The 70819-nt window shown below is 44.1% G+C and overlaps 4 protein-coding genes across 5 annotated transcripts in view; all 4 read left to right on the top strand.

Moving 5' to 3' along the window:
• The window catches only part of LOC105020478 (cholesterol 24-hydroxylase-like), an 8165-nt gene extending 4385 nt beyond the window's left edge, over nucleotides 1-3780 (top strand). Inside the window, exons 4-14 of the mRNA XM_034289945.1 lie at nucleotides 324-410; nucleotides 515-653; nucleotides 889-1002; nucleotides 1225-1387; nucleotides 1594-1659; nucleotides 1765-1837; nucleotides 1933-2017; nucleotides 2397-2507; nucleotides 2744-2832; nucleotides 2953-3019; nucleotides 3191-3780. Coding sequence (XP_034145836.1) covers nucleotides 324-410; nucleotides 515-653; nucleotides 889-1002; nucleotides 1225-1387; nucleotides 1594-1659; nucleotides 1765-1837; nucleotides 1933-2017; nucleotides 2397-2507; nucleotides 2744-2832; nucleotides 2953-3019; nucleotides 3191-3367 — 1171 coding nt within the window. The 3' untranslated portion in view covers nucleotides 3368-3780. The remainder of the gene's footprint in view (nucleotides 1-323; nucleotides 411-514; nucleotides 654-888; nucleotides 1003-1224; nucleotides 1388-1593; nucleotides 1660-1764; nucleotides 1838-1932; nucleotides 2018-2396; nucleotides 2508-2743; nucleotides 2833-2952; nucleotides 3020-3190) is intronic.
• Nucleotides 3781-5835: 2055 nt separating this feature from the next.
• On the top strand, nucleotides 5836-13582 carry LOC106024908 (cholesterol 24-hydroxylase-like). Its single transcript, XM_029116977.2, has 15 exons — nucleotides 5836-6143; nucleotides 6366-6443; nucleotides 6571-6652; nucleotides 6855-6928; nucleotides 7488-7574; nucleotides 7679-7817; nucleotides 10131-10244; nucleotides 10902-11064; nucleotides 11561-11626; nucleotides 11743-11815; nucleotides 11907-11991; nucleotides 12214-12324; nucleotides 12713-12801; nucleotides 12982-13048; nucleotides 13220-13582. The coding sequence occupies exons 1-15, from the start codon at nucleotides 5995-5997 to the stop codon at nucleotides 13376-13378; spliced, it is 1536 nt and encodes a 511-aa protein (XP_028972810.2). The 5' UTR covers nucleotides 5836-5994; the 3' UTR covers nucleotides 13379-13582.
• A 3827-nt stretch (nucleotides 13583-17409) lies between these two features.
• On the top strand, nucleotides 17410-23014 carry LOC109614563 (cholesterol 24-hydroxylase-like). Its single transcript, XM_010887575.5, has 15 exons — nucleotides 17410-17717; nucleotides 17949-18026; nucleotides 18154-18235; nucleotides 18441-18514; nucleotides 18848-18934; nucleotides 19039-19177; nucleotides 19916-20029; nucleotides 20710-20872; nucleotides 21064-21129; nucleotides 21205-21277; nucleotides 21369-21453; nucleotides 21677-21787; nucleotides 22187-22275; nucleotides 22427-22493; nucleotides 22665-23014. Exons 1-15 carry the CDS (start codon nucleotides 17569-17571, stop codon nucleotides 22821-22823), a joined length of 1536 nt encoding a protein of 511 aa, XP_010885877.4. The 5' UTR covers nucleotides 17410-17568; the 3' UTR covers nucleotides 22824-23014.
• A 4091-nt stretch (nucleotides 23015-27105) lies between these two features.
• Nucleotides 27106-69960, top strand: LOC105020480 (coiled-coil domain-containing protein 85C-B). 2 transcript variants are annotated; one of them, XM_029117040.2, is made up of 6 exons: nucleotides 27106-28569; nucleotides 58653-58732; nucleotides 62903-63007; nucleotides 66005-66100; nucleotides 66281-66382; nucleotides 67372-69960. In XM_029117040.2, exons 1-6 carry the CDS (start codon nucleotides 27840-27842, stop codon nucleotides 67459-67461), a joined length of 1203 nt encoding a protein of 400 aa, XP_028972873.2. In that variant the 5' UTR covers nucleotides 27106-27839; the 3' UTR covers nucleotides 67462-69960. The 2 variants fall into 2 exon arrangements, with proteins under 2 accessions (XP_028972873.2, XP_028972872.2); XM_029117039.2 differs by having other exon boundaries at nucleotides 62900-63007.
• Nucleotides 69961-70819: the final 859 nt, after the last annotated feature.

Genomic DNA, 70819 nt, shown 5'->3' with positions numbered 1-70819 from the left:
CTGTTCCCTACCGACTTGAAATAACTGTCAGTGCGACTGCCTTTTCCTCCGCTGTCCAACTGCCCTCCCTGGGGCTTGAACCATCAGAGCTCCTGGATGTTCTGATCGGTATCTTCTTAAGCTAACTGTGGAGTGAGAATCCCTTCTAATATGCTGGTTGTCAGAGGTGTAGCCAACACTACATGGAAATGAAACAGGACAACCTGGTCACGAGTAGGTTGATTCAGAGTCAGGGCCTTTTTTCTGTCTTCACCGTAGGTTTATGGGAAATGGCCTGGTCACTGGTCAGTTGATTCAGTGTCTGTTGTCCATCTTGTCCATAGGTTCATGGGAAATGGCCTGGTTACGGAACGTGATCATGACCTGTGGTACAAACAGCGGAGGATCATGGACCCTGCCTTCAGCAGTCTGTAAGTCACCCTGTTCACATGGCATTAAAATCAGTTGATCATCAGTCAGTCAACCCATCCACCCGTCTGTTGGTCAACCAGTCTATCCATCGTTGCTGTGTCAGATACCTGCAGAGTCTGATGGGTACGTTCAATGAGAGGGCAGACATGCTGATGGATAAACTGGGGGAAATGGCAGATACCAACACAGCTACTAGCATGCTTCACCTGTTCAACCGTGTGACCCTGGATGTCATCACCAAGGTAAATTATGAACCATTCATCACCAAAAACATTAATTAATCATACCCTTTGAAGTTATGTAATTGTTTGTTTGTTAATGGGGCAGCAAAGTATTCTAAATTGTTTGAAAATTGGATAGGTGAAATTTTCATATGACAGAGAGACAGAAATTGACACATTGGACAAACAGAAAAATTACTGTTCATAATGTCAATTTTATTTTATTTAATATCCTCCATTTTGACTCTATTTGCAGGTGGCATTTGGAATGGATTTGGATCTGCTGAATGACATTGATACTCCGTTCCCCAAAGCCATAGACATATGTCTAAAAGGGATGATCCACTATATGAGAGACGCCACATTCCAGGTTGTGACAAAGTAGTTTTGTGTTGCTTCTTAGGATGATGGCTTAATCTGTTTATTATCCTACAGGTTCATAGGAAATACACATTAATGTTCACATTTAGTCACAAACAGCAAGGTGAATACACTTTTGTGTCATGTTGACAATCCTTTGAATGAGGAAGTCTGTAAGCTGTGGAATAACTGCACCATAAAGCTTCATCTTGGTTGAATATCACATTTCCAGATCAACCCAAAGAACTGGAAGTTCATCAGCGAGGTGAAGGATGCTGCTAAACTGCTGCGTACTACAGGCAGACAGTGGATCAACAAGAGGAAAATGGCCTTGCACAACGGGGAAGACGTTCCAAAAGATATATTCGCACAGATTCTCAAGACGGCTGGCAATGGTGTGTTTTAGTGTAGATCTTCTGCCTTGCTGCTCTGTCAGTTGCATTTAGATTTTAGATTCAGGTGTTTGCTAGATCAGTCATGTTTCTGATCAACCATTTATGCAGAAATATTCATTCTAGTTCTGTGGAGCTATAGTGTTATTGTCTGAATGCTGTACGTGTGTTACTGTCTGAATCCTGTACACGTGTATTCATGGTTTCAGAGGAAGAGATGGGAAAGGATGATTTTGAGCTTATGCTGGACAACTTTGTGACATTCTTTATTGCCGGTAGGTCTCCCTGAAATTCATTTGTCTCCATATATAATTTCACTCACCACAAAACAAAGTTAGAAGCTTAAGTTTATGTAAATGTTTTGCTATTGGCACTGACAGGACAAGAGACAACAGCCAATCAGCTAGCTTTTGCTGTCATGGAACTTGGAAGGCTGCCAGAGATATTGGCAAAGTAGGTGTTATCTTTGATAATTTCTCATTTCTTAATTTATTTGTGTTGTAGTGAAACGTTTAGATTGAATTACCGAGTGTCACTGACCTCTACAGGGTGAAGCAGGAATTAGATGATGTCATTGGAATGAAACAGGAAATCAGCTTTGCTGATCTGGGGAGGATGACCTACCTGTCTCAGGTAGAGTACAGTACCAATGTTTGGACAGTGATTTCATTTTGCTGCTTCCATCAGTGGTTACGTCCTCAATGAAAACAAGTTAGCCAAGTCCAGAGCCGTACATTAATGCAACAGTTACCACTTTCAAGTTTTTTCTCCACAAATAATGGTGTACAGTTTCCTCTTGCCATCAATATCATACATCATCTGTAGAATACCTTTTTCCTAGGCTCTTTAAGTACCGTAATCTGGCTATCCTGTTTTTATAGGTAATTGGCGGTGACCAAACACTTTTAAACCCAGGCCATTACCTCAGGGAGCTAACACAAGTCTTCAACCCAAGTATCTACTCACATTGTTTGTCGGCATGTTTGGTTCGATGTTCTGTTGACCCTGTCAGGTGTTGAAGGAGACCCTGAGGTTGTACCCCACCGCTGCTGGGACGTCGCGATACGTCACCAATGACATGACCATAAATGGCATCCACGTCCCTGCTGGATTCGCATGCCTAGTGAGTTATCTCAACAATACTTTCAAACGTGGTTTTAGTATTTGTTCATGTTTGCTTTTACTTTGCTTCTAATATACTTGGGGCATCCACGTGATTTACCTCAACTTTTATCAAGCTTATTTTTCCTGTTAGTCAATATGTCCATTCTACTGTACTGTATACAGTTTTATAAACTTTTTCTAAATCTTACGCTGTGGAACATCTGCAGCGTTTACTCATATATTGTCTTGTCTCAGTTTAATTCATATATCTGTGGACGGATGGAAAAGTTCTTTAAAGACCCGTTGAAGTTTGACCCAGAGAGATTCCATCCAGACGCCGCCAAGTAAGTGACCCAATAATTTTTTCTTGTGTCATTGTTTCTTTACAACATTTAAATTGATTTAGAGCTCACCTATTGATTAAGTTCTTACAGATGAACGTTCTGTTTGTTTCTGTCCTGAAGGCCCTATTACTGCTACTTCCCCTTTTCACTGGGTCCACGTTCATGTCTGGGACAGAATTTTGCAAAGGTAAGCAGACAGTCTATATGAAATACATTGAAATAACTTTAGTGCTGCTTATACTTTTAATTTAAGTGGTTTTACTCCAGGCCTACTCCTGCTCTACTGACTCACGACACATCATTCTTACGGTTGAGCACTCCAGATTTGTCGTCCTGTAAAAAGATTTGTTGTTTACAGATCGAGGCGAAGGTAGTAATGGCCAAGCTGTTGCAGAGGTTTGACTTCAGCCTGCTGCCCGGCCAGTCCTTTGACATCCTGGACACTGGCAGTCTGAGACCAAAGAGTGGAGTGATGTGTAACATCAGACACAGAGGACCGACACGCACCGGCCAAATGGCACCTAGAAATGACTAACACAATTATTACTACTACCACCACTAACATAATACTAACAGTAATACTATTACTACTAGTACTACAGTACTACTAAAGGATGGTAGATGATGGTGTAGTTAGCCCTGATTTTTAAACACCTGAAGATTTATGTTACTATTACTATTGACTACTACTACTACTACTACTACTACTACTACTACTACTACTACTAATACTAATAATAATCATAATACTGCTACTACTGCTACTCCTAATTATGGTAATAACAGTAGATAATGGGTGTGGAAGGCATAGGTCTGTAAGTGAGCAATATTGAGTGAGAATGACCAGGATTTGAACTTATTTAACTAACTAACATGGTGGAAAGTGATTTCAGGGACACACATTATGTCAAATATAATAAAATAAATGCAATGTTCATGTGAAAAATATTTTGTGAGTGTGATTTTAACTGGGACTACAAAATAGTGATGATTTTTTATAATTCTTTAATTAATGCTTCACAATTCACATGAGTGAAATTCCCAACATATATATTTTTTGAAGTTAAGCAAACCTGCCCTTGTACATTCACCTAAAGGATTATTAGGAACACCATACTAATACTGTGTTTGACCCCCTTTCACCTTCAGAACTGCATTAATTCTACGTGGCATTGATTCAACAAGGTGCTGAAGGCATTCTTTAGAAATGTTCGCCCATATTGATTTGTGGGATGCACATCCATGGCACGAATCTCCCGTTCCACCACATCCCAAAGATGCTCTATTGGGTTGAGATCTGGTGACTGTGGGGGCCATTTCAGTACAGTGAACTCATTGTCATGTTCAAGAAACCAATTTGAAATTATTCGAGCTTTGTGACATGGTGCACTATCCTGCTGGAAGTAGCCATCAGAGGATGGGTACATGGTGGTCATAAAGGGATGGACATGGTCAGAAACAATGCTCAGGTAGGTTGTGGCATTTAAACGATGCCCAATTGGCACTAAGGGGCCTAAAGTGTGCCAAGAAAACATCCCCCACACCATTACACCACCACCAGCAGCCTGCACAGAGGTAACAAGGCATGATGGATCCATGTTCTCATTCTGTTTACGCCAAATTCTGACTCCACCACCTGAATGTCTCAACAGAAATCGAGACTCATCAGACCAGGCAACATTCTTCCAGTCTTCAACTGTCCAATTTTGGTGAGCTCGTGCAAATTGTAGCCTCTTTTTCCTATTTGTAGTGGAGATGAGTGGTACCCGGTGGGGTCTTCTGCTGTTGTAGCCCATCCGCCTCAAGGTTGTGCGTGTTGTCGCTTCACAAATGCTTTGCTGCATACCTCGGTTGTAACGAGTGGTTATTTCAGTCAAAGTTGCTCTTCTATCAGCTTGAATCAGTCGGCCCATTCTCCTCTGACCTCTAGCATCAACAAGGCATTTTCGCCCACAGGACTGCCGCATACTGGATGTTTTTCCCTTTTCACACCATTCTTTGTAAACCCTAGAAATGGTTGTGCGTGAAAATCCCAGTAACTGAGTAGATTGTGAAATACTCAGACCGGCCTGTCTGGCACCAACAACCATGCCACGCTCAAAATTGCTTAAATCACCTTTCTTTCCCATTCTGACATTCAGTTTGGAGTTCAGGAGATTGTCTTGACCAGGACCACACCCCTAAATGCATTGAAACAACTGCCAAGTGATTGGTTGATTAGATAATTGCATTAATGAGAAATTGAACAGGTGTTCCTAATAATCCTTTAGGTGAGTGTGTATAACAAACGTTTAGCTTTAACATTTTCACTATTTGTCATTGATAACTAATGTAAACTTTTACTGTTATACAACAAAGTACCATAAATATTTTCCTGGGGAAATTCATTGCACCACATAGCAGGAATGACTCTCTCGCTGACCGAATTGCAAGTGAAAGAATGCTCTCCTGTATCATCTGTTACATTATAAAAACTGTAATAAAAAAGTCTGATCCATTGTAAAGATTCAAGCGTGAAGTTTATGCTTTTGCCTCTGGTTCGATGTTTCAGTCTACAGTCTGTTCGAAGTTTTATCAACACGCCAATGAAAGGACCTACTGCATTTAATTGAGAAACATTTTCCAACATTGAAGTACATGTTTAAAAACATGATTATTCAACGTTTAGTGTACCGCCGAAAATATAGTTTGAAAGCGTTGAAGCTAGCCCAATAACTTTAGCCTACTTGTCAAGTTCAAATCCTTTGCTTAGCGGTTGGTGGTAATCTGGAAAAAAAAACATCAGAAAAAAAACAATGCAAGAAACAGCTTTGGCTGGTTATAATGTATTTATTATGGTATTAATTCAGTTAAACTGTCTAGCTTGTACATGGAATGCATCAACCTCGGCAATAAGAAAGTTGAATATGCGATGTCGTTCTGATAACACCCCACTCCACGCACAACAAAACAGGACTGTAGTTTATGGTCCGACCTACTTACAGTGCCCCTCCCCTGAATATTAATCTACTTAAGTCTAGGGTCGCTGTTGAACCCTTCAGCAAATGCCGACAAGTTCCACGGATGAAGTTATGACAGCAGACGACTGGAGGCCAATGTAGCGTCTAAAGTAACGACCACGTAACTGGCTGTCTGGATCACTGCGAGCTCGTCTTCGCAAATATGGCCGTTTTTTGTTTTATTGCAGGTTGTTTTGGTTATGTTCTGACATCCTTGGTCGTATTTCTTGTTATCGCATTTCTTTGTTATTGTCTATACATAAAATATATTCATTTGAAATATGATCACATACCGGGACCACCAAGGGATAGGTGAGTCATTATAAAACAGGCAATTTATTTTGAATACTATGCTTAAAGATAACTTTAAAGTAACGTATTGGGATTGACAGTTTGGGCAGGGGAAACATCCTTAACATCCACCAGGGAACGCTGTTCCTCTTCCGAGCTTGGCGTCTCAATGGCATTGCACGTGAAAGTATTACATCCTTAATTGTCAGCCATGTATTTAAACAGTCTCTCATTCTCCTCCAGTTTTATATTCGGCCATTTTCCGACATTCTCGAGGGAGAGGAGCAACGGTCGCATTATTCACGACAAGTTCCTGGAGTGGTGAGCTAAACGCTGTGGAGCAACAGTGGTGGCCAAGATGTGACACCTGAATTCTCACACACACTGCACCAGGTATCCCTTATCCTGTGACAATAGAATGTTTTCTTGTATTTTCTATCTCTAACAGGTCTGAAACATTTGGACCAGTGTACCGTCTCAACGGTTTACATGTTGTGACGCTGTTTGTCACCTGTCCAGATACCACCAAGGTAAACCTGTGACTTTGGAGTAATTATATTCTATTGTAGACAGACTAAATACAAATCAAAGCAAATTACCCAACAATTTAATTCTGGGTTAACCAACATTTGTGTACCTCAATTAGTTTTCGATATTTATTTATTACAGGTTAGTGCTGTAAAATAACAAACCCTATTTGAACTTTACTGATATCATTATTGGCCTCCACAGGAGGTTTTGATGTCACCCAAGTACCCAAAAGACACACTAGTCTACAAACATCTCTTCAACCTGTTTGGACAGAGGTAAGTTCTCAATTATTCATTTTTCTGAACATATATACTCCCAAAACAGTCCACCTGCTACTTAATGTGTTATATGTCTACTGTCAGACCTCGACTTCACCGAAGCGCAAGGTCTTGAACTTGGATGCTTGGCGGCAGTCTCTACAGTATTTGCAAGCCAGTGTTTTGAACGCCTCTGCTCAACTGGTTACCCATAGTGACATGCACCTATCAAAACAGATACGTGTAGATAAGAAATAATTTTAAGTATGTATGTTTTTGCTACAATTACTAGTACACATTCTGTGTCCTGTTTCCATACTTATTATTATTGTTGTTGTTTTATCTTATTATCACCTTTTGGTTTTTTATTTGTCAAGCTCTGACCAAACAGGAATCTGCCAAATGGAATTTTACTTTGTGGTTTGCCCTTGAGTATCCAATGCATAACACCGTTGAAATTCTAAACATTTAGGTCGGAACGCTGGATGTTGAGGGCATAACCAACCATGGACATTCAAACGGTAGGACGTGGTCACTGGTCAGTTGATTCAGAGTCTGTTGTCCATCTTGTCCATAGGTTCATGGGAAATGGCCTGGTTACGGCACGTGATCATGACCTGTGGTACAGACAGCGGAGGATCATGGACCCTGCCTTCAGCAGTCTGTAAGTCACCCTGTTCACATGGCATTAAAATCAGTTGATCATCAGTCAGTAAACCCATCCACCCGTCTGTTGGTCAACCAGTCTATCCATCGTTGCTGTGTCAGATACCTGCAGAGTCTGATGGGTACGTTCAATGAGAGGGCAGACATGCTGATGGATAAACTGGGGGAAATGGCAGATACCAACACAGCTACTAGCATGCTTCACATGTTCAACTGTGTGACCCTGGATGTCATCACCAAGGTAACGGTCACTTCCCCTTGCACGTGGATCACCACACTGACACTTCCATCTTTTTGTAACAAAGGTACTCGTCTTCACTGTCAGAACTCAAACATACATTGATAGAAGTAACTTTTTGACATCAGGAGATGTTGGTGAGAAACATAAAAATAGAGTTCAAGTTTGTTTTTATTAATTTATTTTATTAATAATGGTGTGTCAGAAAATTATAAATCTCGAGGAATTTAGTACAAAAAAATATCCATGTGTTTTTGTGTCTCATTGCAAACAAGGTATTCCTTTTAAATACAATCTCCTGGTGGGCTTAGTGGTAGTTGATTTGGATCAAATTATGTTTAAAATTGTGCTCCAGACACCATCGGCTTTGTCACAAACCGTCTGTGTTGGAATCTAGTTGACTATTCCCACTGTAAGAACAAGCAAATGTTGTATATCAAAATCCCTGCTGAGCTTTCATAATTCTGTTTGTTAATGGTAAAAAGTTTACTGTAAAGATTTTGTTTTGGTGATTAGAGGTTGTCATTTTACAGATACCTTAGGGACTTAGTCATGAATTGTCATAAAAGTCTTCTTCTTATTTTTTTGTGGTAACTAACAAATTAAGCATTTCCTATTACCAGTCTAACCAAGCCAATATTCAGGTGCTGGTCATAAAATTAGAATATCATCAAAAAGTTGATTTATTTCAGTAATTCCATTCAAAAAGTGAAACTTTATGTATGTATTCATTCCACACAGACTGCTATATTTCAAGTATTTCTTTCTTTACATTTCTATGATTATAACTGACAACTAATGAAAACCCCAAATTCAGTATCTCAGAAAATTAGAATATTGTGAAAAGGTTCAATATTGAAGATATCTGGTGCCACACTCTAATGAGCTAATTAAACCAAAACACCTGCAAAGGCCTTTAAGTGGTCTCTCAGTCTAGTTCTGTAGGCAACACAATCATTGGGAAGACTGCTGACTTGACAGCTGTCCAAAAGACGACCATTGACACCTTGCACAAGGAGGGCAAGACACAAGAGGTCATAGCTAAAGAGGCTGGCTGTTCACAGAGCTCTGTGTCCAAGCACACTAATAGAGAGGCGAAGGGAAGGAAAAGATCTGGTAGAAAAGTGTACAAGCAATAGGGATAACCGCACCCTGGAGAGGATTGTGAAACAAAACCCATTCAAAAATGTGGGGGAGATTCACAAAGAATGAACTGCAGCTAGAGTCAGTGCTTCAAGAACCATCACGCACAGATGTATGCAAGACATGGATTTCAGCTGTCACATTCCTTGTGTCAAGCCACTCTTGAACAAGACACAGCGTCAAAAGCGTCTTGCCTGGGCTAAAGACAAAAAGGACTGGACTGCTGCTGGGTTATGTTCTCTGATGAAAGTACATTTTGCATTTCCTTTGGAAGTCAAGGTCCCAGAGTCTGGAGGAAGAGAGGAGAGGCACAGAATCCACGTTGCTTGAAGTCCAGTGTAAAGTTTCCACAGTAAGTGATGGTTTGGGGTGCCATGTCATCTGCTGGTGTTGGTCCACTGTGTTTTCTGAGGTCCAAGGTCAACGCAGCCGTCTACCAGGAAGTTTTAGAGCACTTCATGCTTCCTGCTGCTGGCCAACTTTACGGAGATGCAGATTTCATTTTCCAACAGGACTTGGCACCTGCACACAGTGCCAAAGCTACCAGTACCTGGTTTAAGGACCATGGTATCGCTGTTCTTAATTGGCCAGCAAACTCGCCTGACCTTAACCCTATAGAAATTCTATGGGGTATTGTGAAAAGGAAGATGTGATACGCCAGACCCAACAATGCAGAAGAGCTGAAGGCCACTATCAGAGCAACCTGGGCTCTCATAACACCTGAGCAGTGCCATAGACTGATCGACTCTATGCCACGCCGCATTGCTGCAGTAATTCAGGAAAAAGGAGCCCCAACTAAGTATTGAGTGCTTTACATGCTCATAATTTTCATGTTCATACTTTTCAGTTGGCCAACATTTCTAAAAATAATTTCTTTGTGTTGGTCTTAAGTAATATTCAAATTTTCAGAGATACTGAATTTGGCATTTTCATTAGTTGTCAGTTATAATCATCACAATTAAAATAAATAAATATTTGAAATATATCAGTCTGTGTGTAATGAATGAATGTAATATTAAAGTTTCACTTTTTGAATGGAATATTTTTGATGATATTCTAATTTTATGACCAGCACCTGTACTAGCTATAATTATCATAACTACATCCAGGAGTTTTAAGTTAACATGTTGTAAATAAATACGTTCTAAGTCTTGAGTTTTATTTTATCTGTAGGTGGCGTTTGGAGTGGATTTGGATCTACTGAATGACAGTGACACTCCGTTCCCCAAAGCCATAGAAAAGTGTCTTAAAGGGTCGGTCCACCATACTAGCGACAAGACATTTCAGGTGAATGGTAACATTAAACATGTGTTTTGTTCTCAAATTGGCCCTGTGTGTCACATGAATATACAATACAAACAGAAATAATAACAGCCATAAACAAAACAACTTATGAATATTGAATACATTTACTCAAAACAAACAGAACTCATGTACAATACCTCTTTAAATTATTTTTGAAACTGCTCAGAGATCAGTGAGTCTAAATTCCAATTGACCTGAAAGGTAGCAGACCCTAGAACATCCTTATTTTGATGAATGTCAATTTGTCTGTTTTTATCATCAGGTCAAATGTTATGACCTGGGCCAAAAGATCCATTCAACCGGAATAGGCTGTCATTTTGAGATACCCCCCCCCGCCCTTTAAACTGAAATGTCACCGTTGTTCTATTTATACAATAAGGCAGAAGGGGTTGTGGTATATGGCCAACATAACATGGCTAAGAGCTGTTCTTAGGCATGACGAACCATGGAGTACCTGGACACAATGCTTAGCCGTGGTACATTGTACAATGTCCAGCTCAATGTCCTCACCGGACATTTTCAATATTAAAAGAAACACAATTTTCACATTTTCAAACTGTTATAGTAACCTCGTAGTGTGGCAATATGACGTTTGTAAAATAAGCTTTCCCTGTTAATAAATGTTTGATTCATTTCCAGCTTAACCCAAAGAACTGGAAGTTCATCAGCGAGGTCAAGGATGCTGCTAAACTGCTGCGTATTACAGGCAGACAGTGGATCAACAAGAGGAAAATGGCCGTACAAAACGGGGAAGACGTTCCAAAAGACATACTCACACAGATCCTCAAGACGGCTGGTAGTGGTGTGTTTGAGTTTTGATCTTCTGCCTTGCAGCTCTGTGAGTTGCATTTAGATTCAGGTGTTTGCTAGATCAGTCATGTTTCTGATAAACCGTTTATGCAGAAATATTCATTGTAGTTCTGTGGAGCTATAGTGTTATTGTCTGAATGCTCTAAACGTGTGTTATTGTCTGAATGCCCTAAATGTGTGTTATTGTCTGAATGCCCTAAATGTGTGTTATTGTCTGAATGCCCTAAACGTGTGTTATTCTCTTAATGCTGTACATGTGTGTTATTGTCTGAATGTTCTAAAGGTGTTATTGTCTGAATGCTCTAAACGTGTGTTACTGCCTGAATGCCCTAAACGTGTGTTATTGTCGGAATGCCCTAAACGTGTGTTATTTTCCCAATGCTCTAAACGTGTGTTATTGTCTGAATGCTCTAAACGTGTGTTATTGTCTGAATGCTCTAAACGTGTGTTATTGTCTGAATGCTCTAACCGTGTATTCATCATTTCAGAGGAAAAGATGGGAAAGGATGATGAGGAGCTTATGCTGGACAACTTTGTGACATTTTTCATTGCCGGTAGGTCTCCCTGAAATTAGTTTGTCTTCATATATAATTTCACTCAACATAAAACTAAAGTTGGAAGCTAAAGCTCTTCACAGTTTATATAAATGGTTTACTATTGGCACTTGCAGGGCAAGAGACAACAGCCAATCAGCTAGCTTTTGCTGTCATGGAACTTGGAAGGCTGCCCGAGATATTGGCAAAGTAGGGCTTATTTTGATTTCTTTGTTTTTTATGTTAAATCCTGTAATGAAACAGGATTGGTTGAGTTTCTAAGTGTCACTTACCTCGCTAGGATAAAGCAGGAAGTAGATGATGTCCTTGGAATGAAGCGGGAAATCAGCTTTGACCACCTGGGGAAAATGACCTACCTGTCTCAGGTATGTGAGCTAAATGTTTTTTTATACATGTATACGTATCTGTACTGCTTGGGTAAAACTGACTGGATTTTACCCAAGCAATCTGTCAACAACAATACATCTTCATTGGCCACTGGGCTAAAGCCAAAGCATTACATCAAGGAGCTAACACAAGTCTTGAGTTATCAGTCTAGATATCGCCACTCATAGTTCACCAGCTTGTTGTGTTTGATGATCCGTCAGGTCTTGAAGGAGACTCTACGGTTGTACCCCACGGCACCTGGGACGTCACGCTCAATCCCTAAAAACATCGTCATAGATGGGATCCACATCCCTGCTGGAACCACGTGCTTTGTGAGTTACTTTAATGCTACTTTAACTGCTCATTGGTTTCAGCTTGTTTTATTTAAATCTATGGCCTTGTTTCAATGTTAAATGTCTGAGCGCAATACATTTTATCTCCACATTTCATTCACAACACTAAGTTTAAGGAGATACGCTGGTTAACTTGCAACTAACCAAACCTGGCTAGCTAACTTGAAGATGTGATACACAACTACTGATTAAGTTAACACATTTGTACACCGTTTGGTTGTACACAATTCCCATAGTTCTCTGCCATTATTCTTAAGCTTAATATTTCTACTAGTCACTACTCAGCTATTTTGTCGTACCTCCACTTTATACTCTCCGAACTGTACCTTTTGTTGTACTACCTCTACAAAATCTAGTTTTTTCTCAGTTTAATTCATATGTCTGTGGACGGATGGACAAGTTCTTTGAAGACCCGTTGAAGTTTGACCCAGAGAGATTCCATCCAGACGCCGCCAAGTAAGTGAGCCAATACATTTTTCTTGTGTTGTTCCTTATTGTTGTTCATTGATTAAAAGGGAGTTTTACCAATTTTTACAGATGGCCTTAGTTTCATAGTTTTATGCTTATAGTGAAATCCTGCCTCCATAATCCTTCTTAGTACATGTTTTGCATGTTGTGTTTGTTTCTGTCCTGAAGGCCCTATTACTGCTACTATCCGTTTGCTCTGGGTCCACGTTCATGTCTGGGGCAGAATTTTGCAAAGGTAAGCAGATGGTCTATATGAAATACATTGCAATGACTTTAGCGCTGGTTATACTTTTCATTTCAGTCGTTTTACTCCAGGCCTACTCCTGCTCTACTGACTCACGACATATCATTCTTACGGTTGAGCACTCCAGATTTGTTGTCCTATAAAGAGATTTGTTGTTTACAGATGGAGGCGAAGGTAGTAATGGCCAAGCTGTTGCAGAGGTTTGACTTCAGCCTGCTGCCCGGCCAGTCCTTTGACATCCTGGACACTGGCACTCTGAGACCAAAGAGTGGAGTGATGTGTAACATTAGACACAGAGGACCGACACCAACTGGCACCTAGAAATGACTAACACAATTACTACTACTACCACCACTAACATAATACTAACAGTAATACTATTACTACTAGTACTACAGTACTACTAAAGGATGGTAGATGATGGTGTAGTTAGCCCTGATCTTTAAACACCAGAAGATTTACACTCACCTAAAGGATTATTAGGAACATAGGCGCCGATACCGTGGGTGCTCCGGGGCTCGAGCACCCACGAAAATACCGAGCACGAGCACCCACGTGTGCCAGACCGCCAGTAGGCTACATTCATTTAAAATTAAACTTGCCGTTTGTGATATGTAAAGCGTCTGTCACACTGTGATTGGTTATGTCGATGTTAGTGACAGCGACATAACCAGTCGCCTGCTCCGGGTGCTCCCTATCCACCAATCACAGCGTTTCTCAGATCAAAAACTCGTAGCAGAAATTAGGGAGAAACTCCCAGAAACTATATGTGAAGTTTTTTTTAATCGATATTTAGATAATAGCGCAAAACATTAATTTCCCACGAACTGATCTCGGTTAGGCCTACGTGTCTGTTAAACTTTTCATCTCCAATCCTGTATTTGTGATAAGTGGTACATTTTGAAAGATCTACTTTACGGCTTTATTAATAAGTAAATGAATAGCTGTGCGTAGTGCGTTTATATATGTATATATAGGTGTGTATATATAGGTATATATAGGTGTGTATATATAGGTATATAGGTATGTGTATATATATATATATATAAATAAATGGCGTGCGCCTATGAGCACCCACGGAGGAAAACATAAATCGGCGCCTATGATTAGGAACACTCGTCTCTGCTCTTTGCGGATGATGTTGTCGTGTTGGCCACTTCAAACCAGGACCTTCAGCATGCGCTGGGACGGTTTGCAGCCGAGTGTGAAGCGGTGGGGATGAGAATCAGTACCTCCAAATCCGAGGCCATTGTCCTCAGTCAGAAAAGGGTGGCTTGCCCACTTCAGGTATGTGGAGAGTGCCTGCCTCAAGTGGAGGAGTTTAAGTATCTAGGGGTCTTGTTCTCGAGTGAGGGAAGGATGGAACGGGAGATTGACAGACGGATCGGTGCAGCGTATCAGTCTATCGTGGTGAAGAAAGAGCTGAGCCGCAAGGCGAAGCTCTCTATTTACCGGTCAATCTACGTTCCTATTCTCACCTAGGACACAGTGGAGGGACTATGTCTCCCGGCTGGCCTGGGAACGCCTCGGTGTCCCCCCGGAAGAGCTGGAGGAAGTGTCTGGGGAGAGGGAAGTCTGGGCATCTCTGCTTAGACTGCTGCCCCCGCGACCCGGCCCCGGATAAGCGGAAGATGATGGATGGACCTTACTAATACTGTGTTTGACCCCCTTTCGCCTTCAGAACTGCATTAATTCTACATGCCATTGATTCAACAAGGTGCTGGAAGCATTCTTTAGAAATGTTGGCCCATATTGATAGGATAGCATCTTGCAGTTGATGGAGATTTGTGGGATGCACATGCAGGGCATGAAGCTCCCGTTCCACCACATCCCAAAGATGCTCTATTGGGTTGAGATCTGCTGACTGTGGGGGCCATTTCAGTACAGTGAACTCATTGTCATGTTCAAGAAACCAATTTGAAATGATTCGAGCTTTGTGACATGGTGCATTATCCTGCTGGAAGTAGCCATCAGAGGATGGGTACATGGTGGTCATAAAGGGATGGACATGGTCAGAAACAATGCTCAGGTAGGCCGTGGCATTTAAACAATACCCAATTGGCACTAAGGGGCCTAAAGTGTGCCAAGAAAACATCCCCCACACCATTACACCACCACCAGCAGCCTGCACAGAGGTAACAAGGCATGATGTATCCATGTTCTCATTCTGTTTAAGCCCAATTCTGACTACCATCTGAATGTCTCAACAGAAATCGAGGCTCATCAGACCAGGCAACATTCTTCCAGTCTTCAACTGTCCAATTTTGGTGAGCTCGTGCAAATTGTAGCCTCCTTTCCTATTTGTAGTGGAGATGAGTGGTACCCGGTGGGGTCTTCTGCTGTTGTAGCCCATCCACCTCAAGGTTGTTGCTGTTGTGGCTTCACAAATGCTTTGCTGCATACCTCGGTTGTAACAAGTGGTTTTTCAGTGAAAGTAGCTCTTCTATCAGCATGAATCAGTTGGCCTCTAGCATCAACAAGGCATTTTCGCCCACAGGACTGCCGCATACTGGATGTTTTTCCCTTTTCACACCATTCTTTGTAAACCCTAGAAATGGTTGTGCGTGAAAATCCCAATAACTGAGCAGATTGTGAAATACTCAGACCGGCCCGTCTGGCACAAACAACCATGCCACGCTCAAAATTGCTTAAATCACCTTTCTTTCCCATTCTGACATTCAGTTTGGAGTTCAGGAGATTGTCTTGACCAGGACCACACCCCTAAATGCATTGAAGCAACTGCCATGTGATTGGTTGATTAGATAATTGCATTAATGAGAAATTTAACAGGTGTTCCTAATAATCCTTTAGGTGAGTGTATGTTCCTATTACTATTGACTACTACTACTATTACCACCACTAATACTACCACTACTGTTACTATGACTAATTGCTACCACTACTATTACCACAACTACTACTACTACTAATAATAATAATAGAGAATGATAAATAATTGAGTTGGATGTAACTAACCCAGGCCTTTAAACACATATTACTGTTAGTTTTTATATTGCAACTACTGCTGCTACTATAACTAATAATACTGCTACTACTACTACTACTACTACTAAGTATGGTAATAATGGTAGATAATGGGTGTGGAAGTAACTAGCCCAGTCCTTAGCTTGGCTAATGACCTTTTCTACTACTTAGTGCTTTTTGCTCCTTATGCAGAAAATGGCTTCTGAAGCACTTACGTATATTCAAATGAAAATAGATTTTAAACAATATTGTTTATTTTTGGTATTAGTGATGAAATAATTTCTTGATGTTTTCTGTTGATGAAGAGCACAGACTAGATGTCTAGGAATATTTACTGTGGCCAGCCTGAGGCACACCTGTGCATTAATCATGCTGTCTAATCAGCATCTTGATATGCCCCACCTGTGAGGTGGATGGATTATCTCAGCAAAGGAGAAGTGCTCACTAACACAGATTTAGACAGATTTGTGGACAATATTTGAGAGAAATAGGCCCTTTGTGTTCATAGAGAAAGTCTTATATGTTTGAGTTCAGCTCAGGATAAATGGGGGCAAAAACAAAAGTGTTGCATTTATAATTTTGTTCAGTGTATTTTATTGAAGTTAAGAACACCTGCCCTAATAAATTACAAACGTTTAGATTTTCGATTTTCACTATTTTACACTGTTAAATAACCTATACTTTCACTATTTTACAATAAATAACAATACATGTTGTCCTGGGGAAATTCATTGCACCACATAGTAGGAATGACCCTCTCGCTGACCGAATTACAAGTGAAAGAATGCTCTTATGTATCATGGGTTACATTATAAAAACTAATAAAAGTCTGATCCATTGTAAAGATTCAAGCGTGAAGTTTATGCTGGTTCGATGTTTCAGTCTTTGGGTAGCCTACAGTCTGTTTTGTCAACACGCCAATAAAAGGACCTACTGCATTTAATGGAGAAAAATTGTCCAACATTGAACGACATGTTTAAAAACATGTGATTATTCAAAGTTTGCTGTACTAGTGTACCGCCGAAAATATAGTTTGAAAGCGTTGAAGCTAGCCCAATAACTTTAGCCTACTTGTCAAGTTCAAATCCTTTGTTTAGCGGTTGGTGGTAATCAGGAAAAAACATCAGAAAAAATTAAATAAACAATACTGGTAAATCTAAGAAACAGCCTTGGCTGGTTATACTGTATATATTACATAATTCAGTTACATTTTCTTGCTTATACCTGGAATTAATCAACAACGGCACTAACAAAGTTGCGATGTCATTCTTTTAAACCCCCACAACACCAAAAAACTGGACTGTTGTTTACGTTCCGACCATACTTGCAGTGCCCCTCCCCGGACCATTCACCTACTTATGTCTAGCAGCCAACTACTGGGTCGCGAATGAACCCTTTAGCAAGTTCCCCGGAAGAAGTTATGACAGCAGACACCTGGATTGCACTTGGAAACCAATATCACCTCTAAACTAACGACCGACCACGTAACTGGCTGGTTGGATCACTGCGAGCTCGTCTTCGCAAATATGGCCGTTTTTTATTTTATTGCAGATTGTTTTGGTTATGTTCTGACATACCTGGTAGTTTTTCTTTTTATCGCATTTCTTTGTTATTGTCTATACATAAAATATATTCATTTGAAATATGATCACATACCGGGACCACCAAGGGATAGGTGAGTCATTATAAACCAGACAATTTATTTTGAATACTATGCTTAAAAGTAACTTTAAAGAAACGTATTGGGATTTATTTTGACAGTTAGGGCAGGGGAAACAAATCCTTAACATCCACCAGGGAACGCTGTTCCTCTTTCGAGCTTGGCGTCTCACTGGCATTGCACGTGAAAGTATTACCTCCTTAATTGTCAGCCTTGTATTTAAACCGTCTCTCATTCTCCCCCCAGTTTTATATTCGGCCATTTTACAACATTCTCCAGGGCGACGAGCAGCGATCGCATTATTCACGAGAAGTTCCTGGAGTGGTGAGCTAAACGCTGTGGAGCAACAGTGGTGGCCAAGATGTGACACCTGAATTCTCACACACACTGCACCAGGTTTCCCTTATCCTGTGACAATAGAATGTTTTCTTGTATTTTCTATCTCTAACAGGTCTGAAAAATATGGACCAGTGTACCGTCTCAACGCTCTACATGTTGTGATGCTGTTTGTCACCTGTCCAGATACCACCAAGGTAAACCTGTGACTTTGGAGTAATTATATTCTATTGTAGACAGACTAAATACAAATCAAACCAAATTACGCAATAATATATTTCTTGGTTAACCAACATTTGTGTACCGCAATTAAAATATTTCTATATTTATTTATTACATTTAAGTGCTGTAAAATAACAAACCTTATTTGAACTTTACTGATATCATGGTCTGCCTTCACAGGAGGTTTTGATGTCACCCAAGTACCCAAAAGACCGACTAGTCTACAAGAGTCTGTTCAACCTGTTTGGACAGAGGTAAGTTCTCAGTGATTCATTTTTCTGAACATATAAATATACTCCCTAATACGTCCTCCCGCTACTTAATGTGTTACAAGCCTACTGTCGATCAAACCTCAAACAGACACATGTAGATGCAACCAACATAAGCATTCAGTCTATGTATATTTATGCTACAATCACTAGCACACATTTTGTGTCCTGTTTTCATAATTATTATTGTTGTTTTTGTAATTTTATCATATTATCACATTTTTGTTTTTAATTTGTGAAGCTCTGACCAAACAGGAGTCTGCCAGATTGAATCAGTTTTTCAGTTGATTCAGAGTCTGTTGTCCATCTTGTCCATAGGTTCATGGGAAATGGCCTGGTTACGGCACATGATCATGACCTGTGGTACAAACAGCGGAGGATCATGGACCCTGCCTTCAGCAGTCTGTAAGTCACCCTGTTCACATGGCATTAAAATCAGTTGATCATCAGTCAGTAAACCCATCCACCCGTCTGTTGGTCAACCAGTCTATCCATCGTTGCTGTGTCAGATACCTGCAGAGTCTGATGGGTACGTTCAATGAGAGGGCAGACATGCTGATGGATAAACTGGGGGAAATGGCAGATACCAACACAGCTACTAGCATGCTTCACATGTTCAACTGTGTGACCCTGGATGTCATCACCAAGGTAACGGTCACTTCCCCTTGCACGTGGATCACCACACTGACACTTCCATCTTTCTGTAACAAAGGTACTCGTCTTCACTGTCAGAACTCAAACATACATTGATAGAAGTAACTTTTTGACATCAGGAGATGTTGGGGAAAAGCGTTAAAATAAAATAGAGTTCAAGTTTGTTTCTATTAATTTATTTTATGAATTATGGCGGGTCAGAGAATGGCAAATCTCCAGGAATTTAGTACAAAAGATATCCATGTGTTATTGTGTCTCAAAGGACCCAAAGTATGAATTGTTCCTTTTAAATACAATCTCCTGGTGGGCTTAGTGGTAGTTGATTTAGAACAAATTAGGTTTAGAATTGTGCTCCAGACACCATCGGCTTTGTCACAAACCGTCTGTGTTGGAATCTAGTTGACTACTCCCACTGTAAGAACAAGCAAATGTTGTGTATCAACATCCCTGCTGAGCTTTCATAATTCTGTGTTTGTTAATGGTAAAAAGTTTAGTGTAAATACTTTGTTTTGGTGATTAGAGGTTGTCATTTTACCGATACCTTAGGGACTTAGTCATGAATTGTCATAAGTCTTCTTTTTTTTGAAATGGTAACTGACACATTAAACAGTTCCTATTTAGTCTAACCAAGCCAATATTATAGAAATCATTATCATAACTACATCCAGGAGCTTTAAGTTAACATGTAGTAAATAAATAAGGTCTAAATCTTGAGTTTTATTTTATCCGTAGGTGGCGTTCGGAGTGGATTTGGATCTGCTGAATGACAGTGACACTCCGTTCCCCAAAGCCATAGAAATATGTCTAAAAGGGATGGTCCACAGTACTAGAGACAACACATTTCAGGTGAATGGTAACATTAAACATGTGTTTGGTTCTCAAATTGGCCCTGTGTGTCACATGAATATACAATACAAACAGAAATAATAACAGCCATAAACAAAACAACATATTGAATACATTTACTTAAAACAAACAGAACTCATGCACAATACCTCTTTAAATTATGTTCTAACCTGCTCAGAGATCAGTGAGTCCAAATTCCGATTGACCTGAAAGGGAGCAGACCCTAGAACATCCTTACATTGATGAATGTCAGTTTGTCTGTTTTCATCATCAGGTCAAATGTTATGACCTGGGCCAAAAGTTCCATTCAACCAGCAAAGGCCGACATTTTGAGATAAAAAAAATCCCTGCCCTTTAAAGGGAAATTTCACAGTTGTTCTATTTACACAATATGGCACAAGGGGTTGTGGTATATGGCCAATATAACATGGCTAAGAGCTGTTCCTAGGCACAACGCACCACGGAGTACCTGGACACAGCGCTTAGCCATGGTAAATGGACAATACACCGTAATCTCCTGAGATACCTCATCAATATCCTGGTTGTAAGCAAACCGCAATAACCAGAATTAATAGCAATGTCCAGCTCAATGTCCTGACTGAAAATCCTTGGTGGATTTTCAATAATAAAAGGTTTTAAACAACTCTTTCCCTTTTAATAAATGTTTGATACATTTCCAGCTCAATCCAAAGAACTGGAAGTTAATCAGCGAGGTGAAGGATGCTGTTAAGCTGCTGCGTACTACAGGCAGACAGTGGATCAACGACAGGAAAATGGCCGTCCAAAACGGGGAAGACGTTCCAAAAGATATACTTGCACAGATCCTCAAGACGGCTGGCAGTGGTGTGTTTGAGTGTTGATCTTCTGCCTTTCTGCTCTGTCAGTTGCATTAAGATTCAGGTGTTTGCTAGACCAGTCATGTTTCTAATAAACCGTTTATGCAGAAATGTTCTGTGGAGCTATAGTGTTATTGTCTGAATGCTCTAAACGTGTGCTATTGTCTGAATGCTCTAATCGTGTATTCATCCTTTTAGAGGAAAAGATGGGAAAGGATGATGAGGAGCTTATGCTGGACAACTTTGTGACATTTTTCATTGCCGGTAGGTCTCCCTGAAATTTGGAAGCTAAAGCTCTTTTAACAGTTTATATAAATGGTTTACTATTGGCACTTGCAGGGCAAGAGACAACAGCCAATCAGCTAGCTTTTGCTGTCATGGAACTTGGAAGGCTGCCAGAGATATTGGCAAAGTAGGGCTTATTTTGATTTCTTTGTTTTTGATGTTAAATTCTGTAATGAAACAGGATTGGTTGAGTTTCTAAGTGTCACTTACCTCGCTAGGGTAAAGCAGGAAGTAGATGATGTCCTTGGAATGAAGCGGGAAATCAGCTTTGACCACCTGGGGAAAATGACCTATCTGTCTCAGGTATGTGAGCTCAATGTTTTTTTTATACATTTATACGTATCTGTACTGCTTGGGTAAAACTGACTGGATTTTAACCAAGCAATCTGTCAACAACAATACATCTTCATTGGCCACTGGGCTAAAGCCAAAGCATTACATCAGGGAGCTAACACAAGTCTTGAGTTATCAGTCTAGGTATCGGCACTCATAGTTCACCAGCTTGTTGTGTTTGATGATCCGTCAGGTGTTGAAGGAGACTCTACGGTTGTACCCCACGGCACCTGGGACGTCACGCTCAATCCCTAAAAACATCGTCATAAATGGGATCCACATCCCTGCTGGAACCACGATCTTTGTGAGTTACTTTAATGCTACTTTAACTGCTCATTGGTTTCCGCTTGTTTTATTTAAATCTATGGCCTCGTTTCAATGTTAAATGTCTGAGCGCAAGAAATGTTACCTCCACATTTCATTCACAACACTAAGTTTAAGGAGATACGCTGGTAAACATGATTCTTTGTCACTTGCAACTAACCAAACCTAGCTAGCTAACTTGAAGATGTGTTACACAACCTCTGATTAAGTTTACACATTTGTACTCTGGTTGTACAACATTCCCATAGTTTTCTGCCATTTTTCTTAAGCTTAATATTTCCACTAGTCACAACACAGCTATTTCGTCGTACCTCCACTTTATAGTCTCTGAACTGTACCTTTTGTTGTATTACCTCTACAACATCTTGTCTTTTCTCAGTTTGATTCATATGTCTGTGGACGGATGGACAAGTTCTTTGAAGATCCATTGAAGTTTGACCCTGAGAGATTCCATCCAGACGCCGCCAAGTATATATTCATATTCATTGATTAAAAGGGAATTTAACCAATTTTTACAGATGGTCTTAGTTTCATAAATGTATGCTTATAGTGAAATTCTGCAACCATACTTCTTAGTACATGTTCAGCATGTTGTGTTTGTTGTGTTTCTGTACTGAAGGCCCTATTACTGCTACTACCCCTTTGCTCTGGGTCCACGTTCATGTCTGGGACAGAATTTTGCCCAGGTAAGCAGACAGTCTATATGAAATACATTACAATGACTTTAGTACTGGTTATACTTTTCATTTCAGTAGTTTTACTCCAGGCCTACTCCTGCTCTACTGACTCATGACACATCATTCTTACAGTTGAGCACTCCAGATTTGTCGTCCTATAAAGAGATTTGTTGTTTACAGATGGAGGCGAAGGTAGTAATGGCCAAGCTGTTGCAGAGGTTTGACTTCAGCCTGCTGCCCGGCCAGTCCTTTGACATCCTGGACACTGGCACTCTGAGACCAAAGAGCGGAGTGATGTGTAACATCAGACACAGAGGACCGACGCCAATTGGCACCTAGAAATGACTAATACTATTAATTGAGGATCGCTGAAGATGCTGATTGTGTAGCTGGTCTTTAAACTTAACGGATCCATTTTCTGACCTGTTCTGATCTGATGTTTATCTACTAACTATTGTTTCTGACTGCATATGGAGCCAATGGCCTCTTTTAATATTACTTAACATTAAACAATTACATTAGTGGTTCTATATTATGATGAGAATTAATAGGACTGACTTCACATCGCGTGGCGGTCGGGGACAGTGCCTCTGGGATGGCAGACCGGGGTGGTGGTCCCTCTTTTTAAGAAGGGGGACCGGAGGGTGTGTTCCAACTATAGGGGGATCACACTTCTCAGCCTCCCCGGGAAAGTCTATGCCAGGGTTCTGGAGAGGAGAATACGGCCGAAAGTAGAACCTCGGATTCAGGAGGAACAGTGTGGTTTTCGTCCGGGCCGTGGAACACTGGACCAGCTCTATACCCTCTACAGGGTGTTGGAGGGTTCATGGGAGTTTGCCCAACCAATCCACATGTGTTTTGTGGATTTGGAGAAGGCATTCGACTGTGTCCCTCGCGGCATTTTGTGGAGGGTGCTTGGGGAATATGGGGTCCTGGGTCCTTTGCTAAGGGCTGTCAGGTCCCTGTACAACCGAAGCAGGAGCTTGGTCCGCATTGCCGGCAGTAAGTCAGACTTGTTCCCAGTGCATGTTGGACTCCGGCAGGGCTGCCCTTTGTCACCGGTTCTGTTCGTAATTTTTATGGACAGAATTTCTAGGCGCAGCCAGGGGCCGGAGGGTGTCAGGTTTGGGGACCACACAATTTCGTCTCTGCTCTTTGCAGATGATGTTGTCGTGTTGGCCCCTTCTAACCAGGACCTTCAGCATGCGCTGGGACGGTTTGCAGCCGAGTGTGAAGCGGTGGGGATGAAAATCAGTACCTCCAAATCCGAGGCCATGGTCCTCAGTCGGAAAAGGGTGGCTTGCCCACTTCAGGTTGGTGGAGAGTGCCTGCCTCAAGTGGAGGAGTTTAAGTATCTAGGGGTCTTGTTCACGAGTGAGGGAAGGATGGAACGGGAGATTGACAGACGGATCGGTGCAGCTTCTGCAGTAATGCAGTCGATGTATCGGTCTGTCGTGGTGAAGAAAGAGCTGAGCCACAAGGCGAAGCTCTCGATTTACCAGTCAATCTACGTTCCTACTCTCACCTATGGTCATGAGCTTTGGGTCATGACCGAAAGGACAAGATCCTGGATACAGGCGGCCGAAATGAGCTTTCTCCGCAGGGTGGCCGGGCGATCCCTTAGAGATAGGGTGAGAAGCTCGGTCACCCGGGAGGAGCTCAGAGTAGAGCCGCTGCTCCTCCACATCGAGAGGGGTCAGCTGAGGTGGCTTGGGCATCTTTTTCGGATGCCTCCGGAACGCCTTCCTGGGAAGGTGTTCCGGTCCCGTCCCACCGGGAGGAGAAATGAGCATGATGAAGTAGGAGACCCCGGGGAAGACCTAGGACACGCTGGAGGGACTATGTCTCCTGGCTGGCCTGGGAACGCCTCGGTGTCCCCCCGGAAGAGCTAGAGGAAGTGTCTGGGGAGAGGGAAGTCTGGGCATCCCTGCTTAGACTGCTGCCCCCGCGACCCGGCCCCGGATAAGCGGAAGAAGATGGGGGGGACTTCACATAGAAGTGTTTTACCAATCCCTTGATTTTTGTTAATGTACTTCATCATGCTACTGTTATGCTGTGTACAAACAATTTCTCTAGTGTTTCACCTTGAGGTACTTCCTGACCAATTTTACCATGCAGCCTTTTGGTAGAGTTAGTTACTACATTTAAATACATTTATTTAGAATTCTGCAAACATCATTCAGCTGCACAAGATTGTAATTTGTCAACAAGGTGTGGTTGTGAATCTGTAGGCAACAAGAAAGTTATCATGTTTTCATACATTTCTGATTTATTTAACTCCAACTGGATTACGCTTAACGAATAGGAAGAAACGCATTGGTCCTGGAAAGAAATTTAGAAAAGAAATGATCCGTCTGCTCTATTAATTTCTGTTGATATATTTTGAATCCTCTGCAATTGTCTAAATCCGGCATAACTATTTTTTTTAAAATTGCTAATTGAAGCGTGCGACTTATATTTTTACCAGGGGTTTATTGTGAAGACTCATTCAAGTGTAATATTTGTTTTTACGCTGCTGTCCCAGTTTTAATATTTCAGCAATTAGTCAAACGTTTGGAATCGAAGTTCGCATTGTTTGAATTGTGTCAGCATACATGCAAGAAAATGTAGTCTACATGTATAGATATATTAACTTAGCAATTGAGAGAGCTGTGGCATTCAATTGACAAAAAGCAAAGGGAATACTTTACATTAGTGCCGTATTAATTTTTGTCGGGCATAATAATGTTTATAACAATGTTTATAACATCCAGCCAGTGGCGAATTTAGCATGCTAATGAGGTTTAAACTCATTAACCCATGGAAAAGCCACCACACAACTGACGTAGTTCCAAACACGCTCGTTCGTACCTCATTTATGTCTGTTCACACGCCGTTAACGGACGGCATTACAACTTTCAGTGATAATAATCAGTGAGACATACGGCTAACTTACTGTCCAACTGCAGCTTATCTTTTAGCTATACAGTATGCACACGCCATCTCACCTGTTATGAAGTTATTTGCAGCCTGACAGGTTAAACAAGTCATGCACCATGTAATGCATTAGTAAAACGCATTTGATAAAGAACTATTACAAGCCATATAGATAACAATTACTCACTTAATCAGGTTTTGTAATAGAAAAGAAACAAAACCAAATATACAGTGGTTACTTCAAAATAAAGTAATTTTTTTTAAATTTCCATTTCTGTTTAAGACTGGAAGTGACCCTTTTATTTGCAGACTGTTATTTTAAAATCAAACCCATTCCACAAATTGCATTTATATACACCGATAAGCCATAACATTATGATCACCTGCCTAATATTGTGTAGGTCCCCCTTTTGCCACAAAAACAGCCCTGACATGTCGAGGCATGGACTCCACTAGACCTCTCAAGGTGTACTGTGGTATCTGGCACCAAGAAGTTAGCAGCAGATCCTTCAAGTCCTGTAAGTTGTGAGATTGGTCCTCTATGGATCGGACCTCTTTGACCAGCACATCCCACAGATGCTTGATTGGATTGGGATCTGGGGAATTTGGAGGCCAAGTCACCACCTTGAACTTGTGTTCCTCAAACCATTCCTGAACCATTTCTGCTTTGTGGCAGGATGCATTATCCTGCTGAAAGAGGCCAGTGCCATCAGGGAATACCGTTGCCATGAAAGGGTGCACATGGTCTTTAACAATGCTCAGGTAGGTGGTACATGTCAAAGTAACATCCACATTTAACGACCCAAGTTTCCCAGCAGAACATTGCCCAATGCATCACACTGCTTCCGCCGGGTTGCCTTCTTCCCATGATGCATCCTGGTGCCATGTGTTCTCCAGGTAAGCGATGCACACGCACACGGCCATCCACGTGATTTAAAAGAAAATGTGATTCATCAGACCAGGCCACCTTCTTCCATTGTTCCGTGGACCAGTTCTGATACTCATGCACCCTTTTTAGCGCTTTCGGCAGTGGACAAGGGTCAGCAAGGGCACCCTGACTGGTCTGCGGCTACGCAACAAACGTAACATACTGTGATGCACTGTGTGTTGGGACATCTTTCTATCAGTACCAGCATTAACCTTTTCAGCAATTTGAGCTACAGTAGCTTGTCTGTTGGATCGGACCACACAGGCCAGCCTCCACTCCCCACGTGCATCAATGAGCCTTGGCCGCCCATGATCCTGTAGCTGGTTCACCGCTTTTCCTTTTCTTGGACCACTTTTGATGGGTACTGACCACTGCAGACCAGGGACACCCCACAAAGGCTGCAGTTTGGGAGATGCTCTGACCCAGTCGTCTACCTGTCACAATTTTACCCTTAATTTTCAAATTTGCTCAGATCCTTATGGTTGCTCATTTTTCCTGCTTCTAACACATCAACTTTGAGGACAGAATATTCACTTGCTGCCTAATATATCCCACCCACTGACAGGTGCCATGATGACGAGATTACCAGTGTTATTCACTTCACCTGTCAGTGGTCATAATGTTATGGCTGATCGGCGTATCTACTCTGTACTTTGAACGAGTGACATTTCATACTGTCCCTTTAAGAAGGCAGTACCGTTCATTGCGCGTAGCCGGAGTGTGCACGCTCTCCATAAAAGCGCAAGGCTAGCTACCTGCCTTCCCGCGTCTTGATTGGCCGCCTTTACTGAGATCTCTTTGAGCTTTTTCGAACCAGAGTCCCTACTATAGTCCGTGGAAGCGGGGGAGGACGATGCTAATTCCCAACGAGCTGGGGGATTCAATCTGCTGCCCAGTCACCACTTTGGGAAAAGAGGCTTATCTTTGAAAGAGCAGCTCGAGCTCTCTGTGTCAGTTGTTAAAGCCGTTCGTTTCTGATGCATCGGGAAAGCGTGGTGCTGGGATGGAACCCTAAATAGGTTATTATATATTTTTCAAAGTGCATTTTGCGGTTAAATTTGTAAGTGCATTTCATAACAATATATTATTTTCGCGGATATTTTCTTTCTTTTGATCTTCTCAACAAATCGATGTGATGGAGCTGTTAGCGTTAAACATGAACTTGTTTTATTTCATGTTGGTACAGATATCTACGTATGTAGACAATATTCATGAACGAGCACATTGAATAATTTTAAGATAAAGTGCAAGCTTCTTTTTTATCGCCTGTGGTGCTAGCAGTGTCTTCTGCATGGTTGCCATAGCCAACATCGCATTGCCATTTTCATTTGATCAGTGTAACTTTTTGATCTGATCGGATGACAAGGTGACAGTAACATACTTTCAATGTCATGTATTCATATTTGAATTCAAGTAAACAATTAAGACTCGGCTATTTAGCCTGAATATCCAACGTATATCGCGTTCCCGTTATACCGACCCTAGTAGAGAAGGCGCAGACCGCGTGAGGCATGGCCAAAAACCCATCCGAGGGATCCAAGGACCCAGACCTAAAGCAGCTATCGGAAGAAGAGCTACTTCGATGCGGCAAGGAGGAGCTGATCAAGCGCCTAAGGAGGGTGGACAACGAAAAGATGAACTTGATGATCGATCACGGTAACATGATGAAAGATGTTAACCGGAGGCTGCAGGTGCACCTGCACGAGATACGCAACCTGAAGGAGGTCAACCAGAAGCTCCAGGACGACAACAACGAGCTGCGCGAGCTCTGCTGTTTCCTGGACGACGACCGCCAGAAAGGCAAGAAGCTGTCCCGGGAGTGGCAGCGGTTTGGCAGGTTCTCAGCGAGCACCTTGTGGAAAGAGGTGGGCAACTACCAGCTAAAGCTGAAGGAACTTGAGGCCAACCAGGAGTTGGTAGTGCGCGAGAATACGGACCTGAAGGAGATTATCCTAATGCTGGACGAGGAGAGGAACGGAGCCGGTTCCCGCAGCTCCATAGATTCCCAGTCCAGCCTCACCAATCTTAACAGCGGCACCGGAACGGTTCGAGACGTCGGGGATGGTAGCAGTACCTCCAGCACCGGGAGTGCAGGCAGCCCTGACCATCACAACAACCACAACCAAATACAGAAGTTGTCGGCAGAGAGGGAGGGCAAGCTGGGCAACACCATCCAGCGGAGGTCCATGGACGACTTGTCAGCTCCTCACCATCACAGGAGCATCCCCAATGGACTTAATGGTGAGTTACACAAACCTGTATGGTACACTGGTCTCTGTCTGTTTCAAGACCTATCCCCACACAGGTATGTAACCCAATGTAGTACCTTCAAACCCCTCCTGAATAAAGAGACCCCTGAGAAACGAAGAAAACGCGTGAGAGCAGGGTCTTGTGTTTAGGTTTTCGGAGTGGGAGAAGTTGGAAAACAATCTAGTCCTCTTGCCCGATGTAATTGAAATGTTGTGATTTCAAGTCTGGTTCCTGCACATGTTTTATATAACCTGGCTTAGTAAACAGTGTGGTTGATTAGCTGTCTGTCTGGGACCAAACAAGCTCTGTGGCCACGTTATAAAACAGGAGCACGGGACGGCACTACCTTACAACTCGAGTGGCCACCCCTCTGGGCTGGTCCCCGCGAAGACCCCACTCGGCAGTGGATTAACCTGGCAGTGACTGAGTGCGTCTGGCGCCAGCAGCGCCCCGTGTCACTATTAACATGGTGGATTACCTCACTGCTGATGTGTTGAAATCCTCTCCTCGTCCTGAGACAGAGTCATGATTGGGACGCTTACAGTAACACGCACGCACACACACAGGGTGCACAACTAGCTTCTTCAGTGTCCCGCCATTCAGATTGGTGTGTGTGTGTGTGTGTGTGTGTGTCGAATGAGGTCACTGAGTATTACGGCCCAGCAGGAAGAAGAGAGGACTATCTTAATTGCTTTTAGAAGGACTGAGGCAAATTGATTTCGGATGAGTTCACTGATTATCATTGTTGTCTTTGGCTGACAAGGATCTCTTTGGCTGTCTCTCTCTCTCTCTCTCCCAATCTCATTCTGTCTGGCCTCCTCAGGGTCTCTCTGGCCCTTTCTCTATCTCTCCCTCGCTTTCAAATTCTCTCCCAGTCGCTTCCTCTCTCTTTCTCTATCTCTTTCTTTTTGTCTCTTTCTCTGGCCCTGTCTCACCCGCTCTGACATGCATCCAGAGGACAAGAAATCAATGCTGTTCTAAGACCTAAATACCCAGGCTATAGTGGAGCATTTGATGAAATACCATAATCAAATAGGACGCTAAGCCTGGTTTTAGCTGCACATCACCAATAACCTACCTACACTCACACACACACACACACACACCAATAATACTATGATCTGTGGAATCTGTGGGATGAATAGAATCTGCTTTGTGCTGTTCCATACAAACAGACAGGTCGCCTAAATAAAATATCAGATTTGTTGGACCTGCGGCCACACACAGATGCACTTCCCAAAGGGAATAACGTTCCGTCTTCTGATTCCACAGCTGTTGTCTTTTTTACTTCCAGGAATTCTAGAATCATAGGTCCCTGAGTGTGTATACAGTATTACAGTGCTACGCTACTGGCGAGCCGCGGAGCTGTTCTTTTTTTTCCCCTCCAATCGGCACATAAACAAACATTGTTTCAATGTTTGTGCATCATTGCATTGCACAATTTTGTGTCTTCCTGTATGGCCGTGGCGGGAAAGGGCTGCGCAGGGATTTCCACTCTAGTCTGTCTAAGCTGTTGTTTGGCCAGAAGCGCTGCCACGGGCTACCCCAGGCCTGGTCCAATTGGCCTGTTCTCAGTACTAACACCGTTAGCCCTGTGTCCATCACAGTCAGGCTGGGCTGGCTCTGAGCCCATTCTCCCTCCCCTCTTCACATGGCCCTGACAGACAGAGGGCAACCTCTCGTTTCATGCTGCTTGACCAGCATGACCTGTGTGTCAACAGTAGTTTGGCTTCAGGCTATTGCCAAGTCCTCACCCTTGGCTGTAATGTTTTTATCCTAAATCAAATCGAGTTTTAAATCTTTTGTGGGGGTTATTTTGGTCTTCAGTTCCAGGTCCGTCCTCTCGCCGACTGATGTCTGCGTCAGTCACATCCTTGGTTCAGTTGGTCTAGGGATGTAAATTAGCATTTTCTTATTGCAAGCTGTGACTGTACTCCTTGACTGTAGCCACCTTCAGACTGAAGCCACCTATTTGTAAACCAAATTGCTTACTTTTTTAGTTCCCCTCTCTCATAAAAGATCAAGGGGCATAAGACGGAAGGAAACAAAATTCCTTCAACTAGGTTTTGGTAGTAGTGGGTTGTGTGGATGTTGGTGGGCGTGGCAAGATTTGGGAGGGGCTGGGGTTAGGGTGTGTTGCATGTGGCCGTCCGTTCTCTCCTACTGAGCCAGTGTTGGCATTCTCTGCCCCTCGTGGCTTTCCTGGTGAAATATGATGTGGTTGAGTTGCACATGTAAGTCTACGATGGCTTTAATTGCATCGTGGTGGCTTGACCGTGTGTTTACTGTGCTGAGGACTGGTCGATGTTGTGAGGCTGAGGGCCAAACCTGATAAATGAGGTGTTCCTCTAAATCTGTCGTTCTCCTGCGCTGTGTCTCCAGGTAGGTATGAATGGGGCAGATGGAAAGATAAGAAGGACCCTTTCACAGGCGACGCCCACTGACCCCTGTGTGGCCTTACATGCGCAAAACACTCTCAGCCCCGCTCTTCCTGAGAGGCGAGGTTGCTTGCAAATGACACCCAAACTAATACAGACGATGGCATTTGAGGTAGCTAATCTGTCGATCGTTTCTGTTGAATAATGACTTCTGTGTAAATCGCTGCCCGGTGACCTAATTGGGACAATTGTCAGTATTTTTTCGGACCTCAATGAACCAGTTGAACCGGAACGTGGAGTTAGTAGACAGCTCCAAGCCAGCTGTTCCTGGATTATCACCCCTAATCTATTGTCACATTAATATTCTAATTACCTCACAGACGATTCAGCTCGTTGAGACAGTAGCAGTGCTGACCTCTCAAGGGTTAATCCACTCTACTGTGTGTGTGTATGTGTGTGTGTGTGTGTGTGTGTGTGTGTGTATGTGTAGGCACGCACACGTGTGTGTTTTGGTTTTCAGGGGAATTCGGTGGAGTTAAACCTCTATGAGGGCCGTTGATAAAGAACAGTGATGAATGATCTGTGAGGTGTTCAACAAGGAAGCCTGCCTGGAACCGCTTGGTTCTAATGCGTTTGGAGAATGTTGTGGTACCCAGAAAACCTCCATACTGACTGGAAGTTACTCAGCGACTGGATCAATCCCGTAGCACTCTCTCCTAATCAGGTGGCGAGGAATGATTTTGACGTTTCATTGAGTTGATTTCATTAGTTAGTTTTGGAGAAACACCACCCCTTTCAGTAAATATGTTTGACGTTTAATCAAACACTGTAAAACTTAAGCACTTGGACTGAGTAAAGCTAAAATTAGACCCATGTTAGTCACAGACAGAAAAGCTGTTAAACACTGTGAGACTGACTCACCTAAATGTGATAACCTCTCCTCTGCCAACCTGCCAATCTGCCTGGGCATCGATTCAAAAAGTATCTATGTCAGAAAAGACAAAGTGGCAGTGATTCATTCAGAATTTGCGGTCTCTGTTAGTTCTGTTGAACTAACAGGCCTAAACGAAAGTGAAAAGATACCGTAACTAAACATGGAAAGTGATACAGCGTCTGGGGTTACACAATTCCCAGTTACTCATATTGTATTATAGTGATACAAAAAACCCAAAATGAAATCCCTGACAATGGCTTGAGCCCAGACTAAAACAAATATTTGACAAATATAAAAAATGTACAGTTGACCAAAGAAAGCCTTGCTGTTCACTGTATACTTTCATACCAAAGAAACTCTAACATCAATTTGGACAACAAAATTCACCTCAAAAGTGTTGGTTTCCAAATTTTATTTTTCTAGTCATGCAAGTTCCAACTAGGCGGAGTGTCAGAAATATTGTGTCAGACAGGAAGCAGGATGTTTCTACTGGTGTGTGATCCTGTTTGTCCAGCCACAGAAACATTCTGCAGCGTTACTCTGCCGGCGGACATACGTTTTTAGACTCTGATTTATTGTCATGGTAACAGATTAGCGTGGAAGGCCTCGCCCCCACCTTAAGGCTGAGGACGCCGCACAGAGAACGTGTTGAACTTGTTATGTCGTCATTAGGGGTGTCGGTCAAAGAAAAGCAAATCGTGTTCCTTGTCAGACTATGATACAGTGTCGTTGGACAGTGTTTGAATTGTAAGCCGGCTGTTAGGCACGGCGAGTCTTGCTGGACACCGTCTCGGTTTCTCCCCAGCGGCATCTGTTGGCTGGGCCTCCAGCTGTTGTGGGGTCGCACCCTGCTTGGTCGGCCTGGTCGGGTTCTGGTTGTCTGATTGATAAGATTACATAGAGAGACCCAGGACAGATAAGAGCGTGAGGTACCAGTGAGGAGGTCCAGACACCCACGGTCATTTCAGCTGGGTATTGTCAAACAGCAACCGCCTGCCTGTCAGGATGTCCCGTGTGGGTCGCGTTCCTGGACAAACAACGGTTTAAGTGAGCCTTGCTTTTAACTGGCTCTCTGTCCGTATTTTTCTCTGTCGCTTTCTTTTCTCCATCATTCTTTCTGCAAATGTAGAACTGAAGAGAGACAAAAAAACAACAACTCTCTCTGTCTCTCTCTGATACGCAGGACCCTCTCCTGCTGTCTGTCTCTCTGCCAGTCTCTCTCTCTGCCAGTCTCTGTCTGTGCCTGGACATGCTGTCTGAACAGTTCATTCACTCTCATCAGCGTAGCTCCCATCGGACAGAATGAGGTTATAGGCCCAAGCTAACTAGCCAGCACAGTCCGTAAAACGTACAGTCTCCACAAAGGACTAAATTGTACTGTACTGGTCATATATAGGCTTGTACGGTATACAGTGGATATAAAAATCTACACACCCCGGTTAAAATGCCAGGTGTTTGTGATGTAAAGAATGGGACAAACAAATCATGTCAGAACGTTTTCCTCTTTTAATGTGACCTATAATGTGAACAATTCAATTGAAAAACAAACAGAAATCTTCTAGGGTGAAAAATAAAAACGCCTTCTCATAACTGGGGATGTGGCTGTGTTCAGAATTAACCAATCACATTCAAACTCATGTTAAATAGAAGTCATTACACACCTGCCATCATTTAAAATGACTCTGATTAATCACAAATAAAGTTCAGCTGATCTAGTGGGATTTTCCTGACATTTTCTTAGTTGCATCTCAGAGCCATGGTCCGCAGAGAGCTTCCAAAGCATCAGAGGGATCTCATTGTTGAAAGATATCAGTCAGGAGACGGGTACAAAATAATTTCCAAAGCATTAGATATACCATGGAACACAGTGAAGACAGTCATCAAGTGGAGAAAATATGTCACAACAGAGACATTACCAAGAACTGGATGTCCCTCCAAAATTGATGAAAAGACAAAAAGAAAACTGGTCAGGGAGGCATCCAAGAGGCCTACAGCAACATTAAATGAACTGCAGGAATTTCTGGTAAGTACTGGCTGTGTGCTACATGTGACAACAATCTCCCATATTCTTCATATGAATGGGTTATGGAAGACAAGATGGATGCCTTTTCTTGCAAAGATTAACATCCAAGCCCGGCAGAAGTTTGCAAAAACAAGTCCCCCAAAAGCACGTGAGAAAATGTGTCATGGTCTGATGAAACAAAGGTCGAACTTTTTGGCCATATTTCCAAAAGGTATGTTTGGCACAAAAACAGCACTGCACATCACCCAAATAACACCATACCCACAGTGAAGCATAGTGGTGGCAGCATCATGCTTTGGGGTGGAGGGAATTAGTCAGGGTGGAGAGAATTATGGACAGTTCCAAATACCAGGCAATTTTGGCACAAAACCTTCAGGGGTCCGTTAGAAAGCTGAAGTGGAAGGTTACCTTTCAGTACGACAACAACGCAAAGCACACATCCAAATCCACAAAAGCATGGCTTCACCAGAAGAAGATTAACGTTTTGGAATGGCCCAGCCAGAGCCCAGACCTGAATCCAATTGAACAACTGTGGGGTGATCTGAAGAGGGCTGTTCACAGGAGATCTCCTAGCGATCTGACAGATTTGGAGCGCTTTTGCAAAGAAGAGTGGGCAAATATTGCTACCCAAAAAGACTGAGTGCTGTAATAAAATCAAAAGGTGCTTCAACAAACAGAGTATTAGTTTAAGGGTGTGCACACATGCAACCAGGTTATTGTGGGTTTTTAATTTCCCCCCCCTCAAAGATTTTAGTTTGTTTTTTTAATTGAATTGTTCACGTTATAGGTCACATTAAAGGTGGAAAAAGGTCTGACATGATTTATCTTTGTCTCATTCTTTTACCTCACAATAACCTGCCATTTTAACAGGGGTGTGCAGACTTTTTATATCCAATGTATATAAATGAGATAGGTATCAATCAGTTAAATCAATAGGCCTGAATGTCATACTGTGTATTCTTGCTGTCATTCAGCATGTATTAAATGCTGCTAACTGTCGATGTGCCTCTTCAGGTATTTTGAGTATATGCTGTTTTGCTGTGGGCCTTTCCGTGGAAAGAGTCAGAGATTCCTGCAAGTATTGTGTTTAGTCCTGTGGGAGGAGTTCCTCTCTCTCCCTTCTAACTCCTTGATCTCAATCTCTCTCTCTCTCTTTCTGAACCTCCTCCGTTTTGAAAGTGGAGAGAGGCCGGGGCGGTTGTCTTGACAACGCTGACAATTATTGGGGCGGATGGATTGCCCCACGTCTGGCCTAGGAGCCGGCGGAGCGGAGGAAATGGGAGCGGAGGGAGGTTTGGGGCGGTGAAGGGCAGAGCTCTCCTGCGAGGTCCCGTGTGTGTCAGTGTCTTACCTGGTGATGACCGACCAGTCGGCGTGAGCACGTTATAACGTGGGGGGGCGGGGTGGGGGGGCGGTCGCCGAAACACATTAGCTGAGGTAACGTCACAGAGACATTTCGGCGACATTTTCAAGACGTCCTTTTTCCCTGGTCCGTGGAGATCTTAGTAACACTTAACAGTAAGAGACGACTCGACTCCAGAGATCTGTGGCTCCTGGGTTAAGTTGAGCCAGGATAGTGATGAGGGAGAGAGGTGTTGTTGATTAGGGCAGGGGGCAAAGCTGCTAGACTCTTGTTGGCAGGCTATACGCAGCAAAAAGTGACCTCAGCAATACCGATTCGGTACACACACACACACACACACACACACACACTGCAGGTGACCTTCGGAGAATGGAGCAGCCAGACAAAAGTCAGCAACTAGTAACCCTCCTGAGGAACCATCACCCCCCTCAGGGAAGTTTGTGTCCGTCAGCGGTTTATATTGTCCAGGCAGACACAAACTCAGCAGCGTTCATCCTTCACCTTGCCCAAAGTTACGCAGATATAGGGTTGACCTTTTCTTCTGCAAAATGTGTTGTATGCTGTCCAACGGGAAGGGCTCACCTTGAATACTCGTGGAGTGAAACTGCCACAGATGCTGCTGTGTTAAGGAGTGTGTGAGCTGTTTTTGTTGGTCTGCGCTTCATATGAGACGTACTGTGTAGACATCCAGGCAACAGACGTGGATTAATATACAGTCCATTTCACGTGTGAAGAGACGTGCAGCAAGAAGGAAATAGATGGAATGAGGGCGAGGAAGCCTCCTGTCATTCCTACTGGTGCCAAGACTGGACTGTGGAACTTTTTGAAGTTGAGTCAGACCCCAAGTTAGACTTTTCTTTGCAACTGTCATATTACAGAGTTTGTTTTAAGTAAGGGATTTGGTTGTGGAGGGGTCTGAGTTCCTCCTAGAGGTATCTTTGTTTCATTGCAGGAGTAATAACTTAATTCCGCCCCTGTTGTAAAGCAAAGCACCGATTTCGTTTTCAGACAGCCCTGGTTCCCAGGGTTGTTGGGGTCTTAGAGGGGCGTGCGGGTTCTGTAGGGCTTGGCTGTGTTGCCCCCCTCTGCCCTGGGATGGCTGGCCATCTGTATGGAGGTATTGTTCTCCACACAAAGCCGTGCAGGAAAGAGGGACCTTTAAATGCTACGGACGCACCAGGACCTATCCTCTGCACGCACTGAAAAACCAAGCTTAGAGACCCCGGGGGGGTTTATCTCCTCCGGTAAATCAGGCAGGATGTGTCGTTACCAGCCAGCCCTTTCATTCATCCCTTTATCCCTCTGAGTTGTATAGGTAATTCGGGCTGCAATGTGGAGCAATGTAGTCTCAGGCCTTCAGAAAACACACAAACACAACCTTCCTCAGACTCAGGCTCTCCGCAGAAGGCCTCTATTTAGTCACGATGGCCAGAAAAGCTACATGTTTAATAATATCAGGGCAGTCAATCTGTCTACATTTGCATACAGAAACACAGAATACTTCGTACTCAAACTTATAATTTTTAAAAATTTTGTTCCATCCTATTTGAAGGACATTTGATGATGGTTTTATCTGAGCTGGATGGTGTGTAACCAACATCGGGAAAAGCCAAATCAGTCACATGAAACACGTTAAGCACTGTTATAGCCAGACACACACACACATCCACACACATCCCCACACACACACACACATCCACACACATCCACACACACACACACATCCACACTTGGAGGCAGATTCCAACGGCGTTACTTTGGAAGGCTTTTTCACATTCCGCGTTATGTTGGGAATAAAACCTGAGGCAGGAGTGTCAGACTAGCAGTCAGGGATGATGGTGTCCCACAGGGTTGAGCTGGAAAATATGCTGGCTTCTGTTTTCTGCAACAAACCTATTGTCATTTGTGTCAACACATGAAATCAGCTGATGTAAGGGGGCCATAGAGATTAACTGGATGGTTGTACTAAACTTTCTAGTTGTTAATTCAAATGATTAAACTGGTTATGAGGAATCAGTTCAATTTGAAGTGCCTTATCTTTCTCTTTTCTTTTTAAAAAACCTTTAGGACTATAGCCTACATAACGCTACCCAGGCTACATAACGCTACCCTGGCTATGTCACGCCACCCTGGCTACATTACACTACGCAGGCTACATCAGATCAGACATGGAGATATTAAGGTCACTGTGTACACAACTGTCACCTGCACCAGCTAGCTTACAGGATGATCAGATCAAAATGAAAATGCATTTAGAGTATGAAGACATCTGACTGAACCATTTCCACCTCCAGTGATTTATTCTCCATGGACATTTTAAAGAGCTTATAGAAGGGGAGAGCCGGCCATAATAAAAACAGCCTAGAAAGGATCATATGAAAAGGCTGTTATCTCTAAATTGTTACATTTCTAAGCTATTTTATGTATTACCTACTGTCTCTGGCTGGCTTAAGCGATATAGCCTTGGCACCCACACAGAGCTGGAACGATAAACCGAAAAGGATCAACAGTTTTCTTATGCATTTCACTGGTTATCTTCATTACAGCAAGTAGCCTACCGTGTACTGGAGAAAAGTTGAAATGAAATACGTTTGCTGATACGGGTGACTTTTATCAAGTGTATCCGCTTAAAATATATATTTTTGTTTTACTGCAGTGCACTTTAATGGCAGTTTATCAGAATATGGGTTTTGGTCCTGTTGCGTTCCCACCACGGGTGTTTCTCGTCTGAGGCGGAGACGTAAGGACCCATGCTGGCACACAAAAACAGATATGGACCGTGCAGAGGTGTGGTGAAATAACAAGACACGAAAACCAGAACTTGAGGTTAGCCCCTCCCCAGGAAAATTTAGTTCCAAAACCAAAATAATCCACAACACACCCATATACAAACAAATCAAATAACAGTCAAACCAAGACACAATAGGGAAGGTAGGAGAAGGGAATTCTGGGAACGGGGTCCAAGTAATGAAAAAAAACAAAAGGTCCCTCCTCTTCTACACACCTAAACCTCCCTAACCCAATCTAATCTCTAACCAGCTTTCCTACCTGTTACCAAAAATACAGGGGTGACTCCCGCCCAGCTAACCTAGGGTGTAAAACAGAGGGTTATCTACGTGCGAATGTAGACCCATGGGCAGAACTGTCTTTCGCTTCTCCAGGACCCAGGTAGGGTGGTATACAACAGGAGGACCGGCTGGAACACAGAGCAGAACAACCCAAATCCTCCAACAGATAATCAAACAAAAAGCCCCCCCCCCCACCCCCTGAGCTCACAAGGCAAATATTTTCAAAAATTGCAACTCTGCGCACCTGGGAATACCAGACAACTCTCACGCCAACAGAACAGCACCACTCTGAACCACATATTTACAATACAAGGAAGGGGAGTTGTACAAAACAATGCCATTAGCAATTGGATCATCTCTAACCAATCAAAACAAAGGACAGATTTTCAAAAAGGTTGCTCCGCCCACTTAGACTCAATTATTAGGACCAATCAGATGGCTGCAGCCAAGTGTAGGCGTGGCCAGGCAAGAACTCCATTCCCACTGAGTTGAGTAATAATGCTCCGCTTACCTGCTACACATCCATCCTGTGAGGAGAGAAGAGAGGGAGAGACCGAGAGACTGATGCATAGTAGTACAACCGTGTCCGAGGAGAGATTAAAGGGAAAAAAGATTATTGATTTTGTAGAAGTTTTAATCCAGGCGATGTTGCTCTAATTTTCAACGGCTTGTTTCCCAGCATTACTATAAATGAAATGAAACTGGGATTTAACAGAGGACATGCAATCTTTGATCATTCAGAGCTTTGAAAATCTCCCACCTCCAAGCCTGTTTTCTCAGAGCTAGGCTACATCAGGTTTATCAGAAATGCATATGTATACACACACACACACAGACACACACAGATGATACACAGGGCCTATATGCTTATGAGATCGGTTGGCCTTGAAAGAAATCCCTTGGGCCATAGAATCTGCGATCAGTACGATATTATGTTTTAATCTTTAGTTTAGATTCACAGCTCTGTTGTTTGTGGTGCAGATTTATTCCCATTGTGGGTCTGTTCTGTGGATTACATTATCTTAGTTCCCCAGCCTGCCAATCCATAAATAAAGGCTCACAGCATATCACATTAACTTTTCTCTCTGGCCCTCTCTGTGTGTGTGTGTATATATATATATATTTATATATATTATATATTTGTCTCTGTCTATTTCTTTTTTCTTTCTCTGTCTACATCTGTATCTCAGAGTCTCTGTCACTGTCTTTCTCTCTTGCTCGCGCTCAGCAAACTTCTGTCAGCCAATTAGAGTGTGGTCTGCTTTAGTTTCTGAGCAACATCTCATTTAGATCACACACACGCACAGATCTCTGCCTCTCTGTTTGGAGGATCCAGCTGATGTTGGCTCAGAAAGGCTTTCATCTCGCTGCGAGGCTAAGAGCCCTCCGGGGAAAATACAGATACATATCTCATGTAGCCATGTACAGTATATTTTATTAGAGATCCCTGCAGCCTTTCTCTTAAGATCTCTGATCTCTCTGGTGAGGCTAATCAATGATAATGCTCAGACTCATGGAAGTAGAAGGCCCTAGTACATTTCATCTGCTGAATCTTCAGGTGTTTCCTTGATTCCTCGTGTCCGTACATCCTTCTTCCTTCCTGAAAACACACTGAAGGATGAGATCTGAAGTTGGTCACCCGTCTTTCCGTATCTCTCTCTCTTTCTGGCTTCGCCCGGAATAGACGCAACGAGAGAAACGTGAACAAAGCAGTCTCTCCTTCGTTGGTAGACATCTCCAGTGCGCTAGCTCACGCACACCAGACTAAGGAAAGCATTGATTTTCTGCTGAGATGGTGCAGTTCAAACATGTCTGGAGTTCCTTATGTGAAGGAGATTAGGCGAGCTTGAGGCTCCCAGGCTCCTCTGTATGTGCGGAGTGTAGAACATGGCACTGTCTACTACTGCCATGGACCCCCTGTCTCTGGATAGGAGGAGCTGGCAGCCCATAGCTAGTCTAGTGCCCTACACTACCCTGTGGTGTGGTGTGGGGCTCAAGGTTGAGCCAAATTCAGAGCTGAGGAAGGATTCTGCAGCGCATGCAGGTTCTGTACTACTCTATCCTGTTGCTAGGATACACTGCATGTTCAGTGATGTTTGCAGTATTATGGGGTGTGCACTATTTCAGAACCCCCCCCCCCCACACATACATACACACACACACACAAATCAGTTTTCTTTCCCCCTCAACCAAAGTTGGGCCTGTCACTCGGTGCTGCTTTAACTTCAAAGCAAGTTGAGTCTTGTTTCGTGCAGAATGCCAGCCAGGGAGCAGTTGTCTTGTTGTGTCTGTGGGAGAGACAACCGCTGTTCTTTAAGCTGTGTGGAGCACCTGGTCCCATTCATACAAACCCTAACTTACTGGAGATGGGTTTTTTACATGATAAATTGCTTGTTGTACGAAGGCCCGCCACACTTCAGTTTAAGCACAGGGATGCCTGGTTTCGGTGCCTTCTGACTGGATAGTTATTAGTGTTGTGAAAGCAGCTACAGCAACTACAGCCTTGTTGTTTGAATTGGGGTGATGTTTGTTTTGGGAGCTTCCACATCTCATCGACATTGAAAAAATCTAGGGAAACTACTGTGATAACTCAATGCAATGGCTGTATATTGGAACGTCGACCCAGTTTCCGTCCTCAGCAATACTGCCCAACGGCATTCTGGTATTTACACGCCTCTGCAGCAGTACTACTGGGATGGAAATTGGAAAGCGGCGAGTTCGTGGTTCATAGAATGTGGGGAGTTGGGGGTTCATAGTTATGTAAATCTACCTCATCTGGAAAGAGGAATGTGGGGAGTTGGGGGTTCATAGTTATGTAAATCTACCTCATCTGGAAAGAGGAATGTGGGGAGTTGGGGGTTCATAGTTATGTAAATCTACCTCATCTGGAAAGAGGAATGTGGAGAGTTGGGGGTTCATAGTTATGTAAATCTACCTCATCTGGAAAGAGGAATGTAGGGAGTTGGGGGTTCATAGTTATGTAAATCTACCTCATCTGGAAAGAGGAATGTGGGGAGTTGGGGGTTCATAGTTATGTAAATCTACCTCATCTGGAAAGAGGAATGTGGGGAGTTGGGGGTTCATAGTTATGTAAATCTACCTCATCTGGAAAGAGGAATGTGTGGAGTTGGGGGTTCATAGTTATGTAAATCTACCTCATCTGGAAAGAGGAATGTGGGGAGTTGGGGGTTCATAGTTATGTAAATCTACCTCATCTGGAAAGAGGAATGTGGGGAGTTGGGGGTTCATAGTTATGTAAATCTACCTCATCTGGAAAGAGGAATATGGGGAGTTCCCACCAGCAGACACAGATTTAGGATTGACGTCCCCATGTTCCACAGCTGCCACAGCTACGAGGTGTTGGGAAACGAGCTTTTCTTCACCATCTGCGGCAGAGAGTGGGAGAGGGAGAGAGAGGAGAATATGAAAAAATAAACATCTCCATCTGCAGGGGAAGGAGCAAACTGTGCAATGAGAGAGAGGGAGATAGAGCGAGGTGAGGGAGGGAAAGAAAGGGATGGAGAGAGAAAGAGAGAGGGCGCCAGGGGGTCTGGCTGGTGTGGTTGAGCTTTCACTTCAAAGGGAATGAATCTGCCTAAGTCACGTGACTACTGGCTGTCAGGACCAGAAACCGACTTCTCCCTGAGCTGAAGAACAGAGAACCAGAACCGCGTGGCTGTGAGTTGGCCTGCATGCACAGGTCTGAGATCATCTAGGCCAGGGTTTCGCAGCTGTCCACCCTAACGTTTCTTCTGGACCAGAACATTTAGCTCTGATGCTTCTCTACCCTTAAAGGAAAATCCCTTTGCTAGAACACTGGCTTTCACCCAACTGATAGCAGTTTCATGATGCGCGTTTCTGGGGGTGGAATCCCCTTTTACGCTGATTTACTGTGTTCCCTTAAAAAATTCAAATCTATAAAACTGTAATCTTTGAAAAGTACGATTAAAATTCACCGATGCCTGCATCCGGAACAGCCACATTTCCTATGGCAGAAACAGAAACTGGTCCTGATCCGTTACATCTCTGTCTGTGGGCAGGAGGCAAGGGGCCAGACCTCGGCAGACCAGAGAGCCTCTGGGAGCAGATCCATGACTTTCCATCGGGGTCCTTAGGACGGATGGGATCGGCATGCCGTCAGCTCTGTCTCTCACAGCGGCGTGGAAGTGAGGTGGCGTGTGCTTGTGTGTTAACGTTTCACTTCTCAGAAACTTTGTAATAAACCCTGGGGTAACTGGATGGAATGGGTTTTTTCCTCCCGTGTGAGTGGGGGGTTTACAGTAATTATAAACAAAATATTTATCCTCTCCCCCGGATTAATCTTTGGCCTCTGTGCTGGAGCTTCGAGCGTTTTGATATTTCCACAAAATAGTCGGATTTTTGTCGCCTTTAGGGGAGGCCTGGCCTTTCCATACATTTGTGCGTGTGTGTGCGCGCGCGCGCTTGTGTATAAACGTGCATTTCTACGTTTGTATGTGCGTGTGTCCCATTTCCCGTGGTTTTGAAACCCGAGGAATGTTTGACAGACGTTTTTTCGAAGCAGACCCATATTGTAATTATCATGGATTTATTCTGTAAAGTCGGGGAGTTACGTAATGTTTTGCTCCACGGCTTGTGGTGTGACCTGAAATGGATGGTGTGAGGCCACGAGTGCTTGTGCAGACATCAGAAAGTATGTGAGGGGGGAACCTTTAAGCATCGTTCAGCCGTGCTGGAGGATTTTCAACATTGGTGAGAGAGAGAGAGAGAGAGAGGGAGGGAGAGGGAGAGAGGGAGAGGGAGAGAGGGAGGAGGAGAAAGGGAGGAGGAGAGAGGGAGGAGGAGAGGGGGAGAGAGAGGGAGGAGAGGGGGAGGGAGAGGAGAGGGGGGGAGAGGGGGAGAGGGGGAGGGGGAGAGAGAGGGGGGAGAGGGGGGGAGTGGGAGAGAGAGAGAGAGAGGGAGGAGAGGGGGAGAGAGAGGGAGGAGAGGGGGAGAGTGAGAGGAAAAGATAGAGGCACACAGAGGACTGCAGAGGTACATAGACAAAGAGAAAGGAATGCAGAGACATGGAGATATTCAGAGATATATAGAAAGGAATGCAGAGACATGGAGATATTCAGAGATATATAGAAAGGAATGCAGAGACATGGAGATATTCAGAGATATATAGAAAGGAATGCAGAGACATGGAGATATTCAGAGATATATAGAAAGGAATGCAGAGACATGGAGATATTCAGAGATATATAGAAAGGAATGCAGAGACATGGAGATATTCAGAGATACAGACAGAGATGCTGTGCAAAGGGGTAACATAGGTTTGTGACTGTTCATGGTAAGATGATTAGGGTTAGTTGCTTCTCCATCCTTAAAACAACAAGATATATTGGCTCAAGCACACCCAAAGATACCATTCAGAGGGGACCTGTCATTACAGACTGTTCTAGGATCAGTTTTTCTTACCTGAACCTATATATTTAGGAGAGCACGATGAGAAATTACCATGTTGTCAGAAATCACCCAAGCAGCAATTGACCCCTGTAGGACTGGTCCACGCAAATCCACACAGTTACTGTACCTGGTTAGGTTACCCTGACGCCAGGCTGTTACACCATAACACAGGGCTGTTCAATCCTGGTTCTGGTTGTGGCAAACCTGACTTAGCTTTTCTTCTAGCTCATTATTAATCGGTTGTGGAGAAAATTAGGGTTGGAGAGAGAACCTACAGGATGGTAGCTCTCCAGGAGCAGGACTGAGCAGCCCTGCTTTAATACCGTCAGAGAACCAAGTTCACTGACTCATATCACTCCATTCACCCACCAGACGTACAAACGACAAGAACGTGCAGTGAAAAGGAAAGCGATTTCTGAGCCTGTGAGGAGGGCCGAAGGACGGGCCCAGAATGATGAAAGGGTGCTGGCGAGAAGCAAGATGGTGGCTGAAGTGCATCTGGATGGTTCTGGGAAGTTCAGGAAATTAAACATAACAACGTCCACAAGAGAAAGGAGATGATTGTTGACTCTAGGAAGCAAGGGAGGATGACCCCCCCCCCCACCCCCTCCCACCCTATGTCAACAAAGCAACGGTAGAGCTAGTCAGGAGTTTTAAGTTCCTCTGCGTCCACGAAGTGTGTAACTTGTCACGGACCATTAACAGCACCAGCGCAGTCCACGGGGGGCACAACTGTGTTTCTACCCCCCAGGGTGATTAAAGAATTTTTGTCATGCCACCCCTGGGTCCTGTTCAGCTAATGTCACGGGACCATTAAGAGCATTTTTCAGGGATGTGTCAAGGCCTGGTGTGGGAGGGGCCTGGCATGGGAGGGGCCTGGCATGGGAGGAGCTTTTCATGGGTGCTGCCCAGCCTGTTGTGCCCAACCTTTGGAATTGTGGCACACTTGAGATGTAACATTTTGCTGTACAATGAACATTCTCTGTTATTTAATGATAAATACAAATTATATATATTTTTCCCTGGGAGAAACTTACTTTTTAGATTTAACAGGGTTTATTACAAGAAAAAATTACAGGACAGCCCATCAAAGTTTTTGCGGCACATCTGTGACATCCTCCAGGCACAACCACAGTTATATATACATCTTTGGAAAAAAGTGAGAGACCACTGCACCTTTTCCTTTCCTTTCCAAAAAGGTCGAAAAGGAAGGTGTTTACTGAGGAACAGAAGGGTTAAAATGAAGAGACCACTGCAAATTGAACTCTTCTGTTCCTCACTCAAAACCTTCCTTTTCGACTTTTTTGGAAAGGAAAGAAAAAGGTGCGGTGGTCTCTTAATTTTTTCCGGAGCTGTATACCCCCCCCCCCCCCCCCCCCCCCCCCCCCCCCCACACACACACACACATATATATATAAATATATGTATGTGTGTACCACCATATAGCATATAATATATACTCATTAAATACGCACACGCAGTGATTTCTAAGTTCCGTAATTAATTCAAAATAAAATCCCAGTCTACACGGGCGTATTACCGGGTGTGAGTTCACTAGCTCTCTGGTTGTACATGATAACAGAACGGATGGCCTTTCGTGAACGCTACCTTACACTTTATGACAGAGAGGAGGGTTCACGGAGTGGGTAGCCCTTTATGAGAGAGGGGAGGGTTTACGGAGTGGGTAGCCCTTTATGAGAGAGGGGAGGGTTTACGGAGTGGGTAGCCCTTTATGAGAGAGGGGAGGGTTCACAGAACGGGTAGCTCTTGGTGTCGCTGGAGTCACTTATTCAAATGGAGTCAGGGAAGGTTAACCGTCTGGTTATAAGCCTCTTGTCTCCAATCAGAGGCTAATGGAATTTGCCGCCCCCCCCCCCCCCCACACACACACACAATTACACACACACACACACGCACACTAATATGCATAATAGTTATCAGAATAAAAGAGGAAGGCCGATGCAGGCATTTGTCCACTTGATAAATGCAACAATTATTGGTAAACGGCACTAACCGAAAATTCAAAGTGAATTATAAGGCGGTTATGACCGGTCCAGAAGCAGTATGAGGATATGCTTAACATATTCAGTTCATCGGCCAAAGGTCGGAGATGAACTACACACATTAGGTAGTTATGGACGTGTACACACAGCACCCTGTATGAGAGCAGGATTACAGACAGGCGTTATCACACTATCAACGGTTGGAAGACGGCTTGTTTTTCCATCAGTCTTTCGGTTCCTCTGCCTTGGTGTCTTAGATTACGTGTATACATTTTAGTGAATCCTCCTTGGTCTCCAGACTCTCGTAGGTGCCCTCTAGAGCCAAATAGCGCGTGGAAGAGAGAGGCCGTCCTCTAGATTTGGCCGCCCTGTGATGGCACGTTCCGCAGAGTCAACTGACACCTGGGGATCCTGGGAAAGTCAGACAACACTGACAAACCTGAGGAGACGTGTTCTCGTCTCAAAACAGCCTAGTGGAACCGCCATAACAAGGAATGCTCTGGTATTGTCAGATCAAGCTGTTATTTCCCCCCCTCGTTATTTTCCAGTTTCTATAACAGCATGCCTAGTTTTGCGTCTCTTTCTCTCTCACTATTCAATTAAATTCAAAAGGGTATTTTTCTCCATCTCCGTGCGTCTCTTTCTTTCTCCCTCTCCTATCAGCTCTGAAGCCGTGGGCGTGTGTCAGGGCCGACAGTGTAACAGAGAGTAGCACCGCCGCGATGAAAGATTAAAACACGACGACGCTTCTTCTTATACAGAGAGATTTTGACGTGCGTTTATAAATAGCCCGTATTCCTAACTTGTATTGTGTTCTGTCGTCTTCAGTTTGCGGACACACATGCACACACTTTTCTATATTCTTACACACATCAGGAGCACCTTCTGAAAATCCTCTTCAATCTCTCTCGTAGGAGGGATTCTCACAGGATTGACTTAACTGAAGTTACCTTAGAACTAGGGACAGGAGTTATTCCCCAGTCATGTGACTTGGCCAGTAAAAACGATGGATTCTAGTTATATCTTGCTTGGTTTAGAAAATATACAATTTTGACTATGTCCCAATATATATTTTTCGTGATGATTGGCTGTTTTCTTTTCAGATAATTCTCTATTGCTTTTCCCCACCAAACAGGCAACAAATTTCCTTTCAGCACTAAACAGAATTTCCTTGCCTCAAAACTCATTTTCCCATGGTCCCTCTGACATTTTCTGAGATTCCCTTGTACCTAGACCTCATTGTTGCTGCTCCACCCAGGCCCCACGCCACTTTTGCCTCTGTAACACATTTTTTGTCCGACCAGTGAACAGTCGGAATGTCTCTATTGCTTGTTGGATTCAACCCCAAAGCGGGTCTTAGGGATCGCGGCTATTAAAGGTGATAATGCTTGGGGAGATTACCGTTCACATGTAGCAGATGTCAGCTGAATCGAAAATTCCCTTTAAGAAACACAATGTCTATATATCCCTTTGAGATTAAACCCATGCCTATAGCAGAACATTGTTGTCACAGAAAGTTCTGGATAGGCTATGAAACCTCCCAGCCAATTTGAAATCCAATCTCTGACAGCGAATTAAATGTCTGCCTGAAAAGCTATCAAGAAGTATTTGTATGTCGTTGTTGTAATGACTTTGCCAATTGCCTTGGAAATAGTTTCCCCCACGTGCATCCAGCGCTGTAGTTCATGGCTGAGAAGCAGCGGCTAATGGAGATGAATGAAGAGGGATGTGCTTTGATCCATTCTCATGACACCCTGTTTGTCCCACCATTTTAGCTTCTCACATTTGTTTTCTTTCACAAAATATCCACAGAGCAAGACAAATTGACTGTCTGTACCCGTGAACAGTCCCAGACGTTCTAACCGATGAGGCGGTGGGTCTCTGGAAGTGTGGTCAGTCGTTGTGAGGTTCCGAGAAGTCTGTCTGTGGATCGATTGACCTCCCTGTTTGTTCCACCATAAAGAGAAACTCAATTATTGACTTTGAACAAGAAAGACCTCAGCATTAGGAGGACAATAAACACTTCAGGAAAGTTTTAAGGTGATTTAAAAACTGTTTTCTCTTTTTATTATTAAGAAGTTTGGCAGCCTTCACATTGTTCGGGGGGATTTTCCAGGGCTGGATATTATATGGCAGTTATAGTACTTATTGAGGATCATTGACACTGTACAGACTAGTGGGTGGGTTTCTGTCTGTCTGTGTCTGTCTGTCTGTGTGTGTGTATATACACACACATATATATGAGAATGAGAGAGTGTATACGCGCGCAGTGTTTTCCCTTATTTCTTCCCCAACTGCGGGGGGGAATGTGGCCCAACACACCAGCATCAACAACTCAAAAGGCTCAATGCGTGAAATGCTAAAACATCCATCCTTCAGTCTCTTCACTTCTGTCCCTGTCCAGAGTCCTCCCGGTTGTGTTGCAGATCAAGACGATACCTGTGCAGCCACTGTGCTGACACCGTGTTGCCCCTGTCCTTCTCCATCTGGTCATGCTTCTGACCTGGACTAAGTTTAAATATACTCTGGACTCAGCCCACATGCATTTATTAATTATTACAATTGTAATCTTAATATGTTCACCTGGCACAGCCATAAGAGGACTGGTCACCCCTCTGAGCCTGGGTCGTCTCTAGGTTTCTTCTTAAATTTTGGCATTCTTAGGGAGTTTTTCCTAGCCACTGAAATTCAACACTACTGTTGTTTGCTCCTTGGGGTTTAAGGCCAGGTGTTTTGTAAAAGCACTTTGTGACATCTGCTGTTGTAAAAAGGGCTTTATAAATACATTTGATTGATTTATTGACATTTACTGCGACACTGAATAGTTTTCCTGCAAGAAATGTGAAAATCGGAAGTCTTATTGTTGCTTCAAAATTTATATAACGTTTTAACACAGACTTACATTTTGAAGGCAAAATACGAAAACCGGAGGTCCTAATGTTGCCACTGAATCTCTAATGTTTTCAGCATGACGCTAATCTATTGTAGCCGATAGCTATCAAGTTGTGACAGTTGGTTAGCTAGCTTGCTTCTCATCTTTGTTTGTCGATCAGACAATGGCTACCTTCTTTATATCAATGTCACAGCCACTTACTGACAGTTCAACACAAGCATGCTCTTACACCGTCACAGCCAGTTACGTTTCTTTGACCTCACCTCTGAACATTGGGTGCAGGACGTTGTTACACTGCTCTGATTGTAAACTGCCCTCAGCTTGGGAAAAAAAACATGTATCATGAAATATTCAGTTTTTCTGTGGTGGCGCATCATAATTTAGATTAAAAAAAGAGGGAAACACTGGTGTGTATGAGAGACTGTGTGTGTGTGTGTGTTGTAGTGTTGAGGCTGCAGTAAGCCAAGCTAAAGCGTACATTGCTATGTAGATATGCAAATTGGGTCGTGTGGGTTGTTACCATGTTGGGGTGGAGACAGACAGAGGTGGCTGGGGCTGTAGAAGACTGTGCGGTCTGGAGAAGTCTCCCTCCTCCATAGTGGTAAAACCCACAGCCCTGTAGGGTCATGTGGTGCTGGGTAACGGTGGGTTGAGGTGTGCCGCGTCCGTCGTATTTCAATTTTACACGGCCGCCAGCCGGTCCAAAGACGGTCCTGGCCAGACCGCGGAGGGAGAGAGTTGGGCCGTTGAGGTTTCTGCATTCTGGTTCATTTTTTGCTGAGCCCTGCTCTCGCTGAACACACTGTTCGGGTCCCGGCCACAGCAGGGATGACAAAGTTACAGTACTGTCTGCCAAGCCCGCGCTAGCTCCAACCTCACAGCAGCCGACCCAGTAAATGCCTGTCCTATTCGCTCATCCAGTCTGAACCCACCCAGGGACCTGTGGTACCAGAAGATTGTGACCTGAGACACGCACTCGTATGTGTTAGGCCTGGTACTCACTGTGTTTACATTAAGACTGCATAGTAAACACCAAGTTGTCGCTTGGTGATGTATAGTAGCATGTTAGATTGGTTGACCAGTGCTTTTAAGGTCTCTAAGTGATTAACTGCGTTTCTAATATTTTTCTTCTCTTACTGTGGCCAGCCTGAGGCACACCCGTGTAATGATCATGCTGTCTAATCAGCATCTTGATATGCCACACCTGTGAGGTGGAAGGATTATCTCGGCGAAGGAGAAGTGCTCACTAAGGCCTTTTGTGTACATAGAGAAAGTCTTAGATCTTTGAGTTCGGCTCATGATAAATGGGGGCAAAAACAAAAGTGTTGCGTTTGTAATTTTGTTCAGTGTATATCTGGTTATTGACCTGTCTGTCTTCAGCATCCTGGGGAAGGAATGCTAACACAGACCACGGTCTTGCTAACATGCATGCGTGCGTGAAAGAAGTAGCATGTCCATCCTGTCGCGACGGGTCAATGTCAACACACTCAACACAGTGGATTAACGCACGTCTGTGGCTGTGTAGGTCTTCCAGATCATCAGACCGCATTTTAATTAGATGCCTTTTAGACTGTGTGACTTGGTTAACAGGGAAGGATGGCCCTTCAAGTTCAAACGTTTGTGAAACGTTGGTGAAACTCAGCGAAATGCTTACTTGTTCGTTCCCTCCGTGCAACACTAGAACAATAGAAATAATAGTATGTACAGGGTGAACGAAGAGAGCCCCTAGATGCCACTGAACGAATAGAATCAGTACACAACGCTAATGAAGATAGTCAAGTATATGAAGATGACCCTCTGTAATTATTGTTCTTTTTTAAAGCTGGAGAATTTTATCTGTAGGTTTGAATACGTTATTACTGTCTTATAACTGTATTAGTATCTGCTCTATCTATAACTGGATGCGAGTGTGAATAAAAACCCAGAGATGTATGTAGGTGGCATTTTAACTCAGCACAGTAGCTCTTTTTTTTATGTGAATTACCTCTCTCTCTCCTCTCTCTCTCTCCTTGCTCTCTCTCTCCTTGCTCTCTCTCTCTCCTCTCTCTCTCTCTCTCTCTCTCCTCTCTCTCTCCTCTCTCTCTCTCTCCTTGCTCTCTCCTCTCTCTCTCCTTGCTCTCTCTCTCCTTGCTCTCTCCTCTCTCGTCTGCCGTAACGACATAGATCATGGTACCAGGTTTGGGTGGCTGTCTGTTTCCATCAACACAGAGTGAAACAGTGTGAATGAGAGCATTGATAGTAGGCTATGCCTCCCTCTGGGACTGCTCCTCCAGTGGACAGCCCCCCCCCCCCCCTACTGTAGCTCACACTGGGGAATGTCGCGTACTGGAATACGTCCAAGCGAGGTCCCTCAGGACTGAACTTGTAGCCGTAGCACCTGGTTGTTGATGCTGTGTCCAGATCCATTACTCAGACAGCAACCTTACCCAGGTCTTAGCCAGGGGTGGAGCTAACTAAGCCCCCTCAAAAACCCTAAAATCGCCAAACGTCACGCATTCCCCTGAGGCCGCACGAGAACTCACTGCAGCACAGTGCTGCCAGCCAATCACAGCGCTTCACTGGAAATCTACTTCCGGTGTACCTGTGATGTCATTGATGCAGCATTTGTCACAAACACACACACACACACACACACAATACAGAGGAAGGCGAGGGAGATGCCTGTCTGTCTCTCTGTCCTTTGGAGTGGCATGTATGTGTTTGTGCCCTCGTCCACAGCTCACCATCGGTGCCAGGTCTTGTCAGAGTGGGTTAGCTCGTCGCTAGCTGATGCGCCGGGTGTGCCAGTCGTGTCTCTGATGGCGGGCCAGGCCCCAAAGATACTTGCCAGGGTTGCCAGTTATGAGCCCGCGTTGCCAGATTCTGTCGCTCTGCTCATTAATGAATCGTGTGTGTGTGTGTGTGTGTGTGTGTGTGTGAGCACCCCCTCTCTGAGCCCTCTTTTCTAGTCTCTCATCCTACTGTGGCTCAGCTACGACTGGGCTTTTAAGGAGCAAAGCATCCTGGGAGATGTGCTTTTTTTTCTGTGAGCTTTCATTTTCATCTTTGTCATTTAGCAGAGTGGCAGAAAGTGAACGCTTTCCCAGAGTTTCTGCTGTTGTGTCACGTGACCTGTCACTATGGAAACCACATGTCCCGTATTGTGCGAGACAGTCACGGATTCTGGCTTTTTGTCCCCTGGTTAGAATCCTGAATGCTAATTCCCTGAAAGCCATGATGTGAGACCACAGGTGTGACATCACATTACTTTTTTGTTTTAATCTTCTTGGTGACATGTTTATTACAGCAGTAAGGCATCTCTCTTGTGTGGTATTGCCAATATAACATGCCTAATTGCTGTGCCCAGGCACTCGGCATGCATATGAACAGCTCTTAGGCGTGATATATCGACAATATACCACACCCCCTCCAGCTGTATAACTTTATTGAGCTTAATGTGCTGCTCATTTGCTTTTTGAATTTTCTGTAACCTAACTCAAATCCTCTTTTAATGTCTGCCTTCGAAACTGTTTTACCGACCACAACTATTTCCATGGTCACATTCATAGATGTTATTATTTTTTGTTCTGTCATGATATATTTTCTGCCATTTCTCAGTTTTATTGGACAGGAATGTTTTTGCTGAAAAGGCAGTGGGTTCCGTCACACCCCATACCAGAGGTGTGTTGCTAAATCATCCCGTTTTCCTACATTTGCATTTTAATCCTGTCACATGTCCAGTCATTGCTGTAGCCTCACAGAGAGCGGGTGTGGGTGACCATCAAGATGTTTACTTCAGAAGTCCTGGAACCAAACCCAGCTCTCCAGGGACTTGCCAATAGACTGTTGAGATGTCGATAGTGCTGTCCTCTTGTCTTCTCACTCTCTTTTATGTCTCCCCATTCTTTAAAGTGTTTGCCTTTTCTTGTCACACTTGACCTGTTTTTCGTTTTATACTGCATGCAAGTGGTAAAACAGCATTTTTATTTTGGGGCCTTGATATGGGGACCATTTGTAATTTCTTCTCTTTCGTCCATGTCTTTAAACCAACCGCCTCTTGGACACACACACACACAGACTCACAGTTATTCCCCCTCTGTCACACAGTTATACCCCCTCTGTCACACAGTTATACCCACTCTGTCACACAGTTATACCCACTCAGTCACATAGTTATACCCACTCTGTCACACAGCTATACCCACTCTGTCACATAGTTATACCCACTCTGTCAGACAGTTATACCCACTCTGTCACACATTTATACCCACTCTGTCACACAGTTATACCCACTCTGTCACACAGTTATACCCACCCTGTCAGACAGTTATACCCACTCTGTCACACAGTTATACCCACTCTGTCAGACAGTTATACCCACTCTGTCACACAGTTATACCCACTCTGTCACACAGTTATTCCCACTCTGTCACACAGTTATACCCACCCTGTCACACAGTTATACCCCCTCTGTCACACAGTTATACCCCCTCTGTCACACAGTTATTCCCACTCTGTCACACAGTTATACCCACTCTGTCAGACAGTTATACCCCCTCTGTCAGACAGTTATACCCACTCTGTCACACAGTTATACCCACTCTGTCACACAGTTATACCCACTCTGTCACACAGTTATACCCCCTCTGTCACACAGTTATACCCACTCTGTCACACAGTTACATCGGGCACATACATTGACGCCACCAGCGTTTCCAGAATGCCCTGGTGAATGCAGGACCAATGAGATGAAAGCCTGTGAAGTCCTATGAGGGCATGCGTGTGCCGATGCCATCGGAGACGATCCTGGCCCCTCCCGTCCATATGGTGCTTCTACCCCCACACGCCCCTGTACCCCTCGTTAGTCAGAGAGGTCCTGGAGATGCACCGGGAAGAAGGCCGGGGGTTGGGGAGGCGAGTGGAAGGCGAGGGGGGAACCAGGAAGAGGGAGGGGGAGGTGTGTGTGTGTGTGTGTGTGGGGGGGGGGGGGGTCGGGGGGAGTTGGGGTGGATAGAGGGAAGCGACCGTGAAAATGGGTCATGGCGCTGTGATGCGATGGGAAGTGACACTCTGAGAGAAAGACAGTCGCATGGACGCGTCTGTCTGTGTCATGCTGCCACACGCTCGCGCACGCACACACACGCACGCACGCACGCACGCACACACACAGCAAACCTAAGCTCACTTCACTGCACAAACACGCGTAAGGGTAAAAATAGCATGGAAAGGCGTCGCTTCTGTACAGAACATTCTGGAAGGGATCGACCGATTTGTCTGTCTGTCCATCCGTCTACCTGTCTATCTATCAGTCTATCTGTCTGTCTGTCAGTCTAGCTGTCTGTCTGTCTCTCTGTTTCTCCTCTTCACAAGGTGTTTTCAGTGCTTGGTCTGAACATTTTGCATTTTCACTTATTGCACAGTTAAACATGTGGCTCCAACTGAAGTTCCTATGCTAATAATCTCACTCAGAACTCTTTCTATTTCAGTGATGGTAGTAGTTTAAATACTAAATTAACCATGCGAATGGATGATAACAGCCTTCTGAGCCTACCAGTAGGCTAGCAGGCCCCTTCTGACCCATATCTATGAGGCTGATAACCACTGACAACGCCCATTCAATCCAATGATAACATTCGAATCGCCTGGTTTAATCGCCTGTTTAATTTGAATCCACATTAACTTATGTCGAATCAGCTGCTCTACTCTACCTGGGATCCCTAGAAAACACTGCAAAAACCAAGTGCTGAGATGCAGAGCACCTCCGCTAATGTAAAACACCAGCCCTTTCTGGTCCCTCTGCTGGGAGAAGAGAAAGAGATGGAGGAAAGATGGAGGAAGGAAAGACGTGGATAGATGTAGGTAAGAGATGGGGTGGAGGGAGGGAGGGAGGTGTGGAAGAGAGAAAGGAGGGAGGAAAGAGAGGGAGACTGTGGGGACCTTGTTGGCTTGAGTAGAAGTGTGTGTCCATGAGCAACGTGTGTGTTGGCGTGTGTTGGTGCAAACAACGTGTGTGTCCGCAGACTGTGTGTGGACGAGTAATCTCTAGGTGTGTTTATGCTGTGATGGCGGTGGGCTTTTAGACCCTCTGTGTATCAGAGGTGTAGTGATCGACAGACAGAGATGGTGTCATGTCCTCAGAATCCTCTGGCTTTGGGATTTGCTACATCCCCTAATAGTGAGTTCAGTTGACTGCCTCTGGCCTGGGCTTATCTTTCCTCTGTTCTGATGGCTCTGATATGGTCCTCTGTGGCGGTACGTTTCTTCGTTTAACAGACATTTTCATCCAAAGCAATTTACAGTCAAGCGTCATGCATGGTCTGGGTTTTGAAGTTCAGAGTGGCACCCGGAGGGCTTGTGGCACTGGGACATCAGAGATGTGCCGCTGGCTCACACTGGCCTGTGCCGAGGTAATTCATTACCCGTCCTTGCGCTCTAGAGGGAAAAACAAAAAAATGCACGTCAAGGCCAGGCGGGCGAGAAATGAACTCACTGTAAACCCTGGTCATAAACCCTGGTAATAAACAATGGTAATAAACCCTGGTAATAATTCCTGGCAATAAACCCTTCTGTAAACCCTGGTAATAATCCCTCTATAAACCCTGGTAATAAACCTTGGTAATAAGCCCTTCTGTAAGATTAGATTTAATTAGATTGAACTTTATTGTCATTGAACAGTACGAGTACAGTCCAACGAAATACAGATAGCGTCTTACCAGAAGTGAAAATTGAAGGTGAAAATGTACAGGGTTTAAGTATAGTGGATGTTACAAGTGGGATGTATAGATGTGCAATGAAGGCAATGAATACAGTGCAAATGGCAATTCTAAATGAGCAATGAAGGCATATACGCAGGAAATTTACAAGTATTAAGTATAATGGATGTACAAGTAGGAAGGGAATATTTGTGCGATGAGGCAAATGCAAGTACAATTGGCAGTTCTGACTGTGCAATCGAGCAAGCTGGAGGTGAGTCTGTGCAACTGAAATGCAGGGATAGCAGCAATGAGGTTCCCGAGGTAGACACATAGACTCACCTAAAGGATTATTAGGAACACCTGATCAATTTCTCATTAATGCAATTATCTAATCAACCAATCACATGGCAGTTGCTTCAATGCATTTAGGGGTGTGGTCCTGGTCAAGACAATCTTCTGAACTCCAAACTGAATGTCAGAATGGGAAAGAAAGGTGATTTAAGCAATTTTGAGCGTGGCATGGTTGTTGGGGTCAGACGGGCCGGTCTGAGTATTTCACAATCTGCTCAGTTACTGGGATTTTCACGCACAACCATTTCTAAGGTTTACAAGGAATGGTGTGAAAAGGGAAAAACATCCAGTATTCGGCAGTCCTGTGGGCAAAAATGCCTTGTTGATGCTAGAGGTCAGAGGAGAATGGGCTGACTGATTCAAGCTGATAGAAGAGCAACTTTGACCGAAATAACCACTTGTTACAACCGAGGTATGCAGCAAAGCATTTGTGAAGCCACAACACGCACAACCTTGAGGCGGATGGGCTACAACAGCAGAAGACCCCACCGGGTACCACCCATCTCCACTACAAATAGGAAAAAGAGGCTACAATTTGCACGAGCTCACCAAAATTGGACAGTTGAAGACTGGAAGAATGTTGCCTGGTCTGATGAGGCTCGATTTCTGTTGAGACATTCAGATGGTAGAGTCAGAATTTGGCGTAAACAGAATGAGAACATGGATCCATCATGCCTTGTTACCACTGTGCAGACTGGTGGTGGTGGTGTAATGGTGTGGGGGATGTTTTCTTGGCACACTTTAGGCCCCTTAGTGCCAATTGGGCATTGTTTAAATGCCACTGCCTACCTGAGCATTGTTTCTGACCATGTCCATCCCTTTATGACCACCATGTACCCATCCTCTGATGGCTACTTCCAGCAGGATAATGCACCATGTCACAAAGCTTGAATCATTTCAAATTGGTTTCTTGAACATGAAAATGAGTTCACTGTACTGAAATGGCCCCCACAGTCACCAGATCTCAACCCAATAGAGCATCTTTGGGATGTGGTGGAACGGGAGATTCGTGCCCTGGATGTGCATCCCACAAATCTCCATCAACTGCAAGATGCTATCCTATCAATATGGGCCAACATTTCTAAAGAATGCTTTCAGCACCTTGTTGAATCAATGCCACATAGAATTAAGGCAGTTCTGAAGGCGAAAGGGGGTCAAACACAGTATTAGTATGGTGTTCCTAATAATCCTTTAGGTGAGTGTATATGCATCAACTGACAAATGCAAGTACAATGGCAATTCTAAATGTGCAGTGCAATGTAAACCCTGATAATAAACCCTCCTGTAAATCCTGATAATAAACCCTTCTGTAAATCCTGATAATAAACCCTGATAATAAACCCTTCTGTAAACCCTGATAATAAACCCTTCTGTAAACCCTGATAATGAACCCTTCTGTAAACCCTGGTAATAAACTATACTGTATATTGTCAAGGTCTTTCTGTAGGGTATTGTCTTTTTTTAGTAGTAGCTCAACTCGCCAGTCTTATATCTAACTTCCTGTATCATTGTTGTGAAAAACCTTTACGGGATTGCCAGCTTCCAGGGATCCAAGAATGGTCAGTTGAAATGGATTTAAGATCCTTCCAAATGTAATTTGCCAGCTAGATAGGAATGTGTTTTCCTTCCAGGAGGGAGGACAGGACGCTGTAGAGGACATAAAACTGTGGTCTATAACATCTGAAGAAAAACTGGTAGATTTGCTTGTTTTAGTAACCTTAACCTTAACCATGGTGGTGTTGCAAACTGACACTCACGGCCAACCACAGAAACCTTTCTGCCTGCTCTGGTCTGCTGGGAAATAAAGGTTAGGAATCCCGGTTTTAGGCCACTGCTGTTCAATTGCTTGGTCGTTTCTGCTTAACACCGCCACCTGCTGGTGAGGGCTGGAACAGCCGGTTGTGTGACGGGAGCAGGTTAGACTTGTTTGGGTCAGCACTAATGAATGGGATTAGATGACTGAGCACAGCATGTAAGCTAATGGAGCTTACTGACGCACATGGTACTGACTCAATCTTGTGTGTGTGTGTGTGTGTGTGTTTATGTGCGCTTTTATCTGTGCGCCTGCATGATGTGTATGAGAGACAGAGGGCGTGGCTGAGGATGCGGAAGAGCCAGAGAACAAATACGAGAGATTGAGAAATAGAAAGGGGGTGAGTGTAGTAGGAAGTAACCTAGCGAGAGAGGGGGAGACCGAGAGGAAGATGGAGGACAAAACGGGAAGACTGGAGAAAGTGGATGGGGGGGGGGCCTAGACAGTGTTCCATTTCTATAGTAGCTGTCTCATTAAAGTAACTCTAGGATATGCTCTTCCCCAGCCCCTCTCCAGCTGAATGTTACTATACTGAGTAGTTAGGATTCTTTGTTTGTTATTATTCTGTCTGTGTGGTATACTGTTGATGTTGTGTATGTTCTGTGTAATATCACATGTATGTAGTATTTGGTCTATGGAGTATTTTGTGTCTGTAGTATTTTGTGTATGTAATGTACGGTCTATGCAGGATTCTGTCTGTGATATCCTGTCTGTGTGGTATCCTGTCTGTGTGGTATCCTGTCTGTGTGGTATTCTGTCTGTGTGGTATTCTGTCTGTGTGGTATTCTGTCTGTGTGGTATTCGGTCTATGTGATATTCGGTCTATATGGTATTTGGTCTATGTGGTATTTTGTGTATGTAGTATTCTTTGTACTGACAAAGTGAACTTCTGATACACCCACTCATCTGGTGCCTACATTTTGAAAAATCAACATCATCATACCCACACACACACTTATGCATGCACACAAACACACACTCCTCTTTGTTTTTCATAAAATAAACTTAGTGATTCTAGTGAAAGTAGCGGAATGGTATAAACAGGTGTTGTGTATTCTGATGTGTCTATAGAAATTGAGATTCTGTGACGTGTCGATTGAAAAAAGGAACAAAAACACTAATCTCTCCTCCCCTCCTCCTCTAGACTCTTCCACTAACTACATCAGACAGTTGGAGACGAAGATGAGGATATTGGAAGATGACAACAACAAGCTTTTAACGCAGGTGAGGTCACGTACACCAACACACACCTTGGGATTTTCCTTTTTTCGTCAGACAAAATGGTATTTTGATGTCTCTTTTTAACCCAGACTCGCTTCTCACCACTCACAGAGCTGCACATATGAACTGAAGGGTGGAAAATCTGTTTATCCATGTTTAATTCATGCCAGAGCTGTAAGACACCCAGCTTCACACGCACACATGCACACACAAACACACACAAGGGCCCATAAATGCGGATTAACCCACACGTGCACGCACACAAACACCACAACACTGAAACACACACACACACGGTACCAAGCCCTGACGCTGTGTTACCCCCCAAGGCATCGAGGAGCAATGACCGCAGAGGGGGTGTGGCGTCTTCTTCCCGGGTGACCTTACAATAACCTTGCTATGATTTTGCCGTGACATGGACTTTGCGGTGATCGTGGGAGGAGGGCGGCTGGTGATTGGTGCGGTAGGGGAAGAGGGTGGTTTCTTCAGGTCACGAGCGCATTCACCTTTTACCGTTCGGGATTTTGAGGTATAAAAACCAAACGAAGAAATGCTTTACATCCAAATGATTATGGATGAAACTATCCAGGAGGGGGTGGATTAAAGCACAAGACATATTTCTATCGTGCAATAACGAATAAAGCATGATTCGTACTATATCATCATATAAACAGGATACGCTTTATATTCCGTTCATTTGTACGTCTCGGTACACCGAAGCTCGGAATACTGGGATGTTTTACCAGGCTCAGTTCACTTGGGTGCAAGCGGCACACAGATGAACCCTCTCAAGCATCACCTTTGAAGATATAAAACAGAATAAATAGATTTTAATGGGGATTCTTTTTTAGACCAATTATCTCCCTTCAGATCACTTGGTAGAGTGTGGGCTGCAGCCGCTAACACAAAACCTTTATCATCCGGAAAAATAAGTGCAATTAAAAAGTAGGCCTGAAGATTACTCTCAAGTACCTTTAACAAAAGGATACCTAATATTAACTCCCCTTTAGAAACATTTTGATGAAATAGTAATGAATACGTTATCTGTTCTTTGTGATTATCACTGCTAAAGCCCGTCTAATACACTCCTACGCAAAATATGGTTAACCAAAAGATTCACAGGTGAAAAAAAATTGATGGGTAAATACTGGGGGGCAAAACAATTGATTGGATTCTTTCCTCAAAGTGTATGTAATCGGGAATGCCACTTTAAAAGTGTAAGTTGAAAGCTCTCCGGTCTCCGGTAGGGAACGGTGCACCTGCACAGAGAACCTGGTGAGTTAGCTCTGCTCTCTGTCTCTCTCCAATGGGACTGTCACTCGTCAGCTCGTCATGCATAAATGAACCACTATCAAATGCCGTGGCATGCCGTGGCATGCCGGTGTAATGGTACGACACGGACTTCCTGGATGTGTAGTACATGTTGTTAACTCTGCCCGGTCGACACGTCTCTGTGGGTATGCAGTAGATTTGTACCTCAGCCCGGTCGACACGTCTTTGTGGATGTGCAGTAGATGTTGTACCTCAGCCCGGTCGACACGTGTTCATGGATGTGCAGTAGGTATTGTATCTCAGCCCGGTCGACAACTCTTTGTGGATGTGCAGTAGATGTTGTATCTCAGCCTGGTCGACACGTTTCTGTGGATATGCAGTAGATTTTTCCTCAGCCCGGTCGACACGTCTTCGTGGATGTGCAGTAGATGTTGTACCTCAGCCCTGTCAACACGTCTCTGTGGATGTGCAGTACATGTTGTATCTCAGCCCGGTCGACACGTCTCCGTGGATGTGCAGTAGATGTTGTATCTCAGCCTGGTCGACACGTCTCCGTGGATGTGCAGTAGATGTTGTATCTCAGCCCGGTCGACACGTCTCTGTGGATGTGCAGTACATGTTGTATCTCAGCCCGGTCGACACGTCTCTGTGGATGTGCAGTACATGTTGTATCTCAGCCCGGTCGACACGTCTCTGTGGATGTGCAGTACATGTTGTATCTCAGCCCGGTCGACACGTCTCTGTGGATGTGCAGTACATGTTGTATCTCAGCCCGGTCGACACGTCTCCGTGGATGTGCAGTACATGTTGTACCTCAGCCCGGTCGACACGTCTCCGTGGATGTGCAGTACATGTTGTACCTCAGCCCGGTCGACACGTCTCCGTGGATGTGCAGTAGATGTTGTACCTCAGCCCAGGCGGTAGGGTGGGGCGGTGCTACAATGCGTTGGGAAACGTGGACAGTATGACCGAGCCCTTCAGCGGTCCCGGTTTGAGGGCCGTCTGGCCAGTTAATAATTGATCCGTCTACTGGGGCAACAGCGATCGTACGCAGGGAAGCAGATGTTTATTATGCATGGCTGACCAGTGGTGTGTGTGTGTGTGTGTGTGTGGAACAAAGACTCTGCCTTTACTTTTCACTTTGAAAGTTTAATGAATGTCCTCTGGTTGATCTGATGTTGATGATGTCGAGGAATGTCTCCCTGTCTGGGGGAAGGGAGATTTGGCCAGCCTACTGACAGTGGTGGACGAACGAGCACGTCTCGGAACAAAAGACTGATAAAATATTAACTGACACAGTTAAACAGCAGTGGGTGCAGTAATATGCGTCGTCCTGGGCCAGGTCATAGACAGGTTGTGCAGATCTTAACAGTGGTTATGGTATTTCTTCATTACCCAGAGTGAATGTTCTGCTTCTTATCCGGTTCCTTGGGGATAGATCCCAGTGTCATGAAAGTGGGCCATTGTAACTGGGTTGGTTGTTAAAGAACCCCACTGAGGTTCTACTTGTTGGGTTATGTTGTTTTACCTCTAATGTGGTTTGGTTGGCTAGACTCAGTGGGAACAATAAATGGAGACCAACAATAGACAGAAATGTGCTTTGAGTGGGGAAGACTGCCTGGGGTCCTAGAAAACTGTTTAATACTTGGAAAGTTCCTTGAGTGTCTTTGAAGTTCCTTCTGGTACATGTATTGAAGTGTGTTATGACAGAATCTCTTAGGCCAGTCCACACACAACCCTCCAGAATGACTGTGTGGTGGGAGTGTGTCTTGAGCCCTAGGCTACTACAATAAACAGTGTTGGTAAGAGATGGGGGGACGGGGGACGGGGACGACAAGGACAGGAGAGACGAGAGGAGACCGTGTCCTGTTCTAGTGTGTCGCCTCATTTTAAATCAGACAGGAAGTGATGTGTGATGAGGTGCCAGGGTTCCTTCCTGTTAGCGCTGAGGGTTAGGGACATTGGAATGGGTGGGTTACAGGGACGTTTGTTGAGGTAAGAGCGCCAAATGTTTGTCCCTGATCAGTAGTGCTCTGTTCTAGGCCTGTTTGTCCCTGATCAGTAGTGCTCTGTTCTAGGCCTGTTTGTCCCTGATCAGTAGTGCTCTGTTCTAGGCCTGTTTGTCCCTGATCAGTAGTGCTCTGTTCTAGGCCTGTTTGTCCCTGATCAGTAGTGCTCTGTTCTAGGCCTGTTTGTCCCTGATCAGTAGTGCTCTGTTCTAGGCCTGTTTGTCCCTGATCAGTAGTGCTCTGTTCTAGGCCTGTTTGTCCCTGATCAGTAGTGCTCTGTTCTAGGCCTGTTTGTCCCTGATCAGTGGTGCTCTGTTCTAGGCCTGTTTGTCCAGGTCAGCAAACACAAGGTGTAGAGGTGGATGTCGGGTTGAGCGTTCTTCGATGAAATGAACTGTAATTCCAAGGAGTCTACGCTGCTGGGAAGAAATGGGCTCCTTATTGGGGCTGGAAGCGGAGAGGGAATGCTCTTCATTTTTCAGCCAGGGGAGAGATAAAGAGATGAACCAGAGGGGCTGCGATGTGAGGAAGAGGGAGGTTACATACTAATGGGGGAATGGCAGGGGAGTAAGACCAGGCATTCTAGAGGAGAGATGGAGCATAAAGTGAGAGGGGCTGTGATGGAATGCATCTCCCATGTCGTCGTGGAAACGGTCTGTGTCCAGGAGCAGCAGACATGATGCACGCGCATGATGCGCGCACACACACACACACACACACACACACACACACACACACACACTGGGTTATTTAGAACTCTGATTCCCCACGCCATGACAGATGTGCACATGGCGGTTTGGTGCGGTGAACACAGTTGTGTGACACAGGGAAATGTAAGAAAGGGGCGGCCCTCCAGACGACTGTTAATGCCCCCTCCTGTCCACTCCAGCAGCACTGTAACCCAGGAGATCTGCGTGTCCTGAGGAAGGGCATGACCCTCTACCACTCTGAGTCACAGCTGTCATCCCTGCCCCGGCGCCAGGACGCAGCGCTCAACGTGAGTACACAAACCTTTCCCGCACTCACTGTTAACCTGACGCACAGCTGGCTGAGAGAAGAAAGGCCAGAGGGGCGTTTTTAGCGCGTACGCAGCCTTGATGAAACGAGGGATGAAAACCCGCGCGGGGAGGTTCTCTCACGTCCAGGTCCACCAACCCAGTGAATGTGGAGGCCTGACTTCCAGGAGCTGTAGTTGAGTTGTCTCTCCCTGCATTTCTCCTGAAAACAGGAACTCATGCAGAACTGGGACATATCAGAGGGTGAATTTACCATTAATGAATTCACTTTGACATTTCGGTGATTTAGCAGACGCTCTTATCAACAGTGACTGACAGTAGCAATTGCATGTGAGGTAGTTTGACACGGCCCCCTGCCCTCACGGGTCCCCTGTGGGAATCGAACCCATCACTGTGGCATCTCGAGTGCCACGCCCTGCCAGCTCAGCAACACGGTCACATACAGGCACATCTCCAGCCACCTTGGTTTTTAAAGCCCCCTCAGCTTGTCTCACTGGTCAGGTTGGCGGAGCTACAGGTACTGTGTTCTGATTTGATTGTCTTGTTGTTATGGGAATATTCCTGTACAGGCCGGAAATACAGACTTGTGGTGTGTTCAAGGTTTAAAGAAAAAGGTTTGTAAATTCCAATGTAACAAGTCAATTTGCCCTTAAAAAAAACTGCATCTATGTCAAGTGTGATTTATATGACGTCAAATATCCTGTTGTCGCAGGCTTCGTTTTCTGTCCAGTTGACTTTGACCTCTGACCCCTGACCCGTCTCCGGTACTCTGGGAGACGGACAGGTTGATGTTTATTGGACTGGTGGAGTAGAGGTCAAAACTCGATTTACAGTCACCCCGAGGAACGTTGCTACAATATCAATACCACACACATTCAGTTTCTAATTCATAGGCCATTACACAGCCTGCCACACAGACCAGCCGAGGCCATTACACAGCCTGCCACACAGACCAGCCGAGGCCATTACACAGCCTGCCACACAGACCAGCCGAGGCCATTACACAGCCTGCCACACAGACCAGCCGAGGCCATTACACAGCCTGCCACACAGACCAGCCGAGGCCATTACACAGCCTGCCACACAGACCAGCCGAGGCCATTACACAGCCTGCCACACAGACCAGCCGAGGCCATTAAACAGCCTGCCACACAGACCAGCCGAGGCCATTAAACAGCCTGCCACACAGACCAGCCGAGGCCATTACACAGTCTGCCACACAGACCAGCCGAGGCCATTACACAGTCTGCCACACAGACCAGCCGAGGCCATTACACAGTCTGCCACACAGACCAGCCGAGGCCATTACACAGTCTGCCACACAGACCAGCCGAGGAACTGGCACACCATTTTAGCATAGCGCCCAATCAGCATGCAGCATGTAGCTTAGAGCTGTGGTTCCCATTCTAGGGGTGGTTATGAGATTCATGAGATAGGGAGAGGGGGACAGAGAGACAGGGAGAGGGGGACAGAGAGACAGGGACAGAGAGACAAGGAGAGAAGGACAGAGAGACAGGGAGAGGGGGACAGAGAGACAAGGAGAGAGGGACAGAGAGACAGGGAGAGAAGGACAGAGAGACAAGGAGAGAGGGACAGAGAGACAGGGAGAGAGGGACAGAGAGACAGGGAGAGAGGGACAAGGAGAGAGGGAGAGGGAGAGGGGGACAGAGAGACAAGGAGAGAGGGACAGAGAGACAGGGACAGGGAACAGCTTCATATGGTTCTGAACTGCCTGCCGATGTCTTTTTGAATCTGTTCTGACCAAAAGCCGTTCTCTCGGTCAGTTAATGTGACGTCTCCTTCTATCATCATCATAATGACAGCTTCATATTGAGTGGACCTGGTCTGATGCTCCTGTGCTCCGCCAGCTCTTCATAACACAATAATCCTGTCCCATTGAAACTTTCCGGTCACGTTTTTCTAGTATGTGTGTGCATTTGTGTGTGTAGTCTTAATGTCTGTGTATTTCTGTGTGTGTGTGTGTGTGTGTGTGCAGTCTTAACGTTTGTGTATTTCTGTGTGTGTGTGTGTATGTGTGTTCGCAGTCTTAAGGTCTGTGTATTTCTGTGTGTGTGAGTGTGTGCGCGCAGTCTTAACGTCTGTGTATTTCTGTGTGTGTGTGTGTGTGTGTGTGCAGTCTTAATTTCTGTGTATTTCTGTGTGTGTGTGTGTATGTGTGCAGTCTTAACGTCTGTATATTTCTGTGTGTGTGTGTGTGTACGTGCGCAGTCTTAACGTCTGTGTATTTCTGTGTGTATGTGTGCAGTCTTAACGTCTGTGTATTTCTGTGTGTGTGTATGTGTGCAGTCTTAACGTCTGTGTATTTCTGTGTATGTGTGTGTGTGTGTATGTGTGCAGTCTTAACGTCTGTATATTTCTGTGTGTGTGTGTGTATGTGCGCAGTCTTAACGTCTGTGTATTTCTGTGTGTGTAGTCTTAACGTCTGTGTATTTCTGTGTGTGTGTGTGTATGTGTGTGTTTGTTTATCTGTCTGGCTTCATTTTATTCACTCATATTTCTCATTTTCACACTGTACCCTGTGTTTTCTTTCAATGTTAACTGTATGACCAAGTTTTCTGAGTGTCAGCTGTATGGACTTAAATTTCTAACATTTATTTTTCTCTCCCTGTACTAGAAGGCCTGAAAGCCTGATTATGCAGGGAACTGAGCCAGGACTCAGCATCCATATGAATTGTAAACCACGCCTGGGGCTGTGTACTTCGCTGTGCTGTCCAAAACATTACTTCTAAAGAACACTTCCCCAGCGAGGAAGAAAACCAATATCAGGGCCCGCGTAGCGGTTGAGTTTAAAGGCAGCTCACACTGTGGGCTTCGCCTGAAACAAAAAAAGAAGGAAAAATGAAATGTTAGAAGCATTGAATGTGTTGCTTGTCCCACCTTGTGATAAGTACTGAACAACTGCAATCCATCAGGCGTAGAGGATTTCCGAGACTTACTCAGTCTTTTTCCTTCACCAGGGCATGACTGGTCGACTCCCCACAAGTGAGTCGTCCCCGGTAACTGGCTATCTTTCCTTTGTCCAGAAACCGGAGGCTGTGGTCCACGCCATGAAGGTGCGACGACATGACACAATCCATCACATCAGCCACGAATATACGTGTCGTGGTGAAACACTTAAACGGCGTGGGTTCAGGCTGAACTCGTGCTGCTCAGCTGAGGCAGAGGGCTCCACACTGATCCACTGTTTTCTCTTTATCCGGGTCCTGGGTGCGTCCGCTGTCTGCCTGTGCCAGGTGCTGGAGGTCCACGACAACCTGGAGAAGAAACGGGTCCCAGACGACTACGAGGAGGACCTCAGTGAGAAGGAGAAGGCCATCGTCAGAGAGATGTGTAACGTAAGAACAGTCCGGGGAGGGGGGGGGGGGGGGGGGGGGGGGCTCCTTGTGTTTGAAGTGCCTTGGTTTGGGGCTGCAGTGCAGTGTGGGTAACTGCAGCAATGGCGCCCGGACTGTCCGCTGCATCTCTGCTCCATGCTGGAGTGTTGCTCTAATTGGAGTCTTTAATAAGAGGCCCAACTGTCAGAGCAACTCATGTATCTGAGGCAGCAGGGGGGGGAGCAGAGCATCCTCCTCCTCCTCTGCTCTCCTCTCCGCTCTCCTTTCTTCCTCCTCTCTCCCTCGTCCATTATTCCACTCCATCCGTGTGGTACTGAAGGGACCAAGTGGTCCACTGAAAAGAGCCCACTGATTAGAGAGACAGAGAGAGACAGAGAGAGACAGAGAGAGAGACAGAGAGAGAGACAGAGAGAGACAGAGAGAGACAGAGAGAGAGACAGAGAGAGAGACAGAGAGAGACAGAGAGAGAGAGAGACAGAGAGACAGAGAGAGAGACAGAGAGAGAGACAGAGAGAGACAGAGAGAGAGACAGAGAGAGAGACAGAGAGAGAGACAGAGAGAGACAGAGAGAGAGACAGAGAGAGAGACAGAGAGAGATAGATAGAGAGATAGATAGAGAGAGAGACAGAGAGAGAGACAGAGAGAGACAGAGAGAGAGACAGAGAGAGACAGAGAGAGAGACAGAGCTAGGCTATCAGGCCCCTACTGAGATATGTGGCGGGACAGGACTCTGGGGAGATTCACAACAACACCTCTGTATTATCTGTGGGTCGCAGGCTCCTCTCGTACACAAAGGGATTCCACCTATTCACATATCAGGGCTTCAGCTAGCGGAGCTTCAGCTATCAAGGGTTTAGCTCCTTAAAGGTCAAGACCAAAGAGGACAGTGATCCTTTGCCTGTCTACGATTTGATTGATGTACAGCGTCGGTATATATAAAAATGCATTGCGTAACTGTTTTGTGCGTGTGTGCGTGTGCGTGTGCGCAGGTGGTGTGGAGAAAGCTTGGCGATGCTGCAGGATCTAAGCCGTCCATCAGACAGCATCTCTCTGGCAACCAGTTCAAAGGCCCTCTGTAGCCTACGGCAACCAGAGATGGAGAGAAAGAACAAATAACTATCTACACTCACCTGGCACCACCTTTACTGCTACTGCCTACACTACCCATAACACCCTGTTCTGACTGCCTACAATTCCTGTTACCCCATTCTCCTGGGATATGTGACTGGACAATATACCTCCCAGGAAAACCCAGAACAGACCTCTCCATCCCTCCTCATCTAACAGCCAACTCCCCTTACATTTTGAACTTCCAGTGTTGATAACTGGCACCTGGTTTCACTGATTTGCCACTTTCCACGTATTCCTGGTTTTGGGTTTAAAATGTGTACATGTAGATTATTACAGAGCACACAGAGCTTTTTTTTTTTTTTTGCAGAAAGAGTAAAGGTCACTTTAAACCAGTAGGACTGCAACAGAGTGATTACTACAGTACAGCAATGCTGGAATTTAACAAATCTTCCAAACATAGCTTTGACGTTAAAGTAACGGTGTGATTACGTCAGATATGGTTGGATAGTTGGTGGTTAGAAGTGGTTTGTATGCAGAGATCTAGGATCACCTTGATCCTCCTTCAGTCCTGATCTTGCATATTTAGAGGTAACGTACAGTACGAAACAGATCTTAGAACAGTCTCTAGGAACAATCTGACCCTATTCCTAATAGTGCTTCCTATAAAGACCCAGCTAGCTCCTCTGTTAGTTATGCTTAGCCTACCTAACCTGGTTGATTAGCATAATTAGCGATAGCTAATGCTAGCTTTAGCATAATTAGCGTTAGCATCCAAAAGTGTTAAATATGTGATATCCACTGTGACACTACGACTTAGGGCCCTATGCTGATAAAAAGAGGAGTCTATTGTTAATAAAGTTCAATTATAGAGATCACTTACAAAATGTGTGTAAAATATGTATAAATCCATAGCACTACTTTGATGTTATTATTGTCTATTCAGATTTTTTTTTTACTATTTCATTCTAGTGTGGCCACGTATTTTGTGGGTTTTATGTTTTACAAAAGCACACAAGCTAATCTTAAACAGGGTTCTTTCTATGACATCCATTTATCTTTTTACTGTACTTTGAAAACAAATTAATTTATCTGTTACAAACGTATCAAGGCCATTTAAATCAAAATGTTAAAGCCAAGACAAGGGATTTATTCCCTTTAATAAAATAGTAAAAAAATAATAATAATGTACATTGTTGTGCATGCTCTACGACAATCATGTTTCTCAGGTTGGGAAATAACAAGAGCTTTACCCAGACTCATCTTTGAAGACTGGATATTTGGGTTTTTGTTTTACTTTGGTCAGACTGCCTATGAATATTGTAGTTTTCTGAAGACTGTTAAAACCTGGTTACTACCGATGCCATATCTTAATTGATCAGCCTGTTGGAGGAATTTCAATGTTTTTAAAGCTTTTCAAGTTGGTAATTTCCACCTAACAATTGCAGATTCGATTTCTCCTAACAGATTAATCATCCACATTTTTATTTTTTTTAGATTTTCATACACATTTCCTGCAGCTTCACGTTCTTTTCCTGTTGTGAGAAACTGGCTCAAGTAAAGACTGCTTAAACAATTTGCTGCATTCATTTAATACGAAATACTGTAATATGTTTCAGAAATGAGAACTTGAAGGCTTTTATGCCCAATGTCATGAGGGAACGATCAAACCAATTTGGCTGTGGATTGTTGTCAGCAGCTATTGTACTAATCAAGCGTTTTCTTTATTGGAAGCTAAGAATGCTATCCAAAATATGGTGTGTTTACATTTAATTTGGCCTAATATGAATATAATTTGTAGTCACGGTGACTCTAGCGAATGGGTTTCAGCAGAGCACTGGGCATGTTTCGTAAATTGTTTCCTCTTGGAATGTGAGAGCGGCAAGTCTTCCTGTAGGTGCTCGACAAAGCTACGTTTTTACTAGTTATCCGTTGATGTCAGGTTAAATAAATTCTGGTATGACAAAACTGTTTGAGGCTATCAATTGCCAGGCATTTTAAGACAGACATGGGAGACTTATCCAATTATAGGACTGTCATGTGATCAACATGTTTATGATTTATGAGTCTTTTGATTGGGTATTTGGCTAATAAGTGATGCAATAATTTCCTGTTTGTATGTGCAGCTTACTTCTCTTCATGAGGTTTTGATTGGGAACATGTGTTTTGAAATTCTTTTGATGCATTTCTAACTCGGTATATTTGCTAAACTAGAAGAAACGTTAGAAACTAGTCTGCATCTGAATAGCACTATTTTTCCTATTGCGCTCATTTTCAACAAAGCCCTTGTCTGAAGTGATGCACTTTGTAAGGAATCGGGTACCATTTGGGAGATGAGCCAGCAGTGTTAATGCTAACTATTCCTTCAGCAATTAGCATAATTGTAAATGAAAGATTAATGAATTATACTGAGATCAGACATGTGTAGTCAAAATGTTTAAAAAATTGACATGGACTTGGTCACTTTTAGATGATTTTGTTTTTAAATAAACACGTGATTACTTTTTGTATGTCGGTGTGCTTTTCTGATTAATCGTGGGAGCAACTGCTGACCCGTGCCTTCTGGAAACCCCACACTACCTAATGTATCAGTCCATCCATACTGAAGAATTCAGACAATGAGCAAACCTGCCCTCTGCTGGTAGGTATGGTAAACTACTTTGTCGTATTTTGCAAAGAAACAGAACAACATTAAAACAGTAGTTCAGCTTTTTTTGTTTGAATGGGCAGAAACACTTGGTTCAGCCTAACAGTTCTAGTAACCAGAGGTACACAAGCACGCTTAGTCTAACAAATTGTAGGAGGTGGTCATACAAACAGCTAGGGCCATCGAGAATGACAGACATAGCAGCGTTAGGTGGGAGTAAATCGGGAAATTGGGGCTTGTCTGTCTATTTGCATGTTACAACTATACCAGTCTTGATTCTTATTTTGGCTTGTATCTTATCTTTTGTTTGGAGGGACGGGCTTTCCCTGGTTTGTATCCTCTCTTTTGTTTTTGTGGTGGGATTGAATGGAGTTTGATCTCTGTACACGTGTGTGCACTGTGTTGTTAGAAAATAAAAACGTTGTTTAAAAAAACCGCTACACAGGCGAGTGCTGTGGTTTGAGGATATTATCAGACGTAAGGATGTCTCGAGTTACCTGTGAAACACAGCTTCATAAACATGTGTGCCAAACACTTCAATACAGGTAAGACACGTCAATAATGTATATATTACAAAGAGTACAGATGTGTTGTTCGCGTTTTTCGTTTAACAAAACAGTTTGCCGTGTTATTTCAGTCAACATTTACCTGCGTTATTGAAGCCTCTTCGCTTGCGACCCAATACAAGTGCTAGGACTCTGTACGAACGTAGTCTGAGCGAA

The sequence above is a fragment of the Esox lucius genome, chromosome 23 (assembly GCF_011004845.1).
Source record: "Esox lucius isolate fEsoLuc1 chromosome 23, fEsoLuc1.pri, whole genome shotgun sequence".
Classification (NCBI taxonomy): domain Eukaryota; kingdom Metazoa; phylum Chordata; class Actinopteri; order Esociformes; family Esocidae; genus Esox; species Esox lucius.
The sequence above is the reverse complement of the archived record's forward strand: the minus strand, read 5'-3'. Positions and strand labels throughout refer to the sequence as shown.

Excerpts from the sequence above, each read along its gene's own strand:
- LOC109614563 (XM_010887575.5), top strand. The coding sequence starts at position 17,569 with ATGGCCGTTTTTTATTTTATTGCAGATTGTTTTGGTTATGTTCTGACA. Across the intron at positions 18,515-18,847 it reads TTCAACCTGTTTGGACAGAG|GTTCATGGGAAATGGCCTGG; the intron begins GTAAGTTCTCAG and ends TCTTGTCCATAG. Across the intron at positions 18,935-19,038 it reads GACCCTGCCTTCAGCAGTCT|ATACCTGCAGAGTCTGATGG; the intron begins GTAAGTCACCCT and ends TTGCTGTGTCAG.
- LOC105020480 (XM_029117039.2), top strand. The coding sequence starts at position 27,840 with ATGGCCAAAAACCCATCCGAGGGATCCAAGGACCCAGACCTAAAGCAG. Across the intron at positions 58,733-62,899 it reads ACAACAAGCTTTTAACGCAG|CAGCACTGTAACCCAGGAGA; the intron begins GTGAGGTCACGT and ends TGTCCACTCCAG. Across the intron at positions 66,383-67,371 it reads TCGTCAGAGAGATGTGTAAC|GTGGTGTGGAGAAAGCTTGG; the intron begins GTAAGAACAGTC and ends GCGTGTGCGCAG.
- LOC106024908 (XM_029116977.2), top strand. The coding sequence starts at position 5,995 with ATGGCCGTTTTTTGTTTTATTGCAGGTTGTTTTGGTTATGTTCTGACA. Across the intron at positions 11,065-11,560 it reads CCTCAAGACGGCTGGTAGTG|AGGAAAAGATGGGAAAGGAT; the intron begins GTGTGTTTGAGT and ends TCATCATTTCAG. Across the intron at positions 11,627-11,742 it reads TGTGACATTTTTCATTGCCG|GGCAAGAGACAACAGCCAAT; the intron begins GTAGGTCTCCCT and ends TGGCACTTGCAG.